Raw genomic sequence first — 72,089 nt, forward strand, 5'->3', positions numbered from 1 at the left:
ACAAAATTATTTTTAAGAACATTTTTATTTCCATTATTCAAGATGTATAGCTCATATAGAAATTCTGTACTGAAGCACAAAAACTAAAAAACATGGAGCCACACACAAACACTAAGCATTTAGTACATGAGCATCCAATAAAAATACAATTCATGTAAATGCCTATCTTTGGTAGGAAATACAAGTTAAATAATCAAATAATGATATCGCATAACAGGAAGCCATACACTGTTCTAAATTCTTTTTTACAGCTTGAAATGTTTTGTTCTAAAGAGTCAGATGTGTGAACAAAAACCACAACTTTTAGGACAAATATTAGAGTTCAAAACTGATTATTAGAGTCAAAATTAAACATAAATTTCAGTCCGATAATCAATTTTTGGACTCAAAGTTGTTTCTCAAAATCCATTACATACAGGGCCTTAGCATCCTCATCTTGGGATCCATAACAAACAGGGCCTTAGAAACACTAGGGTTTGCCTCTCTCAACAAATAATCCAGAGAGGCAAACCCTAGAGCATAAGAACCTTATTTTTTAATCTAAAAAAAAAACTGATGGGAGGGAGAATCATGTGATAAGGGGCAAACTTTTGGAAAGGAGATGTTGAAGATGCCGTGACGTTGAAGTGGAAAGGAGAGGTTGAAGATCCCTGATTCTCTCGCACTCTGCGAAGAAGATGCCGTGCGATTGTCCTTCTCTTTTCTGTCAGTTTGCCGTGAGGTTGAAGATCCCTTTTCTCTCGCACTTAGGATTTATCTGAAAAACCAAATCACCTTTTCCCCCCTTGAGAACAAGCTCTGAGAAGAGAAGATAGTTTTTGCTATGCTATCGAAACCCTAAGGTCGAAGACGCTGGATGCGGTAAGTTTTGGACCCGCTTTGATCGACTAATAACATTTTTTAAACTCTACGCACCAACCTTTCATGCGCTCGACCTCACGAACCGTTTTCCATATATATATAAGGAAAATGATTGTGCGCTCGACCGCACCAAGCTTAGGTGCGGTCGAGGGCCCAAAACACATGGGTCCCACATTGTTAGGATGGTCCAAAGCATTCATTTGCATGGCCCCATCATAGATAGGGTGTGTACAAAAAATCAGCTCCATAGGATCATCCTAACCCATCCAAAAATGGAGGGCAAAATGGACAGACACCGTTTGCCACAAATCTGCCCATTTTTGCCCTCAACTTTTGGAGGGGTTAGGATGATCCAATGGAGCTGATTTTTTGTACACACCCTATATATGATGGGGCCTTGCAAATGAATGGTTTTGATCACCACAAAAAGTGTGGGACCCATGTGTTTAAGCCCTCGACCGCACCAAAGCTTAGGTGCGGTCAACCGCACACTCCTTTTCCTCTATATATATATATATATATATATATATATAAGCGAGATGGCAGAAATATCTCAAGAAATTAAAAATAATTTATCAACTCATACCCAGATGTTTTCCACCTTTAGACCAAAGCATTACAAATATCATCTAAGAAATAGAATAAAAAGTTGCCCATTTCTTAAAATTTTGTTCAGTTTTTTTCTAATCCAAGGAGAACTAGGCTGCTAATTTCAAATTTCAACCCTCCCACCTCATCAAGATAAGAGAAATAGATCTAAGAGAGCAATTAATAGCAGCTAATTGGATGAGAACCAGCATACCAACTAAACAATTATACATTGCAAAACAGGCACGAGATAATAACGGAACACCACTGTTGAATACCTTACCTCTGACAAAATTAAGACATTGACAGTGAAAACTAGTAAGATCATTCACAGTAAAAGGAAACGCATCGAGATCAATTCGTAATGAACAATCTCATGAAACGATCTTGCTTTCAAAAGCTGGGAGAAAAGAGAACAAATTAAAGAAAGGATCGGTCCATTACCATGAACAATTTCGTCAGTCATTGTTCAGATAGTTTGGGCAAGGCGCTTTCCAAGATAAGATATAACTTCCTCTGTCGGTGGAGCCATAGCCGAAACGAGGAACTCATAAACCCTAGTTTTCTAACAAACTCCATAAAAAATGAAAAGAAGATTTAAGCAGAGATTCTCCAGCTCATTACTAATACTCGCGGATGGCACGCCTCAGACGCTTTTCAGGGCACGTGAGAATAGTGGGGCCCATCAGTAGGGCGTGAACTTAGTTCAAGGACTTTTCATTTTCTTGGCAAAGATAAAATCGGCGCTTCAAACCGAGTCGACAAAAGGGCCCTAGTTATAATTGTCAGCTATGATTATACGAACCTGGTTCATTGCGAATAAGTTTATTTGTTTCAGTTTTTCACATCTTTGGTAGTATTTCTATCTTTGTTAGAAATTGAGCTTTCTAGTGTTCAGGATCACTTGGGTCACGTTCTTTAAGCATTCTAGAATTTGTTTTATTTTTGTTTGTTTGTTTTTTCACTCCATAGATTAAAAATAGAAAAAAAAAAAACTTGCATTCTTTAACCGACATCTATTCTCACTTTTTTAATTCTAAACCCAATATAATTAATTTCCTTTAAAATCTATTCAAACGTTTGTAGACAGACCGACTTTGCCCATTTGTGGATCCCGGACGGGCGGAGGGGGACGGTTCGCGGCGCGTCACTGGTGTCACCTCTCTCACTCGGGTGTGTGGTGGTGGTGCGTGCTTTTAGTGTGTTGTTCTCTCTTATTCCCTTTTTGGACAGGGGTGTGTTTATGTCTGCGTTTCCTGTGAACTTGGGATAAAGATCCAAATTTCACGGGAACAGAGAGGTTCTCAGAGTCGCCACTAGACCTGGCAAAATCGACCCGTGCCTGCAAGTCAACCCAACCCACCCGCAAATTTGCGGGTACGGGTCGACTTTTGAGTGACCCATAAAAAATGACCCGCGGGTCACCCAACCTGCTAAAAGAGGGGTTGGGTCGGGTCAACCCGCAGGTGCCCGCAAATCGTTTTTTTCCTTCTTTTTTTTTGGTTTCAACTGTTCAAGTCATCAAGTGGCTGGAATAGTGGAATTAAAATTAGAAAAGAACCAATGGTTGGGATTGGATCATTGGAAAAACCGTAAGTATATAGTATAATTATATACAGATTTAAGGGCAATAACCCCTGTTCAGTTTGTTCCGCATGTACTAAGGGCTCTAGCCCTTAATACTACTATCAACTATGTAAGGGCTCCAACCTTTTCTTTTCTTTTTCCTTAAATTTCTTCTATGCATGAATACACCCCCTATTTTTCAAAATGGACGGTGCAGCCCACACCATAGTATTATCCAAACCGTCCATTTGATGGGCCACAATGTAAATAGGTTGCGCCCAAAAAATCATTACCACGGGATGATTCTAACCCTCCGATCTAAAGAGGGACTCACATTATGGAAACTTCTATAGATCGGACGGTTGGGATCATCCTATGGAAATGATTTTTGGGGCACAACCTTTTTATGTTGTGGCTCATCAGATGGACGGTTTGGATCATCCTATGGTGTGGGTTGTACCGTCCATTTTGAAAATTAGGGTGTGAATTCATACATAGAAGGGGGTGAATTTATCACCGCCCAAAAAAGCATTGTTTGGGCGGGTAACCCGCTGGTTGACCCAACCCACTTGCATCGGGAGCGGGTCACCTAGTTGCTGACCCGTAGGAATGCGGGGCATTTTGACCCTCACCCGCGGGTAACCCGACCCAACCCACCCATTTGCCAGGTCTAGTCGCCACCTAGGTTAGGGCTTAGAACCCATCATCTACGTTTCTAGTGAATTTAGGATAAGAATCTGAATTTCACGAGAAAGGAATTGATCAAAGTTGCCATCTAGTTTGGGGCCTAAACCAATGATTAACTATGTTTTTCGGCATGGTCTCGACAAAAATCTAACTAAGGGATATAGTTACATGAGGGGAAGGTGTTAGGCACCCCTCATGCTTGGGAAACGCTATCTCTTGACTTGAATTGGTGGATGTTAGGAAAACTTTAGCAAAATTAATCTTAAACTCTTTTTCTATGATTAAGCTTATTCCTGAGTTGGATTTCAAACAGAAGGAAGGGTAAAAGTAGTAAGGAAAGTGGGTCTTTTGCTTATTATTGAATACAAATGCATAAAGCAGTAAAGAAAGCAAGTAAAACGAAAGAAAACTCTTTCGACATGGAAATTGGATTTATTTTATACAGAAAAGTAAGACGGTAATGCTCAAAAGATTGAGATTGCCCATAAATCTACTTCTTAGGCGTAAGCCCTTTTGAACAAGTCAAATGAGCACCTAGAAGCGGAGGCAATCTCAAGCTAGTCGATTACCGAAGGTGAAGAGTGAAAATTAAAGAAAGGTCTTTACAAGGGAGGCAAAGAGTTTTTTATTAAAAAGGGTAAGGAACCCCTTTGTTAACAAATAAAGGAATCTCTTTAATCTAGTATGTTTGTAGACAACAATACTGAAAATACTGGGGGCACCTCGATGCATGGTCAATCTCTAATCAGATTGATTGTCGAATACAAATAACCGGAATTATAAAGGAATCTCTTTAATCTAACATGTTTGTAGACAACAACACTAAAATGATTGAGATAGACGTCACTGTGGATTTCAGACATCAGGGAGTTATAGGCCCATGCTTCCCCTTATCACTGTCAAATACCGAGAAGAACAGTCTATCATTAATCTGATTGTTTGTTGCGTACAAATAACCGGATTTAAGGAATTAGCCTTCATTTGAGACTTTATAGACAGTAAATCTAGTATGTTTATACTTTATAGACAACAACACTGAAAAGATTGAGAGGGACCATGCAACGCTTCGCTCAAACCACTGTTAGGCACCTAGATGCATGGTCAATCTCTAATCAAATAGATTGTTGAAGACAAATAACAGCAATTAAGGAAATAGCCTTTGTTTAGACTTTATATGTAGTAAAGAAACTTCTTTAATCTAATATGTTTATAGACAACAATACTGAAAAGATTGAGAGGGATCATGCAACGCTTCGCTCAAACCACTGTTAAGCACCTAAATGCATGGTCAATCTCTAGTCAGATTGATTATTGAATACAAATAACATGAATTAAAGAGATAGCCTTTGTTTAGAAAGGGGGAGAAGGAGGGGATTTATGCTAAGGGTTTGCGACCAGATGATCCCCAAACCCTATCGCAACCCACAACCTTTTTCGTGAAAGAAAGTGCAAAAAGTTATAAAAGTACCTAGTTTAGGGTTGGTGTTGCTCTAAATCCTCAGAAAATTGGCAGAACTCTGACGTCCGCTGGTATATTAGAGGGAATTTCAGCAGAATTCTGATACCCAATGGTACAGCAGAAGAGATTTTAGCAGAAACTGGTTTTGGAAATCTCTCCAAGCTTCTCTCTCACTCTCACTCTCTCTCTCTCTCTCTCTCTCTCTCTCTCTCTCTCTCTCTCTCTCTCTCTCTCTCGGGTTTTCTAAAACTAAAGGGGAAAGAGGGTGAATACCAAAGAGGGAGGGCTGCTAAAACTAAAAGGGTGTAATTAACCAAAAGGGGGGGTGTACTGACCAAAAGGAGGGTATACAAACCAGAGCAAAAGCAAGACGGGGAAGAGAGGGAGGAGAATGAGAGAGAGAGGGGTCCCCTTTCATAGATTTTCCTGGGAGGGAGGCTCCAAAATCGCAGGGGCCTCCCCAAAATCGCAGGGGGGGTCCCACCTTCCGATTTCTAGGTTTTCAGGCCGTGGTCAACGTTTCGGGGCACCGAGAATGGATTTCAGGATTCCGGGAGCGGTTTGCTAGTTGTAGGGATGCTTTTCGGTTCTGAAACAGTTGCTTCGGTATCCCAAACTGATCTCCAATTGCCGAAAAATGTCCCGAGCAATGAAAAAGTAACTTTTGGTAGTTACTTTATGGTTTTTTGTAGTAACAAAACGATCAATTGCTCTGGTTTGCGGGTGAATGGTTTCTGGTTCCCAATGAAATAACTTAGGTAGCCAAATGTGATCTTTGGTTCCTATGGAGTATTTCTTGGTAACCAAGAGTGATTTTCGATTCCCAGAAAGTGGTTTCTCGGTCCTTGGAAGTTGGTACAGGGTTCCCGGTTTTCTGTTTTGATTTGTTGGTTGCTTGACAAGTGATCTTTCGCTTTAGGAAGGTTGTTTCAGGTAGCCAAAGTGGTTTTTGGTTCCCAAAAACTAGTTTCTGGTGACCGAAATGTGGTTTCGGTTCCCAAAAATGGCTTCCAGTTGAGCTTTGTTGAGTTTTGGTGTTTGGATCTTCAGGATGTTGTGTTTGATGTAAAAAATGGGTGCCGAGCTATTGGGCCTTATCCTTTGGACCTTTGTTTGACCAATTCAGGGCTCTGTTAGAAGGTTTTGGTGAACTCGGATGGTTCTGGATGCAAGCTTGGTTGCATGTGGTCTTGGGTATTGGGTGTCTTGGTTGTTTGGGTGGTTTGGGTAACTTTGTGTCGTGGAAAAAACCGAGAGAAAATACTAAAAGAGATATCGAGAGTAAGACCAGAGAAGCTTCAGGACACATCATAGGATCCGCCATTGTAGCAACCTATCATTAGTTTGGTTTTGATAAAATGGGGTGTCTACACCATTTTATCTGCAAAAGCGAGAAAATATACAAGCACAAATACTTTTAGTGGCACTTGGACATATGCTTTGATTAAGATAAGAAAATATATAGAATCCAAAAAAGAGACCTTGGCAATATTCAATAAATGATCTGACAGACTTAGGGCATGTTTGGCAACCATGAATAAAAATGAATGGAATCCACGTTTCGTGGGAGATGAGGAGAGAAGATTGGTGAGAGTGAGATTTGAGAGGGAGATGAGTGAGGATATTATGAGATGGGGTTGGAAAATAGAGAAAAAATTCTCTATTTAGTATAGATTTTCCTTTTTTTTTTCAAGGATGATTTTATTAATGAACAGCCCAATGACAGAGGTGACCAAAAGGCGAAATACAAACCAAATTAAGTGAACCAGAATACAATACTAAATTATACATCTCAGACTCCCCGCCAAAACACTCCCCTTGAAGGCCAGTAAAGGTGGAAGAAAGTTAAACATATGGAGTCTCTCTCTGTTGACCATCCCCATGCTAGCGAATCTGTCTCGAAGTTTGACGAACACCACACGTGTCTAATTTCTGCATTCGTAGATTCCAGCTTGTCTCTATTCTCCTCAATGGCATCTAAAAATTCCCAAGGGTATGGAGCCTCCTCCCTCACCACCTGACCAAGTCGAAGGACTCTCCCTCTATGATCAGATGTTGCAACTTGCAACTACTCCCTCGAGGCAGCTTGAATTCCGATTAGGAGTGCCCACACTTCGACCTCAATGGCTTCTTTCTCGACCAATGGACCGGAGAAGGCCCAAATCACCTCGCATTCCGCATTTCTAAGCAAGCCACCAACACCAAACCTAGGTTACCCAGGCTTGATCAATCAAATTTCAGCTTTAGTCACTCATGAGGGGAGTGTGTCCACCTAGGTCGAGGGCCCTCCATATGGATTCCGCTTGTCCTGATTACCTCTCAGGCCCAATGGAAAGATGCCACTGAAATGCCGCTAAATAGGGGGAGTGTGTCCACCTAGGTCGAGGGCCCTCCATATGGATTCCGCTTGTCCTGATTACCTCTCAGGCCCAATGGAAAGATGCCACTGAAATGCCGCTAAATAGGGGGAGGACGGATGCCCACTGGATCACAATCGCAAAGATTTGTATATGAACTCCATGCACTCCTTTGGATTTGCATTTGAGCACTCGTATTTCTCTCCCTCCAGATGAGCCAAAGAGTGGCTGCTAAGAAGAGGAATCACGGCGTCCTACTTCTAGGATACCAGTGAGCAAAATTCCATGACTCAATGAGATCTGCAATGCTCTCAAGGAAAACCCAGTACACCGAAGAGATTGAATATGGACTATAGCTAGCAGGAAAATTGGCAATGGATAAGGTTGATTGGAAGACTCAGCATCGGAAATGCAAAGGCGCAATGGTTAACTATGAGCTTATGTCTCTTACGAAGGTGGTCGACTATGAGAATTCTATTTAGACAAGCTAACCAACAAAAGGCATTAACTCTCAAAGGTGCTTTGATTTTCCAGACATCTCTAGCATGAGATGACACATGGCTGCCAATCAACTGCTCATAGAAGGATTTGATGGAAAACTTTCCCAGCATTGTCCAGATCCAGACTCTCTCAATGGTGCTTTGATTATTCAGACAACTCTAACAGAAGATGACACACTGCATCCAACCAACTGCTTATGAAATAGTTTTTTTCTCTTTTTCCCCAATTTCCAACACCTTCTCATGCTCATCAGCTCATGTTCTCATATTCATTGGGAAGGGAATGATCTTAATTATAAGTTGGCAATTTTGGGGGTAACTCCGTGAAATGGATCTTCAACTAACTTGATAACCATCCGTGGATAACTTGACGCAGACACTCTGACTGTGATGCAACAACTTACAGCAAATTGTCACCATTCTAAAGACCATTTCCAGAAGAGGAAGCAAGCCATATTAGCCATCACACAATGAAGAAGGATAGGCAATCTAAAGTAAGAATTTTTCCTTAGAGACTCGTTGCCAACAATCATGGACTCAAAAAAAGATGCAAAGATATTCTTGTCTCTTGAATCAAAGGCAGGGATCCAATGAAAATAATTGATGTGGAAATGAATGCATCTAACCGTGTATGCTGGCAAGAGATAAATAATAAGATTTAAGAAGATAATCCCAATACCTAAGCTAGCCTACCTGCTTAATCTTCCCCAATCAATCCAAATCAAATATTGGAAAATAGATCTTATTCTACCCAATCAAACCCTAGATACCTACTTTCCTAATCACTCTAGCAATCTAACAACCTAATTTACCACCAAGACAGTCCGATGATGAGATCTCAACCCAATCCAACGGTGAGATCTCGTGTGTTCTAACAAGAAGTGAGACCAAAAGTTTTGGTGTGACTGTGTCATTGCAAATATAATCTAACAAATGGCATTCAAACCTACTCATCTTATCTTCTGTTTCTTCTATTCCAACGATAATTAGTGTCCTGATTTCAACCCTTTTCTTTATAAAAATAGAAGCAACATACCGAAAAAACAATTATACAATTGAAAAACAGGCAAGAGATAATAACGGATCCAGTATCTAATCCCTTACCTAGTTTTTTTTTTTTTTTTCATTTTTTTTTAAAGAATGTAAAGCATGAAATTAAATCCCTTACCTAGTTACTGTAGGATACTTTGAAGGGTTAGGATCTTTACCTCTGAGAAAATCAAGACATTGAAAGTAAAACTAGTAAGATCATTCACAATATAAGGAAATGTATCGAGCTCAGCTCGTATTAAACAATATCATCGAGAGATCATGCTTTCAAAAGCTGAGAAAAAAGAGATAATAAAAAATTAAAGAACAGATCGGTCAAAAACAAATTACCCTGAGCAATTTCTCCAGAGTGCTTGATCAGAATAGTTTGGGCAAGTTGCTTTCCAGGATCAGATATAACTTCCTCCGAGGATGAGGCCATGGCCGAAATGAGGAAATCAGAAACCCTAGTTTTCTATCGCCAGGAAAATGTTAGGGTTTGGTGGAGTACGAAAACGAAAAGCAGAGGCGTGATACTCCCGCCCATAACTGACACACAAGTGAGAATAATGGGGCCCACGTTTAAAGGTTTGGATACATGGATAGATTCCCGTTTATAATAAACTAGTAAAAAACCCGTGCGATGGGCCAACAAAGAACAGTACGGACCACGTCATAGGTTGATCCAAACCGTCCATGTGATAGAACACAACATAAATAGGTTGTGCCCCAAAAATCATTTCCATAGGCTGATCCTAGCCCTCCAATCTATAGATGTTTCCATAATTCCTCTTATCTTAAATCGGATGGTTAAGATCACCCTATAGTTTTTTAATTAAAAAACCATAAAGGAGGGGGGTAAGATCGAAATTATACGGCTTTAATGGGTGCCTTTGTTAAAAGCATAAAGGAGGGGGGGTAGGATTGAAATTATATGAGTTGAATGGGTGCATTTGTTCAAAAAAGTCAAGAAATGTGAGGTGTAATTCTCACGTAATTTTCAAAAAAATCGAAAAAACTCTCCTCTTTTCATCCTAGCTTATTGTATTAGATTAGATATTAGGAAAAATTACATTTACACCCCCTCAAGTTTATGACACATTCAACGCTAACCTTAACTTTCAAAACATGACAAGTACACACCCTGACGTTTCAAAATGTGACAAGTACACCCCCTCCGTCAACGGTCCGCCAGTTTAACATGACGGGAAGACTAAAACTAACCATGTTTAATATTTTGAGGACAGAAATACCTTCATTTGCAGAGGGGTTAGGGTTACGTCATTTTCCACTGCCGTCGTCGCACCTCCGGCCACCTCCGTCGTCACCACCTTCGGCCAACGCCGCCCTCCCCAGCCACTGCCGCCACATCTACCACAGACAATGAAACCCCACCCCATGGCTACATCAAACCCACATTTCAAGAAAAAAAATATTGATAAAAAAAAAACCCTAAAATATTAGGGTTTATGAGCAAATCATGATAATAGTGTGAATGAATACAAATAAAATTCATAAATCGAGGGTTTATGTTGATAAATAAACAAGGGTTTGAATCAAATCCTAATTTTCAGTTGGGGAAGATGAGGGCATTTTGGCCATTTCCACCTCCCTGTCTACTCCGTCACATTGAATAAAAACTTCATGGGGTGTACTTGTCACGTTTTGAAAGTCATGGTTAGAGTTGAATGTGTCAGAAACTAGAGGATGTGTATATGTATTTTTCTCCTAAATAATAAAAGACAAGATGGCTAGGTATAATTACTAAAAGATGGTAGTGCCAATATGATGTAGAGTGGGTCCCGGCCAAAGATTGTGGGTACTATTTTGTGTAGGGTAGCTATTTTCTTTTCATCATTTTCATATTATAGGGCATTTTGGTCACTTCATTTAGTAAGGGCAATTTAGGGTTTTAGACCTTGTGTCCATATAAACCCTCATTTTAATTTTGTAATGGGCTTTTTATGAAATGAAAAATTAAGGGTTGGGTTTTGGAAACTTAGGGTTTCTTTGCAAGAAATCCCTGTAACTTGGTTGGAATAGAAGATTTGTAGGCTGTTATTGTAGCTTTTTATCTTCTTTTCCTTATTATCCCCTTGTGAATCAAGGTTCATTGGTTTTTTTTTTTTTTTTTTTTTTTTTTTTTTGGAGTTGTTGTCTCCTCGCCAAACTCTCTCTAGGATTTCTCGGATTTCATAAAGAAGCCGTGCAATTTCTCCTTCTTGCTGTTTCATGTGATTCCTCGGTGATGGTTACTCTTCCTCATGAAGTTTTTACGTCATAGTTATTCACTATTTTCATGCCAGGTAAGTGGATCTGAACCGTTGGGTTGAATTCCTTAAATCTCAAGTAGTAAAGTTGGAGTTAAGAGTCTGTTCCTACGATTGCAAGTGGCATTGTGTGTTAAGGCCTCCGAATGTTAGCTTCAGAACTATGTTCATGTTGAAAGAATGAGGGACCAGAGAATTTTGGTTTGATATTGGAATTTTCCCTAACCAATGCTAAATGGAGATGGAGTGATATGGTTTAATTAGATGCTTGTTGTGGTGGAGAATTAGAAGCTTGCTGTTGTTTTTTTCCTCTAATTGCTATCATTGTGCTATTAATGCCTACACCAATGTTTGATTAAAAGCTTGAGTGAAGTTTAAGTTCCCTTGTTGCTGGACATATTGGTGCTACTATAGTACCTTTGGGCTTCAACCAGGGGTGATGCCAGAAATTTTGCACAAGGGGGGCAAAAATTATAGTAATTTTTTTATCTATCTTAAAATTAATATAGAAAAAATTTCTATCTGAAATTTTGCACGGGGGGCAAAAATTATAGTAAATTTTGCACAAAAAAGGGAGATAAAAATGGTAAAATTAAAATTTTAAACTTATTTTCTATCTTAGGGATAATTGGAAAGGGGGGGGCATATTTTAAAAAAAAAGGGGTAAAGATAAAAAAATATTAAAACATGAAGGTATTTTTTTTTTTCCAAAAAATTAAGGGGGGCAATTGCCCCCCTTTCCTCTCATGTGGCATCGCCCCTGGCTTCAACTATTAGTCCCTTGTACATACCCGAATGCTCCAAGCAGAGACGTGTTTGAAGGCATGTTTAGCTGATAATTTTGGCATCAACCTTACATTTGTATGAGTTACAACAGCTTATTAGTAGCCTGTCACATTGTTACGTCTTTGAATTTTGAGCTTAATTGTGTAATCTCAGCCCAAAAGTTTCCTTTCTCAAGATTAGTGACATGCTGCTTCCACTAGTTTGCTGATTGCCTCACGTTTCCTTCTCTATATTTGTTATGACTTCGCCTGCTTCCTTGTTGGGTTACTCTGAGCATAGCATCTCAATCCACCTGTGGAACACCATAGCATAGCTCCCGATCGATTTATCTACATCACAGTATCAGTAGTTTTATAATCCTTGATGTTATAATCTAAAACCTGGATTTTATAAGTTAAAAGTTGAATCTAAAATCTGGGTTTTAAATGCATAAATAAGGTGTGTTACCGTTCAATCTTGCCAAATATAGGTTTTAGCTTGTAAAATCCAGTATTTTACAATACTGGATTATAAAATCCATAGATTTGTAGGGCGTGAAGTTGGTTGAAGGATTTACATTTTCCTTCAAAACGAGTCGATAAAAGGACCTTATTTATCGGGGAAGTGATATATTCACACCCTTTTCTTCGCTTGCCAGCGGCGGGGCACGAGTCTTTTACACTACAAGGGGACGCCCGGGGAAGAAAAGGAGATGAATATATCATTTCCTTACATTGGCAGCTTTAATTATATGAAGCTGGTTCACTAGGAGTTGGCTTATTTCTTCCAGTTTTGCAGAGTCTTCGGTTGTATTTCTTTCTTAGGCGGTGTTCTTTAGAAAGAAAAAAAATTGCGTTTTAGAAGTAATTTTTTTGTTTTCTTCACTCCGTAGATTAAAAAGATGAAAAAGTAAAAGCCTTCACTCTGTAGCTCAGCATTAGATTTATTTTAATTCTAAACCCAAGGGAATTAATGGCCCAATCACACTGATTTCATTCGCAGAATCGATAAATTTTATGAGAACAGATACCATTAGCACTAGCTAGCTAGGGCCATCTTGAATACTTCAATTGAGATAAGAAACACATAGGCCATGGTTGGCTGCCATGGGAAAATTTTCCATGGAATTTTAGTCTATCATGAAGTGAGAGAGGGCTAGGGAAGGTGGGAGATGTTAGAATATATCAAATCTTATCATATCTGATTGTTGATTTGATTAGGTGATGGATTAAGTAAGAAGGCTAGATTAAGTAACTAGATTAGATTAGTATTATCTTCCCAAATCTTGTCATATTTCTATGTTTATCTTCTTGAGTGCTCTCCATAAACACTTGTTAGGCTTGATTGTAAGGAAACCAGGATTAATATAAAATCTCTGATTTTGTCAGGTATTAGAGATTTCTATTAATTGTAATAACTCGTGAGAGTCACAGGAGTTTTGATTGACTTTGTAGGGTAAAACTGAAGACTTGGACAAGAATACGGGACTTAGGGGAGTTCACAATGACGATGGAGAGTTTTAAAACTATAGGCAGGAGAGTGAAGAGATCATCCTAGGTGGCTGAAAATAATGAAAACAAAAACTGTACTTTGATTTGTGATTTGCTAATGACCATTGCATAAGGCATTTTGCGGACCGGTCGTTGCATGACAGAGCAGTCACGTAGGCTCAAATTTTGTCTTATTCATTTAATTTATTCGAGATGGCTTCTCTCATGGAACAGCCTGCCTGCGAAATGCCTTCTGCAATGGTCCCTAGCAAATCCTCTTTGAATAAAATTTTTCTTTTCCTGTTCTTTCATACACTTCCCATCCTCTACTCACTCATGCCATCTCAATTCTCTCCCATGCTCCTTGGCTCTCTCTGATGCAGAGCATCTCCTAAGAATTACCACATCAGCCCTAAATTGCTCATTAGTCTAGGTTTCGTAAGTCATCAGTGTTAATGGGATAGGGTAGCTTAGTCATTTTTTACCATCTTTCATTTACTTTTATGTCTTTTATCTTGATAGGCGTAGTTCATAAAGAAATTTCCTTTTGAGTGGTAAAATAGGTAGTTAATTTGTATTAGGGCTTACATATAAAGCCCTCTTTATCATTGTATTAGATGGTTTTTCAAGAAAATGAATTAGGACTTGTTATGAAAATTCTAGGATTTTGTGCAAGAGAGATTTCTCTTACTTTTATCTTGGGAAGAGAGTTTAGGGGCTGTTTTATGCAGCTCCTCCTCTCCCAAATCTCATTTCCTCCCCTGTTTGAAGCAAGGATATTCCACATTCAAAAGGATTTCTACATCCCCTTTGCTGAAACAAATAATCTCTGTTGAAGAACCACAAGATTTTGAAGGAGATTTTGCATAAAGTGTTTGTGCATGTCCTGGATGAAATTGACAAGCTACTCTCTTCTTCCCAAGAGATACTTTCTTCCACATTGCTGGCAGTAACTGGCATGCCCAGATCAAGAATTTTAGCTGGGGTTATTCCAATTTTGAGTTAGAAAACATCAAAGATAAGCCTCTGGTGTGGTGTCCTATGTTGAGAAATCCCTACAGAGAAGCAAGAATGTTTTTTTATCGGTAAGCTAGGGTTAGGCGGATCCCTACCAGCATATTAATTAAAGAAACACAATATAGTAAAAGAAACAAGACCACTCCCCAATCATTAGAACAATGTCTAACGAAGGGATAGAACAACCAAGGACATAATATCCTTATATCAAAATTCAAAACAAGTAAGAGGAGAGCATACACGTGATCTCTAGAGTCAGACCCATACTTAATTGGAATTTAAGTCCCTAATGATCCGAGAGGTCTTTCATCTTCTAGCTAAACTTTCTTGCTCTCTGGCTCTTCCTCAACTCCTGAACCTTTGGCGATTCTGTTTTTCTTTGATGGAGGAGCTTTGTTTTCTTCCGTTGGGGGTGTTCTTCTTCACCAGCTTCATGTTTCGACTCTTCCTGGGAGGAGGAGTACTATGTTTCAGTCCCAATCCTTTCAGCCTCCTTAGTGCACTCCCCTTGGTTTATACTCTGTAAGAAGCAAGAACTTCATACATAGAGAATCGGGTCTGTCTTAATTGGCGTTGATCTTATTATTTAAAATCAGTTCTATGGTTTTGAATTACATCACTCGCCATTATATGTGATTAACGGTCCTGCTGGTTTAGATTTGATTGCAATATAGTGCCAAATTTTTAGTAGATACTAACAAAAGCATTTGGATTAGAACTAGGGTGCTAGCAGTAGCTCTGAAAATGAAGCCACATGGAAGACGTTTCCTGTTTGCAAATTTGGGGGAAATCGGTTACTTCTATCTCCATACTTGAAAATATAGGAGGCTATTCTTACATTGTCAAAGTGGCCCTTCTCATTTCTGCAATGCATTTTTATTTTCCCTTGCGTTTGCACTCATGGCACTATGGATATGGAAAGTGATGAGCTATTAGAATTGCTATCTTTGACATCCTATCATATGGGAGTTAGGACTGATTTGTTCTTGTCACTGGGTAAGAGACAAATGCCACGTAATCGGATGGAACAAATGTCTTTACATGTTAAAGTATAAAAGATTAAATAACACCTTCTCCAAAAGCTCAAGTTTCTAGAGTAATTGATCGTTTGACATGGTATCAGAAGCTCCTTGATATTAGAAGTCCACATGTAATGGCAAACCCAAAAGAGGGGTCACACGTGCCTCATGTAGGCCAACCCTAAAAAGACGGGCCACAAGTGAGAAGGAGGGTTATAGACTTGTAGTAGAATGGAGTGTTAAAGTATAAAATATTAAATAACTAAATCTCTAAAAGTTTAAGCTTTGGAGTAATTGGTGGTTTGACATTACACAATTTAGAAGGAGCTACTTTTTATCAACAATAGACGACATTATTAGTGAATGGCCGTTGCATACAATGTTTTTGTCTAAAGCCATATATGTGAAAGACTATCTCATTTTCTCCTGGAGTTTATGATCTGTGTTAATTGCTAGTGTTAATTGGTCGTAATAGTAGTTTTCTGTTGATTATGTGAAAGCCTGCAATTGGAGCAAGCCTAAACATTGGAATTTAGAATGCTAGTGTCTCTTTGTGAGATGGAAACGAAGGGATGGTTATTGGTCTAATTTGGGAAATCTTTAAGTCCTTCAACCCACCTATTAAGTTGGAGTTTTGAAGATATCCATGGAGTTGTAGAACTTCCATTTGCCAAGGCTCTCACAAGACCACTCATCATCTTAATTGGACATCTAACCAGTCCCTACATTTAATCATCAATAGTTACACATTATTTTGGCTTGGCAATCAAATCAAGAGTACAATTGTCACTCTTATTTGCCCATCCCATTTGACCATCAAGTGCATGCCATATACCACCTACATCGAATGGTACCAGAGCGTCCATCCCCTCCCCACCTCTCGCCCTTTGATCTATGCCACTCTCTCACCACTGCAAAAACTAAAATTTCAGGGATTCTACAGATGGCCTAAATGTCTTATGGCGACGGATAAAATCCGTCATCAATGAGAGTATTTCTTGCACCTGACCTGATACAATGTAAAGGTAACAAATAATATGTTTGTATCAGTCTGTATTGCCGGCCCTGAAAGAATAAAAAATCTTTCAATATATAATAAAATAAAGGCAATAACCAAACCAATGGAAACATGATTAACCAAGATAAAAAAGAATCCATTGTTTATGATCAAATGAAATATCGGAATCAAAATTAAGCCCCTATTGTTTAGGCCCTCAACGTTGGAGATTGTGCTAACCGACTGCGACCCCCAAACCTATTATTGGGCTCACAATTGCATTTAAAATTGAGTCCAATAATAGGTTAATTTAGAGCTGACAATCGGTTGTCATGATATGAAACGAACAGGGCCATAGGATTTTGAGAATTGATTCATTGTCCAAAGCTGATTACTGGACTAAGACTTAAAAGGCAATTTTCGGGTCCAATAACCAATTTTGGACTCATAATTAGTTCTCAAAATCCAAAACAAACCGGGCCTAAACAAAATTTTGAGTCAAAATTAATTCTCAAAATCCCAAACAAAGATAGGTGAAGCATTTCTCAAAATGGAGACACCACCTATCGAAATTCTAGAAGTCGATCAACTCCCCAATAAAAAAAGAAGAAGATAACTCCCCCTTCATCCCATGATCTCCACATTATGTGGAGGCCAAAAGAGTAGAACAAAAAATAGAGAGAAAACAATTCATGGAAGGATTCAAACAGATAATGGTGGGTGACAAATCGTGTGGATTGCACACTCCCTCCAATATATTATTGTTCTTTATCCAAGAGACAGAGAAGAAATCCATGTAAGGATCCAAATAGATAATGGTGAGTGGCAATCGTGTGGAATGCACACTCTCACGAATATAATACTGTTATATGTCCACGCTCTCTCTCACTAACTAGTGCAAGTACATTCAGCAATCCATCATTTCAATCCACATTCACATATTAAAATGAGAAAAAGAAAGCAACCTATTTATAAAAGAGGAATGCTAAACTGAAGGGCACCCTCGATCCATTATAAAAACTTATAATGGAAAATACAAAAGTAAACAAATTATAAGGCCATGTTTGGCAACCGTGAATTTTTTTTTCTACGGTGAGAGGGCTAGGGAGGGTGGGAGACGAAGAGACTTGAGATCCTACGACTTAGAGGGTAAAAAGTGACTAAAACAAGGAGAGATAAATTGTATTTTGATTAGCATTTTTCGTTTCCTTGTTTCTTCAGCCTCTCTCACCTTCTCCTCGCTCACTCCTTCTCTAGTCTCTCCTCTTCTCACTCTCCCTACCCCACTATCACCACCTGATAAATTACTAAAATTCCAGGGAAAAAGTTTTCATGGCAGCCAAACATGACCTAAATGCATATTGGTGAAGTGGGTCCAATAGAGGCATCCTTTGATTTTGGCAAGGGGACCTTTCAGTTTAGCATTCATCTTTAAAAAAAAACAAAAATTATAAGAAGACTAATCAAAATACGTCTTCTTTACGTCTCTCATATATAGGCTCCATTATAATCATATGTAAGGGAAGTCAAAAGCAAGCAACAAAAGAAACAGAAACGTTCGTCCTTTTCTTTTTTCTTATATTATAAGCCTTCTCTTGTCTTGTTTGAGGACATACCATAGACATGAGCCTTGCAGGTATCAGTTATAACTGCCTTAAAGCATCTGCCTTCATCCCCTTGATTTTGGGTTCTCCATTTTCATCCTTTGTGATAAGTTTTCATAAAGATAATATTTTTTTATTTAACATCTCAAAATCTTATTTCCTTTTAAACCTACTAAAGGGATTGGTAAAAGCCAACTCTTATGCTCTTTCCTAACAATACTAATTCTGCCTAACTTTACCTTGTTTAAGTAATCAGATCCATTGATCCCACCAAAAGCCATTGATGCAAGGCCCTTGATACATCAAGCCTCATTTTTCGGGTTCTAGCAAGAAAAGCTGTCATCTTTTCTCTGTTTCTTGATGGGGCCAAGATCATATAAGTTACATCATGATGTTCTACAAGATCAACGGTCTCAATTTCATATACATGCCTCCATATGTCCCCTATAAGACTCAAAAAATTGCCTGCATTGCCTTTTACATTGATCCTAAAAGTGATTTCCTCCGAAGTCATTCTTATTGATAAACCTTTTGTTCAACAAAACAAGAAATTTAATTAAAACTGCGTGGGAGAATCAGATTCTACCCATTTCATCAAAGCTTGGGGGAGTCATTTCGGTTGATTCTGATTCTCCCATTTTTGCCAGTTTATTCTGCAAGAATTAGAATCGTTGTCGAACACTCCCTATTGGGCCTCTTGGGCGCCATCAAATCGGTCCTCCTTTGCAAATACGATAGATATAAGATTATTAGAATCATTATTTGACTATTATTTGCAAATGTGATGCGACCATACATACATGCAGTTAAAATTATATAAATGTAAATAATTTATACTGGTATCATTCCAAAGAGGCCTGCCCATTTCCCCAAACTGTCTCAATCAACGGGGCACCTATTGAATGGACCATAATCTAAATTAAATACTCTTTGAATGAGCCGGACTATTTAATTAAACTTGATGAGATTTCAGGAATTTTTTTTTTTTTTGTGCATGGTTGCCAAACATGTTAAATTAATCTTATTGCAAATGAGACATTAAGGCGACTCTGAAAGACATTAACTAGGATAGATATCAGAATATTATAATAATTTTTTGCATATTAATTATGTAAAAATAAGAAAAATGCATATAATAAAACTATAGCAAAATTATATGGTGCGTGTAATAGGGATACGACATAGGTGCCACCCTTGATATTTGATCCAATGACGGCCTCTTAAAAAGTTTGGCGGTCGTTGGATCAAATATCAAGGGTGGCGCCTGATTACAATTATTTCTTAAGGTTTCCAAAGTAGCCTGCCCATAGACCAAACCATTTCAAGCAATGGGCCGGCCACTATTGAACGGTTATGATCTAAATAACTACACTGCTTGAATGATCCTGACCATTTAAAAACAATTTGTCAATGAGAAGAATAAGAACATTTGATCAGTGTGATTTTTATTTTTTTTTTGGGGGGGGGGGGGGGGGGTCGAGATCAATCGGAATATACCACTCTTAATTAGTACCAATCTATAAAGCCATAACATATAATTGATCAGGTATGAAAATAAGCGTAGAGAGCCTGTGAAGACTATTTTATTTTTGAGACCCCACAAGGGAAATGATATTTCCAGCCCTGTTTAATTCTTCTTTTCATAAAATGACTTAAATTTTCACGAGGGTCATTACAGGATATTTCACCCAGCTCATCGATTTCCTGAAGAACTGAAATCTAAGTAAGGTTGATAGGTCGTTATAGTATATTTCACCCAGCCCATCGAATACTTGGGGACCTAAGCTTGAGTAAGGCTGATATGAAAATTTTGGTCACATAAAGATTTCACTGTACAAATTTACAATGGAAAAACTTTTGTTCGTTGTAACATCGATGATGTATTTTTTTACGTAAAATAGGCGTAAAAGAAATTTACAGAGTGGAAATGAGTAATTTTAAGGGCAAAACAAAGGAAAAAGGGGGACGAATATTACTTCTAATTCAACAAACCCATATTAATAAAAAAGAAATTTTTTATCAGCACAACCCTATTTTGATATTTGCACAAACCCAGCTATATTTTCTTCTATAATTTGCTCGTGAGAGCTTTTTGTGAAATGTAATAACCATTTAACATTTCTTTAAATACTAAAAGACAAGATGGGTTAGCAAAATTATCAAAAGATGGCGGTGCTGCTATCATTTTCCTAAAAAAATTTGTAAGAAACTGAAAAGAGTTGTAATTTATAAGTTATAACAACATGGATCCTCCATGAACACTTTTCTCAATCTAAAACTCCCAAAACAAACTAGCAATGGAAAAAGACATTAAAATAAGTATCCACAGTAGAAAGGATATCTATATAGGCCATTTTCCTTTTCTGAGTGCCCATCACCATCCATTCCACAGTAGAAAGCAGAAACACACACCATATATGTCTCCCTCAGGGCGTGTGTCTTCCCCACTCCTCCCTCTCCACCCCTAAGCTTAAACCACACCCCCTCATTTTAATCCACACACCCCTTCTCCTCTTCCCTCATGGCACTCGTTAATGAAACAAAGCTAACAATCCGCGATGAAAGAGAGACAAACAAAGAAACAACAACAAAGGAAGAAATAGACTATTCTGGAAGGGCTCAATGGCTCCGAGCTGCAGTTCTTGGAGCCAACGATGGCTTAGTCTCGACGGCTTCGCTTATTATGGGAGTGGGAGCTGTTAAAGAGGACATGAAACCGATGATCCTAGCCGGCTTCGCCGGCTTAGTAGCTGGAGCTTGTAGTATGGCTATAGGAGAATTTGTATCAGTATATTCTCAACTTGATATAGAGGTGGCCCAGATGAAGAGAATGAAAGAGAGTGGAGAGAGTGAAGAAGAAGAAGGGGACACGGCTCAGCTTCCCAATCCAGTACAAGCCGCTGCGGCTTCGGCTTTGGCTTTTGCAGTAGGTGCAATGGTGCCACTTTTGGCCTCGGCTTTTATAAGGAGCCATTTGGTAAGGCTTGGGATGATTTGTGTGGCTGTGACTTTGGCTTTGTTAATTTTTGGTGGGGTTGGGGCTAAGCTTGGGAAGGCCCCATTAGTGAGGTCTTGTGTTAGGGTTTTGGTTGGAGGATGGTTAGCTATGCTTGTAACGTTTGGGTTGATGAAGTTGATTGGGTCTCATGGGCTGTAGGTATCAAAAAGGAGGGTGGTTGTGTGTTTTTTATTTATCTTTTTTTCTTACTCCTCTTTTAGTGGTTTTTCATGTTTTTGTTTTGTATTTGGCAGATTTGAACTGTTTGTTCATATCTTGCTTCAGAGGCCAGGTGGATAGCCCTCCTCTTGTATTCTGCCTTCATTATATAAATTATAAAATGTTGAGGTCCGCCCCGGGGTCGCATTCTTTTCCGGGTTAAAAAAAAAACTGTTTGTTCATGTCTTGTAGAGTTAGAATGGAAATGGTAATGGCTGTGGAAGCTTTGGGTTGTTGCAAGGTTGACTACTCATTCCTTAACAGCCTGTCATCCTTAGCATATACTTCATAAAATGCTGAATCTCTACCTCCATTTGATAGCCTTTTTCTTAAAAATGCTAAAAGGAGTAGAGATATGATGCTGAGAAAGGAGGGTGAAATATCATCAGGATTTCTTCCTCTTTTCATATCGGAAGAAGCCGATGCTAAATCTATTTGATTGCCACCTAAATAATGTTTCCCAAAAAAAAAATTAAAATAACTTTACGGATCGATGATTTGCGAGTGTGGCTCTTTGGTTTAAAGTCATGGGTATGCTCCCCAGCGACACGAGTTCGAATCTCCCCTAGTAAACCCAATGTGTGTGGTTTATGTTAAGTGTCGAAAACGAGAAAAGCGCATACCTCGATTCATTGTAGTGGAAGATCGAGTCATTAGATTTTGGAGTTGTCGAATCGCAAACATGTTGAAAGTGAAGTGCCGTCCAATATTGATCCACTCCCTATTCAACCGTGAGTCCGATGGTGCTCTCTTTCTAATCTCCAAATTCCAGAGATAGTTCGTTTTAGAACCATTGCCAGGGAGTGAGATCTCATGGCTTTTATAGGCTTCCCTAAAATCCAATACCTAGGGTTAGGCCTCCCTGGTCAATTCCCAATTTGTGAGGGGCAAATTGGTTATCCCATTACCAGTACATAATTACCAATATAACCATCATCAATCGGTAATTACAACAAATTAAGCCAAAGTGTGCACACCCTCAAATAGTTTCCCAATCAATTACATCTATTAAACCCCTACTTTGAATCGAGTCTAAACATGGGATTTTTTTCCGTTTTTCCAATTCCTCCGTTTATTTCCGAATTTCCTCAATTCAAAGTCTTCCTAGACTTGGTCAGCCAAATTGTAAATCGTTTTTTGTAAATTCCCTCGACATAATTATTTGAGAAAATAAATATTCAATTATACACATTATTTTGCAAAATTACATTGCTGATTTTTCTTCAAAAAATATTCCGATAAAAATTTCAATTTAGCCCAATCGACCGTCAAGTACAATCAGGGTAATTATATTCAATTATCGTGTATCTGTTGAGGACTCTAAACACACTCAAATTGAATATAATTAAATATAATTTAATCGGGAATTCCACAGCTAATTCCTCAACTTCGATCGGCACATTGCAATGAGTCACAGCATAGGCATTCGTCACTCTGTCCCGTGTAGTGCCCTATGTCCCATACCAAATAGTTCACCACAACGACTTCTCTAGTTAAGTGTGCTGCGTACACACTATCGTAATACAGTGCACATAATTCGAACGTATTCCAGAAAAATGTACATTAGCCCAAGTCCTTCGAATTACTTTCCGATCCCTCGCACATGTGTATATTTCCACATGCTGTGTGAGTACTTTCCAGTGTGAGACACACCAACACACGATCCACGTGTTTCCTCAAACACATAGGGCCACCACTTTTTAGGAGCCGATCCCTTCAGACAGACCCTAGTGGAAACATTCCAAGTACCACGTTCAGGCTTAATTCCATCGGCAAGTCCCATGATCCTATCACCACTGCCCGATGTATTCCGTGGTCATGTCCCGGCATCAATTTGGTCAATACACAATCCTGACACCCCACTTACCGTGGAAATATAGGTTCAAACCGGCTAAAGGGATTTTATAAGATTCCATCAATCACATGATGTACATTAGAGTACAAGGGGAGGAAATTAGATTATTGGCAATAAAATGGTCTTGTAAGGCCACACAAAATGCCATAAATCCTAACATTTTAAGGGTGATTGCGTGCATCCATATAGATTAATTCCGCCCTAAAATGGGGTGGGGATACCCTATGCCATAAAAAAACTAAAATAATTTCATTTCCTATTTTTTTCATAGATGTTTCCTTGTAATTTTTTACGAATTAAATTTGGAAAGTTGCTTAATTAATCATCAATCAAGTTCATTTTTCGAAGGAAAAACTACTACAAGTCTACAACCCCCCTAGATCTAAACGTAAATGCAAGAATCCCATCAAATTTTCTTATGGGAAATGATATCAGCACAAACATATTTTGATATTTCCACAAACCATCTTGTCTTTTAGTATTTAAAGAGTGGTCAAAAGGTTATTACATTTCTCGAAAAGCTCTCAGGAGCCAATTAAAGAAGAAAAGGCAGTTGGGTTTGTGCAAATATCAAAATATGATTGTGCTGATAACATTTCCCTTAATTACCAATAGTAGAGTTTTGAGCCTTTAATAGCTTTAAATTTTTTGTTTACCCATTTTACCCTTCAATATAATGTTGAAATTCCTAAAATCTCTCTCTCTCTCTCTCTCTCTCTCTCTCTCTCTCTCTCTCTCTCTCTCTCTCTCTCTCTCAAATGAGATTTTACATGGTGTAAGCCCGTATGGTCCATTATTTTTCAAAATGCATTTGGCGGGTCACACCTTAGGATGATCCAAACCGTCCATGTGATGGGCTACAACGTAAATAGATCTTTCCCCCCAAATCATTTCCATAGGATAATCCTCCCTCTTCAATCTATAAAAACTGCATATTATGGAAATCTTTATAGATTGGAGGGTTGGAATCATCTTATGAATTTTTTTTGGGAAACAACCTATTTACGTTGTCGCCCATCACATGGACGGTTTGGGTCATCATATTGTGTGGCCTTTACAGTACTTTTTAGAAAATAATGGATTATATGGGCTTACACCGTACCATTTAGAATCTCATTTGAGAGAGAGAAATGTTGCCTTTATTTGAGAGAGAGAGAGAGAGAGATATTATTGGTAATTAAAAAAGTTTGTGGGGGATTATTGTAGATAAGCTTTTACATAGAGGGTTTCAGAGAGAGAGAGAGAGAGAGAGAGAGAGAGAGAGAGATTATTGGTAATTAAAAAAGTTTGTGGGGGATTCTTGTAGATAAGCTTTTACATAGAGGGTTTCTAGTAGTTTTCCTTTTTCAAATTATTGATGGCAAAGGATTGTTTTACAGGAAAAAAGATACAAATACCACTCCACAACGTTTCAAAAACAATTTTATACTTTTAGGTTTCTCCGAGACAAAGAGTTAGGTGATTTTTTTTGTGCACACATGACACGTTCTCATTGTTGGTTTCTCCGATTGGTCTTACTCTCGGTTACCATATCATTTTTAATACCATTTTATTAAGGGAGATGATTTCAGCACAAACATATTTTGATACATGCGGTCACCTTACTTGTCTTTTAAGTGTTTAAAGAGCTGTAAAAAGATTATTGCGATTCCCAAAAAGCACTTATTGGCCAATTAAATACTAAACAACAAGCAAGGCCAACGAGCGCATTTATCAAAACATAGTTGTGTGGAAATCATTTCTCCTTATTTATCTTTTACTTTCCTCATACCGATCGGCACACCAATGATTATTTAGAGAGAGAGAGGATTGGTTTCACACCACCTGTGATGTGGTGGCAAGAACCCATTTGTTCAGTCTCTTGTGGGGTTGTAAAACCTGTTTCCCTAGCATTAGTCAAAAGTATTGACAGTTGTAGGATTCGGAGGTGATCGAGTGATGATTTCGTCTGTTGGGTGTCCTTGTATTTAGAGGCTCTAGGGACCTGTAATGTCCCACTCCTCAAGGACAGATCGAGGGGCGACCCTTGGACTTTTGCCGATGAGTTTGCTTCCCTAGAAAAAGGAAGGGGTTTGGAAAGGGGCTCAAAAATCCGATTTTAGGCTTTTGCCGATACGTTTGCGTAGTTAGAAAAGGGAAAGGGTTTGGAAATGACCTCATGAATCCGATTTTAGGAAGCCATTTTTTTTCCTTGGGGGGGGGGGGGGGGGGGGGGAGGAGGAGGCGTGGTGGTGGGGGTTATGAAACGTTAATCTGCTAACGTCCGTCGCAGATTTTGACTTCATTCACGTGGTGGCTGCTCTCACATGCAAAAGAACATCCGTGAAATGCGTTTTGCGATGGACGCTAGCAAATGCCCTTTTGATATTTCATAATGGTGCTGGCCCTTTCATCTATGCCACTCCTAGCTTGCCTTACACATGATATTTTGCTATGTTGGGGCCCACTAATTTTACACTTCCAGTTTTGATGGGTGGGGCCTACCATGTTATGGTCCACGAATGCTAGTCACTCATAAATCTTATGACTTGTGAGAACTTCAAAACTAATTTGGAAGACATTGTAGTGCAGATTGAACCATTATATCATATCTTTAGTTATAATTTATTAAGAAAAATAAGTACATTATATTAATAATATATATGCTTTAGATGGAGAAATTCTTCAAACATCTTCGTAAATATGCTCCCCATTGACATGAGTTCGAATCCCCCCGGGCTTACCCAATGCGCTTGGTTTATGGGTGATTGCGCACATCCATATGGAATAGACCCGACCTAAAAATTGGGGTGGGGATAGCCAGGGTTTAAAATTTCGGTTTCGTACCGGTTTCGGACCTTGGAATTTCGGTCGAAATCTTGTACAAAAAAAAACAATACTTTATTCATTATTAAATTTCGGTGAAATATTAAATTAATATTAAAAAAACAGATTTTTTGTGTCAAATTTCGGAAAAACCAAAATTTCTGCCAAAATTCTGAAATTTCGGCCGAAACAAATGACCATTTCTGTTTTGTGTGGTTTCGGTGTCGGTCTCCACCGAAATCCGATTTCAGTCGAAATTTAAAACCATGGGGATAACCTATGTTATAAAAAAATGTTCTATAAGCATACAAATAAATATAAATAATTTTTAAATTGAAAGCGATGTAAAGTGAAATGTGTGATTTTAATTTTTTTTATTGTGTAATAATTTATTGAGTACAGTATAACAACTATTTTCTCCTCCCAAAGAACAAATCCTTGGCTCCGTCCCCACCAGTACTCATTGTTTTTTTTTTTTTCTTTTTTTGGCTCGGTAAATTGGGGTTAGGCAGACCCCGACCAGAATAAATTAACCAGTACTCATTGTTTGCACATTGTGGGTGCGATTTCCTAGTTAACTGTGCCTCAAAGGTTCAACCACTACCTGCAACCATCTTGTCAATGGAATTCTTTGTTTTGTGAGAATTCCGTATCCTGTCCTTTCAAAAGCTGCACATGTATCCTCCAAGCAGTACTTTCTTGGATCGTTTGACCTTCAGGTGGCTTGACATGGCCCCACAATATTTCTAATCGTTGCCAAATTTCCCTCCAACAAAAGGTACCAACCATTAGAATGAGGAGGATATAGGAAAGGAATGGGATTCAAACTTATCCCAAATCATCAATGGGGTGGAACATCCTCTAATAAACTTGTGTGGAAAGCCACGCATAGGTGCCTTCTCTATGACCTCGGCCCATCATATTCAACTTAACTCAAACACAATTGAATCAGCACCCTCTACCTACGTCAATATTCCATTGGAAGCAGTTACGGAAGCTACTTAATCAACCAAAGATACACGCTTTTCTCTAGCATAAATTTCTAACAAACCATTCATCCCAAGCTTCTCACAACAAAGGGTAGCCAATTTCAGGAATAGCTAAATATTTCTATCCTCTTGGAGGTATAGAAACCCTTTGATATGGTATTATCAGGATTGGATACCCAACTAGGAAATTTTTTACTTGTAAAAACAAAAACAAAAAAGCCCTAGGATATGCTACCCTGCTTCTATAGTATATACTACCCTTTGGAGTTGCTCCCAATATGAAGTTATGAGCATAGGATAGAAACCATCCAATGATAAAATAAACATGGGACTGCTATCCCCAATGATAAAGGACCCACTGGAAGACAGAACGCAAGTTGAGGGAAATAATATTTGGGGAATGATATTCAACCCCCCCCCCCCCCCCCCCCCCCCTCTTTCTGATAGATAAAATCCCCCCCTTTAACCGTTAAGTTTTATAGGCAAAGAAAAACATTAAAGGGGTGAATTTATCCTCAAGCAGTGAACCATTCTCACAGAAACCGTTAAAGGGGGGGATTTGATCCGTTTAGGAGGGGGGGGATATCATTTCCCTAATATTTTCACCCCTTTTAGCCAAATTTCCACCTTGTCATTGTCTCAATTTTACTATGGTCCTAAATGGCGTGCTTAGGATGTTTGGCAACCATGAAATTGTTTCTCTTGAATATTTTTTCCTTGGAAACTGATTCTTCCAAGGTTATTTCACCGAGATTATTTCATCTGAAATACTTTTTACGCCATCATCAAATATTGGAAAATAAACAAATTTTTTTTTTTCCATTTACTGCTTATAGTTTTATTTTCATATGTTTTGGCTTTAGGGTTTGGGACTCCCTTTTCCTCCATCTAGGGTTTCTTATTTGGTTGGATAGACCGTGTACTTTGGTGCATCCTGTTGTATATGAAGAGGACACTTGGGTGCCATTTGTACAGAAAACATTGTACATATAACTACATATACACACATCAAGGAGCCAAAGATCTAAATTCTGGCTAGCTACATCTTTTGATGGTCCAATGACTGAGATCCAGCTTGCTTCCTAATTCTTTTTTTTTGCCTAAAAAATGCATCACCAAACCTGGGAAAATTAGTTTTCAATGAAAAATAATTTCAGGAAAGAATCCTTATGGTTGACAAACATGACCTTAATTAATTATTATTTACAAGGCTACTGTAGAAGCCCATATACTAAGATAGATCAGGACCTATTATAATTAGAGGAATGCTAAACTAAAGGGCCTATTGACTTTGGCGACGTGTAGCCAATGGGGGCACCCTTTCAGCTTATTTTTGCAAGGGTGCCCCTGAGTATAGTATTCCTCAATTAATTAACTATTATTTACAAATATTTCTATATGAATATAAAATTACATTAGAACCTGTCCTAAATTTATACTTCAATAGAAAATCACCTGTCCAGACCTGCCGATCGAATAAGTTAATAAGCTAGCCTGATAAGTTAATAATTAACCTGTTTATATTAATACCGGTCTCACTCGTACTTACGGTATTGACTTGGACATGTTCTATTTTATATGATAATAATTTCTAGGGATACCCCGATGGGCAGTATGATTAGTGCATCCGCCCATTGATCTTACACTGGCCCAACCATTGGCCCACCCATTTAATGGACGATGATCTAAAGAATCACGCTGTTTTAATGATCTGAACCATTTAAATGAACGACATCGATCAGAAGCATAGGAACATTTGATCTGTGCGACTTCATGTCGGTCGAAATCAATGACCATAAAACACTAAGGCCTAGTTCGTTTAAGATTATGAATACTGATTGTGAATGCCAAACCGATTATTGTACTCAAAATTACGTTTAAATCTGAATCCAATAATCAGTTTGGCACTCACAATCGGTTGTCATAATCTTAAACAAACAGGGCCTAATTTGAAGGTAGAATCATATTATACCGTCAGGCGTTGGAATCAGCATCCTATTCTGATTCTGATGTTTGATTCAAAAAAATGAACAGAATCAAGGAAGAGGATATGACACCGGGTAGACTTAAAGGGGGCAAAATGTCAGAATCCTATTCTCATGTAAACATATCGATGGTGGCACTACAATGTTTTGATAATTGCGCTAACTCACCTTGTCTTTTATGGTTTAAACATCTGCCAAAGGTTATTATTGTTCCCAAAAAAACTCTTAAGGGCCAATTAAGAAAAGAAAAGACAAGGTGAGTTTGTGCAATTATTAAAACAGGGTAGAGTGCCAATATCAGGAGCCAATTTTAGTTGTAATTTTTTCATTATGTTTACATGAGAATCAAAATAGAATGTTGATTCCGATTCTTGATTCCAGTGATCCAAAACGCAGCCTTTGGTTCCTGTGTGAAAACCACATGGTATAGTTGCTCAAGTGTGAACGAAAGTGGAGAGAGCATCTGAAGACAAAGGGCAAATGGCATTTTCACCGCTATTTTATTTGTCTTTTCTTTAACATGAAAAAGGGATGAACATGCAAATCATCAACGTAAAAAAGGGTGGAAACGCTGGCAAAGGGGGTGGAAATATCACTTCCCATTCCAGAAATGCTTTGTTAAGAAGTTGAAACGAGCTTATAATAACACTAGTATTCCGGGCCCACATGAGTATAAAAGGGTGGGCCCCACCCCATCAAACAAGAGGTGTAAATTGATGTTCCCACCCTGATGCATATGTTTGCGTACAGATGATGGGCCCCACCCATGAATAACATTTGGAGGTAAAATGGTGGACCCCAACCTATGCATGATGGGTTTGGCTAGAGATGGTGGGCTCCTCCCATCATAAACAAAGGTGTAACTTCGCAGGCCCCACCCCGTAAAAAACATGACGTGTAAAATGGTGGCCCCCACCCTACGCATGGGATTAGGTAGATATGGGTCCACTACATGAAAACATGAGGTGTATACATTTACACCCCATTAAGTTTCTTCTCGAGCCGAAACAAACTTGGAGAGGAAAAAGAAATTTAGGAATGCTAAACTCAGGGTATGAAAGTGGGCCCAATTGGATCCACGTCACCATAGTGCATATATAATAGGTAAAAGTCAAAGGATGTTAAATGCACTATTATGAGGTTCATCTAACTACCTAAGGGGGGATTCCCATACATCCCGTTTTTGCAAGGGCGCCCATGAGTTTAGCATTTTATAGTATAAATACTTTTATATTCCTTTCCTCGGTGCACGTCACCATACATTCTACAGTACAAACTCACAGTATAAATACATGCCCTAGGGCGTGTGTCTTCCACACTCCTCCCTCTCCACCTCCTCTTCACTTTTCCACGCTTTCAACACACCCCCTCCTTTTAATCCTTCCACCCCCTTCTTTTATTCCCTCATGGCAGTTGTTCCCGATACAAAGCTCCCTATAGGAGATGAGGAAAACCCACAAATCTCCAAAATAGAAGAATTTGACTACTCGGGCCGTGCCCAATGGCTCCGAGCCGCGGTTCTCGGAGCAACCGACGGCTTAGTCTCGACGGCTTCCCTAATGATGGGAGTCGGAGCCGTAAAAACCGACGTGAAATCGATGATCCTAGCCGGCATAGCCGGCTTAGTAGCCGGAGCTTGTAGCATGGCTATAGGTGAGTTTGTGTCTGTATATTCTCAATATGATATAGAGGTGGCTCAGATGAAAAGAAAGAAAGAGAGTGGAGAGAGTGAAGAAGAGGGAGAGAGGGCTAAGCTTCCGAGCCCGGTCCGGGCGGCTTTGGCTTCGGCTGTGGCTTTCGCGGTTGGAGCCATGGTGCCACTTTTGGCTGCGGCTTTTATAAGGAATCATACAGTGAGGTTAGGGATTATTTGTGTGGCTGTGACTTTGGCTTTGTTGGTTTTTGGTGGGGTCGGGGCTAAGCTTGGGAAGGCCCCTTTGGTTAGGTCTTGTGTTAGGATTTTGGTTGGTGGATGGTTTGCTATGCTTGTAACATTTGGGTTGATGAAGTTGCTTGGGTCCCGTGGGGTGTAAGTATCAAAAAGAGGGGTAGCTTTGTGTTTTTCTTCTTGTTGTTCTTCTTTGTATTTTTCTTGTTTTTGTTGTGCTTTTAGTAGATCTAAGTGAAGGAAGTATATGTTTGTGGAGTGAGGTTGTTGTGTAGGGGAGAGAGGAAGGAGTGTTTGTTTGTAGTTCATGTCTTCTTACTTTAGAATGGAAAAATGGTGATATTTGTATAAGATCTATGGTTGTTACGTGAACTTCTATCTATTTTGCTTGGGGAAATGCTATTTCCACCCGCTTTTTTTCTTTTCTTTGTCTTCCACTCTTCCTCGATCGAGAAAGACAAAGGGAGAGCGTGGAAATATTGTTATTATTCTATTTTTTTCCTCAGAAAGGTAGGAATATCATTATTATTCTTCTCTTTTCATAATGGAAAAGAAAATGCTAAAGTGATCTGCGAGAGGTCAGAATCTTGGGTTATTTGTATATGTTGTGGGCTGCTAATCTTGTGGGTTTTAGAATATGTGAGATCTCACCGTTTGATCAGTGGTCAGAATCTTGGGTCTATTGTGTATGTTGTGGGCTCTTAATCTTGTGGGTGTTGGAATATGTGAGATCTCACTCTTTGATTGGGTTGAGATCTCACCATTAGATCATCTTGGTGGTAGATCAGGCAAGTTGATCATCTCACTTTTTCTAAGAGTCGCCTCTGCCATCAGATTATATGAGCCATGATGCACTATGGATGTTCTACAGTTTCAGAAGAAACAGGAGGCCTCTTTGGATACCACTAAAAATTATTTGCATATAATCTTATATGCATAAACTCCTTGTTTGTATATAAACTTAGTGGCTAATGTTGGCACTACAATGTTCTTATAATTGCACCAACTCATCTTGTCCTTTGTAATTTAAACAGCTGTCACCAAAGGTTCAGGTCCCAAAAATTTATCAGAAGACAATTAAATATGAAAAGACATGTTGAATTTGTGCATTTATTAAAGAGGAAATTGTTTTTGAGCTCGAGCTCAGATAATCTTATATGTCCATTTCCCCCTCCACTATTGGATGGGTTAGGATTAGGGGTGCAAGTTTGGCCCTGTCAGCTCTGACCCGCCCTGAGCCCGAACAAGGTCAGGGGTGGATTTTCCAACCCTGAGGGCAGGTCAGGGTTCATTTTTTTATCCCCTGGCTCAGGTCGGGTCGGGTTCTGGGTTAATGCCTCGGGTACCCTAATCCGGCCCGACCCTAAGTTTTCTATTATAGAATTGAACCATCTGTGCATTTTTCTTTTGCTAATGCTTTCTATTATCTTGGATTGATGTTTCTTTAGATTATTATTATTAATTGTCTCTGTTGCCCGTCATGTTGTTGAATTCATATTGTCTTATTTTATTCCCTTTCTCTGTTTATTGATAATTTTGTTCTATATGATAAGTGGTTGCTTTATTTTTGGCACTCTTAACAGGTATTTGCACTAGGGTCAATTAGGGCCGGCCCTGCCTAGTCAAGGCCAATCAGGGCGGGCCAGCACTGAGCCCTGTAGGGCGGGCAATGTGTTGAGGTTTTTCGGCGCTGACTCAGGGTCAGGGCCGAGATAATGGGATCCAGGGTTGGGCTTGCAGCCCTAATCCTATGGACCTAATTTTTGGTACAAACCAAATCCATGTAAGGGTCTTTCAAATGAATGCTTTGGATCACCCCAAAAAATGTGGGCCCACATGAGTTTTTGATGCTCGAGCTCAGATAGGTTATTTGAGCTCGAGCTCGGAAACACGTTACTCTTTATTAAATCATTGTAGTGCAAATATCATTAGCAATAAACTTACATGCAAGGGATTTGCTAGCGACCATCGCATGCTAATAAACTTACATGCAAGGGATTTGCTAGCGACTATCGCATAAGGCATTTCACATATGGGCTGTTGCATGCGAGAGCAGCCGCACCGGCTCACTTTTCAGTAGATTTTGTCTTCATTCATGATACGGCTGCTCTCACATGCAACAGCCCATCAGCGAAATGCCTTCTGCGAAGAACGCTAGCAAATTCCTACATGAAAATAATCATTATAAGTAGCTTTATGATAAATTATGTGATAAGTGGGCGTATAAACACGTACTCATCATCCCATCCTAGATATTTGATCCAACATCTGCTTACTTATTGAGGAGCTGCTGTTGGATCCAATATCAAGGGTGGTACTTCTATCGTACCACCATGTGTTAATATATAAGCCCATTCATCATATAATTTCTCGTAGCCTTATATCTCTCTTCTTAGTTATTAATTATGAGTTTTTATGTGGTGTAAGCCCATATTGTCCAGTATTTCTTAAAAAGTAACGGCTTACACCACTGGATGATCCGAACCGTCCATTTGATGGACCACAACATAAATAGGTTGTGCCCAAAAAATCCTATCCATAGGATGATACCAAGCCTCCGATCTGTAGAGGTTTCCATAATATGAAGTTCTTCTATAGATCGGAGTGATAAGATCATCCAATGGAAATGGTTTTTTGTGCACAACATATTTATGTTGTGGCCAAAATGGACGGTTTGGGTCATCCTATGGTATAAGCCGTGCATTACATTTTGAAAAATACCGGACTGTATGGTCTTGCACGATATAAAATCTCATTAATTATATGCATAAACTCTTATTTGTATATGGGGCTTGCTAGCAAGACCAGAATCCATTTTGTAGGAAAACACTTCTAAAACGGGATTTCATTCCGAAAATAAAAACAACAGTGAAAATGACACCGATGATTTAGTCTTTTTCACAATGTTTTTGACATTGTAAAACACTTCTAAGACTTATTCCCACGCTGGAAATACAGAAGTGGTGAAAATGACCGATCGATTAAGCCATTCCCCAACCACCCCCTGTGGGATCAACGTTTTAAATTTCAGTTTTGGAGGTAATTTCGGTCCTATCCGAAACCGAAATTTTAGTCTCGGTAACGGGCGCTCGAAATGTTGTTTTTTGGGCCGAAATTTCAGCTGAAATTCTATAAAGGAATAAAAAATTAATATTTTATCTTAAATTTCGTCGAAATTTCCTAAATTCCAACCGAAATTTGGTACGTTTTGGGAATTTCGGTTTTGGAACGTTTCGGATTCGGTGTTGACCGAAATCAGAAATTTCGGTCCGAAATTTAAAACCATGGTGGGGAGACGTGCTCTCTTTCAACTCCAGTTGGAGAAGACTTGGGATTCTAGCTCTCTTCTTCATTCAGGATATAGTGTTGTTTTACAAAATATAATCTCATCTTGCCAACAGGCCTCTATTTGCAAATTAGGGCTTACCTTGGTTGCATCCAACGAGGCCCTTCGTCTTTAATTTATTGTGTTTCCAAGAAAGAAATGTAATTGAATATAAATAAGAGTTGACAAAGCCGATGGGGATAGCAAGTTAGGGTTTATTTTGTCTTTGGATAAGGCACGGTATCCTTTTGTTCACATTGAGAAGAGAATGAGTATATCCTTTGTTCACATTAATTAAGAAGAGCCCCAAAGGTACGCATACTATACAAGAAATGCAAGCATGTGTAGGCAGTGTTCCCAGAGTCTCAGTTGAAAGGTGTAAGTCACCAACTCCACCCGATTCTTAAGAACTAATCTCTACTAGGACTTCCATATTTTCTTATTGATATTTCCGCGGAAGTTTCTTGTCTTTTATTTAAAAGGCTGTAAAATTGCTCTTACAGTTCCCAAAAAGCGCTGGCAAGCCAATTAAAAAGGAAAAGGCAAGCCTGGACCGCGGAAATATCAAAACATGACAGTGCTTGTAAAAGTATAAAAATAAATAACGCCTTTCTCTAACAGCTTAAGCTTTTGGAGAAGTTGGTAAGTTAACATGGTATCAGAGCCAAAGGTCTCGAGTTCAAACCTTTGGCTATGGTGCTGATATCATTTCCCTTCTTATATTTATATGCTACCATTGACTATGAATATCTAAAATTATAATATTTAGGCCAGTGATAAATGAAACCCCATGTTTCTTAAATTGACCCCTTTTAACCTAAAACCTTAGGGTGTGTGAATAAAGTTTTCATCTGGTGTTTAAGTGTACAACTCACACGCCCTAATGTTTTCCGTTAAAAGGGATCGAATTAAGATAAATGGGGGTCGATTTATCACTCCCCAATATTTAATTTGAAACATGTATAGAATTTGATGGATTTCATCAAAAAAAAAACATAGAGGGAAAGCGCTAACATCTCTATTCTCATCATCTCCCTGGTGACTCCAACTGGAGTAGAAATTATTCTATCAGATAAATTTATGTCATTTCTAACAATTTTTTGCCCCCACCTGATTCAGTAGGGTTAAAGCACAACATTCCCCTGAAGAGTGTTTGGATGTAGAATTATTAAGCTAATTTAAGCCTAATAATTAAGCTAATTTCCAAGGTTTTTTAGATTTAACCCAGAAATCTCATTTTGAGGGTTTTCTCTAAAAACTGACAGCTTGTATTTTCACACCCTTCTGTTTGTATTTTCAAGCTGTCGAAACATCATCACCCGAAGTTTTAATCTATTAAATAATTTCTCAAAATCAAGTGAAAAGAAAGCAAGAAAAATAACCTTTCATGTTTATTTTTTCACTTCACGCTTTTTATCTCAATTGGTAAATTTTTCTATCGGTGGGCAAAAGATGAAAACCATGAAATTATTAGGGAACGCTTGTTATGATCCCAGCTATATTGAACCAGTAGGTGCAATTAGCTACAATGTTGGATGGGGCTTCTAAAGGACTGCAGACTACTAGAGGGGATAATCATCTCTATTTTGTAATGGTCCTAACAAAGTGACATTAAGATGTTAGGAAAACATGAAATAATTTTCCTGAACTTTTTTCCTTGGAAAATCAATGAATGGAAGTGGTTGGGATCAATGGCGTTGCAGTGTTTTTTCCCCTAACCTGTGCATTGTCAGGCCCACTAGGTAGATACTTACAGATCCTCATTTTCTATGTCATAAGTTTTAGTTTATTGTCCTAACCCATCCATTGTTAGGCCCACTAGGAAGATACTTGCAGATTCTTGTTTTCCATTACATAAGTTTTAGACTTTTGCCCTAACATATCCATTGTTAGGCCCACTAGGTAGATACTTATAGATTCTCATTTTCTATGACATAAGTTTTAGCAACATGGCGCTGTTGTATTTCTTCTGTATCTCCTTGGGCGTGTTTCGCTACATTGTAATTCTTTTCCTGAAGGAAAAACCTTGAAAATCAAATTTCATCAATGCTTGTTAACATATTTTATGTATTTTATTTTTCAAGTATAAATTTTAGTCAAAGAGTCTTGTTAAGGTAAATACTGAAAGGAGCATATGAAATAGAACTCTATCCATGAGGGGAACAAGATAAAAAAAAAAAAATTGATCATATTTCTCAAGACTGTTCAGCTATTCAGATGTTATAGGTAGGGGTGCAACTCGGGTCGGGTTGGGTTGAGGCCAACCCTAACCCAACCCAAGATAGCATTTCCTCAACCCTAACCCGACCCAACCCGAGCCTCGGGTTGAGGAATGTCAACCCTAACCCAACCCGCCTCCAAATCGAGTTGGGTTGGGTTCGGGTTGAGTCGGGTTGGGTTTGGGTTCATCTAGGGCCAAATAGAAAAATACAAGGAAAAAAAAACATAACCCTAAGAAAATCATGAAAAAAAATAGAGGGAGGTCGGGTTCGGATAGGGTCGGGTTGCCGAAAATAAATCGGGTTGGGTTTTCCCAACCCTAACCCAACCCAACCCAATAAAATGCCAACCCAACCTGAGCCAAAATCAGGTTGAACCCGTTGGGTTCGGGTTGCACCCCTAGTTATAGGCAAGCCAATCTGAGGAATTGTGCACTTCTTGGATCTCAATTTGCAGTCCAAATAGATGTTTCAACCACGATGCAAGCAAAATATTGTTAAGAGTTTCCAAGCAGATTACAGGAATGTAAAAGAACTTCAAATAGAATTAGCAATAAGATCAGAACCTCATGTCTTAGCTGCACAATGCAGCCAAAAAGCAACCTTTAGATTTCTATAATACAAGTAACAAAAAACCATGATAGACAAAGAACTTTACATAAGCACTAGCAAATCGAACAGCCCCGTAATGAGTTCTTCACACGCACGCATATGAGTATGTTCACAGATATGCATATATACCTTAAGGATTCAAGGGATATTAGACATACATCAAACTGTATATGAAGAGGAGACTTAGGTGCCATCAGTATAGAAAGTACTGTACATATATGTACACGAAGGAAGCGAACCCCATAGACAGCCTAAATCTTTTGATGGTCCAATGACTGAGATCCAGCTTGATTAAGTAGCAAGTCTTTAATTTCTCTGTAACGCCTTAGCTCTTCAAATGCGGTATTCGCAGTGGTCCTAGACATGAGAAGAGATGGAGACATGAGCCCTAAATCTGAGGCAGTGTTCTGTAGCTGCCCAGCCCCAGGGTCTAAGTTATTGTCAGTTTGAATGGTGGAGGCATGTGGAAACTTTGTCGAGTTGGAGCAATCTTGGCGGAGTGGTGGGGCGGTCTTCAGAATGTGAACGAGGGCACCCACGGCAGCATCTTGGGAATTTCTGACTGGGAAGAGAAGTCCAGGTTCTAGAGCCTCGCTCACATGTTCTTTTCCATCAAAAGATTCGGCCCTGTAAGCATAAAAAATGTGTCCGGATGTTGAAAATTGCTCAAGATCAAGCACTCTCAAAACCAAAATGTGTTGCTCACATGCATGGCCCCCATGTGCATGCATTTGATAGAGTTTAAATGATTTTTGCATAATAAATCAGGTCCTGATTGGACTCTGAAATTACGGCATCAGTTGGCAAGAGGTAATTAGATAACCCTCACCTATCAAGTTTTTTGAAAAATGCATCCAAAAAGAATCTCCATTTTCTGAACACTCTAAGGTATAATGGGTAGTTTTCTTGCAAATGAACCAAAAGGCACCCCTTGTTGAGCTGTTCTGTTTATGGGCCTAATGCCCACAGGGGCAAATGGCATCCCAAGAACCGAAAGGGTGGCGGATTTATACGTTCTCAGCTTTACAAATCAGATCCAGATTGGAACCTGAAATTTGGGTATCTGTCAACGAGACATCAGCTAGATGGTCCTCCTGTGCATTGAATTTTGTAAATAATGCCACCCAGAAGAGTCTCCCTTATCTGAACACCTGGTGGTAATTGGATGCAGGGGAGAATTTTCACTGGAATTTTTTCTTAGAAAATCTTTTTGGGGGAAACTTTTATTTCACTGTTTGGTTGCTTTTCTCAAAAAAAATAAAATAGTGAATCTTTATTAAGCATGTGTGGCATATGTGCATGTGATCCAGACCTATCATTTGTAAGCGCACCCATCATGGATGGGCCAAGGCCCAGAAATGACATTGACAAGGTGATGCAGATAGTAGGCCAAATAAGTGGCATATTTGCCCATTAGTTTTAATTTACATGTTTTTAGTTTTCACTGTTATTTAGTTTCTAGAATTTTATTTTGCATGTTATTTTTTAGATTTAGGAGTTTTATTTACTTCCGATGGAATTTTATTCCAGTTGCCTATAAATAGGCCTCATGTATTAGAGATTTTAAGTTTTGGATGATTAATTGAATTGAGAGCTTCCCCCAAGATCTCTTCTTGTTCCTCCTTCCACTTTTTCTCTCCTTTTCTTCTCCTAATATTCTTCTATTCTTCTCTTTTTCTCCCCTTTCTTCTATTTCTCTTCCCTGTCCTACATCAAATTTGGTATCAAAGCTAAAGATCCAAGTCAGACGCTAATTGATCCATGCATAAGTCACACTTGAAATTTTTTTTTCTCCCAGCCACAACCCACGAAGCAGTTCTCTTTTTTTCCCTCGGCCAAACCCTAAAACCTGAAACCCTTTCTTGATTGTTTGCCCTTCATCCCTTACCCCAAATCAGTTCCATAACCAAACCCTAGAAAACCCAAAATCACAGTGTGTCTTAGGGAGGAATTAATCTTTGGAAACCATATTCTTAAAAAAAAAAAGAAAAAAAGAAAGAAACACCCAACATCCATTGCACAAGGCTTAGTCCCAGTTCTTTTTTCAACACTACAACTTCATCAGTTCACTTTTACCCTCGTCATGTGGCTACAAACCACGGTATCGGGGGTTCGAATCCCTCCTCGCCCAACCTCGTCCCAAAAGGGAAAGACCTTTCCTTTACTTATGGGGGTAGGAAAATCATGATAGGGATAGCAGACCCAAAGCTATGGAACTTGGGTGGTCGTAGAGCGGGATTGACAGAAATGAAACTTCGGGCATCGTCGCTGTCATCTTCACCATCAGCTCTCTCAGAACCACCATGACTGCTACGCTGCCCTTTCTATTATGATTGCAGACGAGCATACCCTCATCTCCGTCTCCGCGCACAGCCGCCGACCCTTCCCGCTGCAAGCTGCTCCATAGGCTCTCTTTCCACTTTCGTGGGGGTTTAAAAAACTCACGAGTTTCCATTTTGTGTGTTTCCTTTGAAAGCACGTTTTCGTGTTGGGTGTGGGTTATTCAAATAGAGAAAGGATAGTGGAAGGAGACTTTTTCTTTTCCTATTTTGACATAATCTGAAAGTAGCAAGGTACCCCTTTTTTCAAGCAGGGGAGAATGATACATAGAGTAAGCCAATAAGTGGCATATTTGCCCCTTAGGATTTATTTCCATGTTATTTAGTTTCTAGGATTCTTATTTACATATTATTTAGTTTCTAGGATTTTATTTTCCATGTTATTTAGATTTAGCGCTTGTATTTACTTTCCATGGAATTTTATTCCATTTGCCTATAAATAGGCCTCATGTATTAGAGATTTTAAGTTTTGGATGATTAATTGAATTGAGAGCTTCTCCCCGAGATTTCTTCTTCTTCCTCCTTCCCCTCTTTCTCGTCTATTTTTGCTCTCCTCTTCTCCCCCTATTCTTCTTCTATTCTTCTCTCTCTTTTCTTCTTCTCTTTTTCTCCTCTTTCTTCTATTTCTCTTCCATGTCCTACATCACAAGGTAATCATAACAGCCAATTAGAGGATCTTTATGCATTGAATGTGGACCATGGGTCAACTTCAGGCTCCTATCGTGATGGAACTCACCAGATAAACAGTTAGATGATGTACATCCAATATGGGAGCAAAAATAAACTAAAGAAAACTCAGATATTGAACCCAAGTCTAGACAAAGAAATGGTCCCAGAGTTTAATAGGTTTTAAAAAAAAATAGAACCATAAAACTAAACTGATTGGGTGGTACTAAGGTCATCTAGTGGATTTTGATGGAATAGGAACAGAACATAAAAGAATAACAAATGCCAAGACCACATGAAAGGAAAACATGGAGATTTAACACAGATAAAACCTTGGTGCCAAACTGACCGTGGGGTTTTAAATCAGAACTCCCCTCTAGATAAATCTAAAAACTTCTCCAATTGAATTAAATAACCCAACTTAAACAAAAGACTTCCTAATCATTAAAAAAAAAGACTTCGTACATAGCCCAAGTGGTACGACCACTTATTGCAAGGAACAAGTCTGACAAGACTGTTTGATTGCAGTCAAACAAGTAATAGACTTGTCTTGACCCAAAACACATGCCCTCTACCTACACACTTCCTTGCCTCACAATCAAGTGGCCCGTTAACAAATGCTTGAATACTATTGCCTGAGCCGCCTACTCTCATTCTTGATCCCCCCCTCATTTCTCCCCAATAAGAAAAACTCGACCCTGATGATTGAAGGATCAGATCAGTCCTAATGATGGTCTTGGGCACACTGAATAGGCCCCATAGGTAGCATCTTCCGATTAAATCTTGGTAGGTTGGGGAAGCAATAGTGAAGAATAGATAAGGAGTTCAGTCCTCCAGATAACTGCCTTCAACGCCATGGCCCCGACACAGACTGTGGAACACGCTTGATTTGACGGGTATGCTTTGAGCATTCCATACCCATCTCCACCATAGTTGAAATACACCTTCCAAATACGATTGATTGTTGATTAAAATGTAGAGATATTGTACACCTCTTCGTACTCTGTGTTCCCAACATTATCATGGGCTATCCAGTTCAACCCGACCTTCACGTACTCAACTTCTATTCCTCCACCATGGTGAATCATGTCTTTCCACGGATATCCTCAATGTCTTTTGCAAATGTGTTAACAGCTGTCCTCTCCAAGATGGCTCCATCCCTTCAATGCATCCTTTTTCTTCTACCTTTGCCAAGAGTAGGCTGCGGGTGTCCGTCACCATAATGAACAGGTATGGCCAGATAGGGTCACCTTGCCTTAGACCCCCCCTAGTACGTTCAGAAAAACCCTGTCGGAGTTCCATTTAAGAGAATTGAAAAAGAAGCTAATGATTGAGTAATGATAGATAATGGTAGAAAGGTGATAGAAAGGAGTGAGAGATAGTAAAGCTTTCTGTTTATTTGCTCTGACTGCCAACTGTCAAGACCGACTTGAATTGCTGTCACCTGATTGGCTAGAAATCCCACATTTTCTTTTAGCCTCCTGAGCCGGCCAATCAGCTCCTCGAGAGAGACGATGTCTTCACTAGGAAAAAGGCCATTTTCTAAAGCTTCTAAGTATTCAGGAGGAGGTTAGATGACTATCAGAGACGTCTTTAGAACTCGCCGGATCATTCCCCCGGGAAGCTCTCAATCGACAGATTTTCTCAGTGTCTGTGGTACAAACCTTGAGCGGCTTTTAGACCCTTACTTGTCTTGCTTGGATGGAGGCTACTCTACGCTAGAAGTTTTTGAATCCCTCGGGATTTTTAACCTCTGTTGCAGAAGATTTCTTTTTTCTCTTGGGCAAGGAGATGTGGCAGAAAGCCTCTTTGGTCCCATTGGCCCCCACCGCGTTCGCATGCTGGCTCTCTGAGGAGTTTGGAAGATTGGGACACATGGGGGAGAAGGTTGGAATTTGGAGCTAGGAGAGCTCCAGGTCATAGAGCAGTGGAATCAAATCAAAGACCATTATCGAATGAAAGTGATTGGATGTGCTGAAAATGTAATTACAGAAATTTTGGCTCTCGCACCTTGTGCAGGAAGTACTCGTAATCTCGACACAGAGAGAATTCTAATTTAGTGTGGAGACCTAAAAAGATACAAGTTGCAACGTGTGCTGACGATCGATGTTTGGATATACCAAACTCTGTAGTGGACGATTTGAAGAAAAACCTAAAGAGTTGTCTTATTGGAACCTTAAAATCTGGTTCTTGGCTTTTAGAAGATGTTTGGCCTTTGGCTAAACACTTATGGGGCCTGCCAGAGATGGAAAAGCCCTTTGCCATTAGTACCGTGAATATTTTATTCCGATTCGATTCCGAATTTCAGGCCACCTCTATCCTTCGTCGAGGAGGTGACGCTTTTGGGGGATATCTTTCTTCTCTCCAGCCCTGGTTCCCTGCTTACAATACGGGTGCTAGAACAATTCAATTGAGGTTCTATGTATTCCACTTCATGCCTGGTCTGCTACTACGGTGGAGATTTTGGGATCACATCTGGGTCAATTTCTAGAAACCCAGCTTTTTAGGAATCATTCGCACTGTTTGGCTTTTGCTTCTACCTTGGTTATATTCCCTTCGTGGAAATCTATCCCTCAGTCCATTAACTTAAGGGTAGATTCTAACATTTATTCGGTGGGAGTTAAGGTGGTATATGAGGACAGTATGAATTATCTGGCGTTGTCGGTGGTGGGAGAGGCCAGTAGTAAAGACAATTTGCCTCTTTTTGAGGAATCTGTTCAGAATCCTGCTGATATAGGCTCACCGGCGGCAAATCCTCTATCGAAAAAGGTGGCAGAGGCTACCGGATGTGGATTGGAGCCGGTGGTGGTCCCCAATTCAAATTTTGAATTCTCTACCTACCCACCTTTCCCCTCTGTGGTCGCTCCTGTCTCGTCAGAAAGTAGGGAGGATAGGGTTCGGGGTCCTACGAGTCTGCCATCTGTAAAGAAATCAGTTTTGGTACACCCTCTTGGCACTAAAAGGAAGGTGGGTAGAAAAGAGGCTATCGATACTTTTGGCATACAGTTGGCAAAGGATTTAAAGGTCTTAAAATTAAAAAATAGGTTTCTTTTGGATGGGAAAAGTGATGATGTGAAAAGCACACACTCGGGTAAAGGTAAAACTAAAAAAGGCCTTGGGAAGGATATTCGCCTCTTGGCGACACATGGAGGATTATCAGTACTCAATAGAAAAATTAAATGTCTGTATAGAAGTAAGGAAATCAGAAAGAAGAAATGTGGATTCGATAGTCAACACCATCTTCGAACCTTTCAAGCTTCGCCTGCTCTAAGTATCCCCAGCAGTGACCATCTTAAAGATACAAGCAAAGTAACCTTTGGGGTAACTTCCTTGGTAAATGAAGATTTAGAACTTCTAAGAGATCTTATTAAATATAACGAGAAGTTGGAAATGAAGGAATCGCCTACACCGGCTGAGATTCTGATTTCCCCCCTTAAGAAACAATGGAGGAAAGAAACTGTAGCAGGTGCTCGAAACTCGGGGCTGTCTACCTCTCAGACCACTCTGAATATTGACGAGGAGCTTCACACCCCCCTCCGTAATCTGCCTATTTTAACAAGATCCTAGAAAAGGAGAGGCAAACTAGAAGGCGCCTGTGGGAGGTGGAAAAGCAATCGGCGATCTCATGTTTGGAAAATAGGCGTAACTCTCTTGGTTCGGGCAAGGATGGGGAGCGAGGCTTCCCAGCAATGGAAGACACTCAGCGAATACAGCAGCTAAATGATGGCAGTAATTAGGTTAAGGGTAAGGATATTTTGTTATCGCAAGTTTCTGATGGACCTGATCACCTAGAGTTGGAAGACTTTAACAATTTCTTAGCGATGGGAGATGTCCTGGGGATTTCTTATCAAGAGGATTTAGACAAGACCAGAGAATTATATCTTGGATTGCAATCCAGGGTTGCAGAGGATAAAGCAGATAGAGAAAAGGCGGATGAAAATAGAACCTAAAATTGTGAAGCGTTAGAGGAAATTTTGAGATGGTGTTACGATCTGATGCCCTATGTAGCCTGCATTGTCGCATAGAATTCCCAAGTTTGGCTAAACTGTAAGTTGTGGATCTATCTACTTGAGCTCTTAGGAAACGTATTTAATCATGAAAATTATGTCTGATATAAGCATTAGAGATGAGTTGGAAGGGGTGGGACACATAAATCTGGGTATTTAGTTTGGGGGTGGAGCGTATGATGTCGGTACCAGGTTTACAGGTTCGGAGAAAGAAAGATAGCTGTAAGGAATGTGATGCATGGGCTAAATTGGGTGATATGGAATCCTAAACCCTATGCGTATCAACAGCAGTTCTAGTCTCCCCATAGTTTGAGAGACCATGGTCTTTCGCTAGTCGAGGCTCTTCAGGCAAGGAGACCGTCATATTGTTGTTCTTGAGTAGATTATGATGAGGGACTAGAGCGATGAGTTAAAGCCATTATAGAATCAGGGATAGTTCCAGAATCATATGTAGTACTTGAGGGATGGAATGCTTGATTCATGTTTTCTCCATTTTATACTGGTTCTGGGTATGCCCAGCCCAGTACAAACTGATATTTTGTATCGCAGGATGGGACTACTGGTCCCAAATGCTTTGTGGATATTAATTAAAACTCGTCATCTTTCAGAAAAAAAAGAAGAAGCTAATGATGCATTCTTTAATCCATCCCCGACATCAGACTTCAAAACCTATCCTACTCTAGATGTAGTACAAAAACTTTCAATCAACATGATCATAAGCTTTCTCCACGTTTTTCACACAATCCCCTCTTTTCCTTCTCTTTTATTTGAATCAAGCACCACATTTGCTACAAGGATGCCATCCAGGATCTGTCTGCCTTCTACAAAAGTTCCTTGAAATTTGGATATAATTTTTCCCAATACCACCTTCACACTTCTTGCCAATATTTTAGCGAGGATCTTGTATGTGCTATGGACCAAACTTATGGGTTTGAAGTCCTTCAATTCAATGGCTTTCTACTTTGGAATTATAGTAGTGAAGGAAGTGTTGATCCCTTTCCTCGGTCTTCCTCTTCGGTGGAACTCCTCCAAGGAGGCCATTACACACTTTCTTATGCAACTCATAGTATCTTTGACGAATGCCCAATGTTATGAAAATCGGATTTGAATCGTAAATCGTAATAGGGGTCAAATCGCATCGGATCAAAAATCGTAAGATTCATTCAGAAGTATATATATATATATATATATATATATATATATATATATATATATATATATATATATATACATATATATATATAGGGAAATGATATTTGCGCCAAGGTGTTTCGATAAACAAGCGCTCCACTTGTTTGTCGTGTGGTATTTAAAGGGGTTTCAGAGGATATTACAGTTCTCAAAAAGCTCTTTAAACCCTTTAAATACTACATGACAAATAAGTGGAGCGCATGTCTATTGAAATACTTGGCGCATATATCATTCCCTATATATATATATATATATATATATATATATATATATATGGGAAAAGTGAGCGTACTCGGTCGAGTAGATAAGCTTATCTACTCGGTCGGCTAAAAACAGTGGGGGCCCACATTTTTTGGGTGATCCAAAACATTCATTTGAAAGGTCATTACATAGATAGGGTGTCCACAAAAAATTAGCCCCATAAGATCATCCTAACCCATCCAACTGTGGAGGGGAAAATGGGCAGATTTGTGGACAAACTGTGTCTGTCCATTTTCCCCCATTTTCCCTCCACATTTGGATGGGTTAGGATGATCCTATGGATCTGATTTTTTGTGGACACCCTATGTAGGTAAGGGCCTTTCAAATGAATGGTTTGGATCACCCAAAAAATGTGGGCCCCCTCTGTTTTTAGTTCGACCGAGTAGATAAGCTTATCTACTCGACCGAGTACGGTCACTTTTCCGATATATATATATATATATATATATATATATATATATATATATATATATATATATATATATATATATATATATAGAGAGAGAGAGAGAGAGAGAGAGAGTGAGTAGAGTTGCTGCACTCGAGCGCAACTTTTAGCTGTGCTCAAGCACAGAAACAGGGGTGGGCCACATTTTTGGTGGGATCCAAACAATTCATTTGATGGGCCCTTTCATGGGTAGGGTGTTCACCAAAAATCAGCTCCATTGGATCACCTTAGGGTGTCCATTTGTGGGGCCAAAATGGACAGATTTGGGGACATATTGTATCTGTCCATTTTTGGCCCCACAAATGGACACCCATCGGTGATCCAATGGAGCTGATTTATGGTAGGGCCCCCATCCATGATGGGGCTGTCCAAATGAATGGTTAGGATCACCCCCCCTCCCCCCCCCAATGGCCCCACCCCCCTGTTTCTGTGCTCGAGCGCAGCTAAGCCTAGCTGCGCTCGAGTGCGGCAACCCTTTTCTCATCTATATATATATATATATATATATATATATATATATATATATATATAGAGAGAGAGAGAGAGAGAGAGAGAATAAAAAATAAAAAATAGCCAATTATTCATTTTTCATCCAAATTCATTAATTCAAATAGAAACTACCAAGATTAGTCATTCAATATCGTAATATGATTTGTATGCTAATGCTAACAAACTTGACCAAACAAATCATCTACTTTTCATCCAAACCCATGCATATTGGATAATAATCTTAAAAATAAAAAAAAGTAAATCGTAAATCGTAAGATTATTATAATGGGTATGGCACCTTATTCTTTATCATACTCGCTATTGCGAGCTTCACTTCCTCCTCTGGGAATTCCCCCTCTATCCATTCCATATGATTCCGATCTAGGCTCTTGAATGATATTCTGCTTAGCTTCGATCTCCAGTCAAATTCGGATTTGTACAACTTTGAGAAATACCAAATGGTTGGATTTTGGATGCCGGCCTTGTCTCAATTAGCGCTTCACCATCCTTTAAGCAGTTGATGGAGTTAATGCTTCTTCTTGCACTTGTTATTCTATGGAAAAATTTGGTGTTTTTATCCCCTTCCTTTAGCCAAGGGGCATCCAAAATAAGGGTTCATCTTTTTGAGCTTCAGTTAATCCTCCCATAGAGACCCCACTGCCTCATGAGGACGTCCGATCCTTGCTCTGATACCAAACTAATGGCAAACCAATATGTGAAGGAAAGCAAACTTGGGAAACTCAGATTGAAACCTAGGGTGAATCTGGTTGTGCACTCTAGCCTAGGCAAAGAACTAACCTAGAGTTTAACAAGTTTTAAAAGAAGCAATAAAACTCCACTGACCGGTTGTACTAAGGTCACCTAGAGGACTTGGATGGAATAGGAACAGATCTAACATAGAAGAATCGGCACTTTAAGGACTGCATGAAAGGAAAACATGGAGGTTTAACTCAAAAATAGAAACCATGGTGTCCAAAACCAATAGTGGGATTTTTCTAACAAAGATGGAAACTAGGACTTCAAAGAAAACTGATCGTTGGTTTGGAAGAAATTTTTAAGACTCTTATATGACTAATAAAATTAAAAATTGAGAACAAAAGATCTAAAGGTAAAGCTAATAAGCTATAGAACAAAAGCCATTCAAAAAAAGCTATAGAAAAAAGGAAGAAAGAACTAGATGATCTAGAACAAAGATAAACGAGAACTAAGTAGAAATAATAAATATAAATACCTAAGATAAACTAGGAGAAATATGATAGCATCACCCTAACACGGCCTAAGGCATCACCAAAAGGGAACCCTGGGCATCACACCGGTTGCATGTCTGAAGATTGTTGAACTAACCTTCCAAATGTTTCTTGATGCAAGGGAACCTTCCAATTCATATCCAGATCTAAGTTTCAATAATGAGTAACTCCAGCCTCCAGGCATACATGAGTTTATCTAGTGCAATATATGCTAAAGGTATCTTCTTAATCTAACCAAATATAATTTGACAACTAAAATTCTCAATTCTTGGGAAGTGGGGGTGACTTTCATACTATATAAAATCCAACATTATATACGTAGAATTGTTTGGAAGAAAGTCATGGCATAGCATTAAGGCAACTAAAATTTTATTTCAATTCATGTGTCAAAAATTTCTGAGCAAAGGAGCTCCTTACTTCTGTGTACCATAAAGTGCATGCTTTTATCTTCTAAACAAACAATTTCTCTAGTTGAAATTTGAACTAGTAAACCTCTAAATAATTCAAGACTAAGTTTTTGGTTCATATTTTGTTCTATTTCTTAATTCCAGTCGTTCTAAACACTACCATCAGTTTTCCAGATGGATTCGATTCACTACGCTCTCATCGGAGAGTCCATATATTTTATCAACCCCAAGCAAATGTGATATTGTCATACTGATAATATTATCCAATGCCCTCAAAATCAAGAACAACATGCAACTTGGAGACAATCTTTCCAAAAAAACTCAAAATAAAGAATCACGCAAATAATAGTAGTTATTTTTGTGTAATTAAAAATGAATTGCTGCTGGGATCTCAGTGAATTCAAGATTGATTTATATCTCCAAATACAAATATAATAACAAGAATCCTTAAAATCAAGAAGTAATGGGTAACCAATGATTTTCCTGAATAACTAAAATACACAGTTGGGATCTGTATGGACCAAAACTGGTATGTGTAACTCTTGATTATAATGATGCACAACCTACTTCAATTCTTGAAAAAAATTATGTGAAGATTAAAACATTGAATAAAATATCCTAGTCACTAACCTTTGCGTCGATGCCATTCAAAAAAAGAAAAAATCTTTGCGTCGATAAAAAAACCACATGCTGAGATTTGTTATAAAAAATCAGTCCTAGGTTAATTACAACCGTAGGTTAGTCCTAGGTTGATTACAACCATAGTTAGTCCTTTAATATCCTGTAGAGATCTAGTACATATCTTTATGAGTAGAAGCTCCTTCCTCCAAAACCCTACAAAAAAAAAAGGAAAGCTGCAAAGCCAAGAGAAAACTCCCAACTGTTTCTTATTATTCACGACAAAAGTTCCTCCCTAAACTGGGTTGACATTCCTATTTATTTTTATATCCCCTCTCAATGACGGCTGTTTTGTAATAATCCCAAAGAAAATAAAAGATTTTAACCCCCCCTAAAACTTACAACTTCTACTCCCCTAAAACAAGTGGGCCCCATCCTTTCTAAAACAAGCCATTAAAAGCAAGTGGGCCCCATCCTAACAACTTCACTAAAAGAAAATTAGAAGACAATGGGCCCTATCACTTAAGACTTAATTAACACATAAAAGAAGTGGGTCCTATCCTACTACTCAACTTTAAAAAACCCAAAATAAGACACTATGGAAATAACAAGTAAGCCCCAGTTCCAAGAGAAGTTGCACTCCCCTTCCAACCTACGTGTGTTCATTCTTTGCAATTGCATCAGTCATCCCCTCTTGAAAAAGAACCCGTCCTCAAGTTCTTGTTTTCATGTGGGAGAGAGATATGTTTGATGTTAAAGAAGTCGTTAACACGCAAATCTGGAGGCAGCTTTTCTTTATACCTTTCTCCATTCTCAAGCTTATGCCTAGAAAGGCATATGATGTTCTTTCCCTAGTCGGCACTTGAATCATCTTTAGATGGAATTAATGTGAACTTCACATATTCCATATGAAATGTGTAGAGATTCTTCATGTCATCCTGCATAGCTTCAACAACTTGTGTTTTAACCTGAGCCTCAAACACTGTCTCAGTTTTATGGATGTGCAAGGTATTGTGAATAGATGGCTTCAGCCCACTCAAATATCTCGCAATAAGCTGCTCTGGAGTATACCCCAATTGATTCCTCACTAATATTTTATAGAACTCCATGTATTGAGCCACGGTCTTTGATTACTAGGTGAGCTTATGGATCTGCTCATACAATGTTTGTTTGCACTTAAATTGCAAATAATCCCTCTCCCATCAACATTTTCATTTCTTCCCAGGTGGCAACTACTAGTAGGAACAACTGAGCTCTCTGTATCTTGACAGATTGCCACCAAGACGATGCTTAGCCTCTGAGTCTCAAAGCTACCAGGGATACCGTTTTATGCATAGGACCTCCACTCTTCTATTGTCATCACCAAATTCAAGTACTCATTGTCTTCAAACCCACCTCTGCTAATCTCTACTTGTTCCGACACATTCGGAGTTTGTTGAAATTCTTGGTTACGCATGAATTGAGCAAAACAGCCCCAAACTGTGTGAATTGCTCCATGGTCTCCTTCATCTCCATATCATGTTTTTCTCCAAGTCGCAAAATCAATTCTTCCTGCCGTTAGTTCAACTCCCCTTGTTCCCGAATATATTCATAGCTCTGATACCACTTGAAGTTTATAATACTATCCAAAGCCCTCAAAATCAAGAACCAATATGCAACTTGGAGATAATTTTTCCAAAAAAAAAAGAAGAAAACCCTCAAAAACAAGAATCAAATAGCAATTGTATTTTGTAAAAGAATTTAACCCCACTAAAGCTTACGACTTCTATTCCCCTAAAAGTTGTGACTTCTTTCCTTTCTAAAACTTGCAACCAAAAGAAAGTAGACCCCTTCATAATAACTTAACTTCACTTTAAGAAAATTAGAAGACAGTGGGCACTATCACTTAACTAACATAACCTATAAATAGCTGAAATAAAATAAGTGGGCCCTATCACTTAACAACTTAAAATAAAACCTCAAATAACACCCCTATGGAAATAACAAGTGGGCCCCAATTTCGTGGGAAGCTGAAATCCCTCTCATCCATTATGTGTTCATCATTTGCACTGCACCAAAACATTTTCTTCCTATATCGTGAAATATTACATTGCTGAAAATGTACCATTCTTTGATCAGAAGCATGTTCACTTCTTATTCATGACCTCATCATATTAACCCCACAAGTTCTCTATTTCAAGTTTTAATTGGTTATTATACCTTCTACACCTAGTCATATTTGAAAGCATACTCTATTAGAATTTTAGGTTCTTGGGATCATCCTTTTATTTTTACTTTGAATGACTGCAAAAACTTTTTTACTTTGAATGATTACAAAAACTGTGTTAAGAAGCAATGAAATACAAATACCCGTTGTTGGCCAAGATGATCAATAGCAAGAGCAAAAGAAAAGCAAAAGATAGAGGAGCAAGGCTTCAAAGGATGCCTCAAAAGGGGAAAAATCTCTAACACAAAGTCCTATTAACTCCATTACAGGCGAGATCACCGGCCTCTAATTTAGCCAAATAGAGGGCATGCTGGAACAAGATATGATGTCCCCTATTGCATTCTAAAACTTCTTCGACGGCATCCACAAAAGGAAAAGGAGGCATGACTAAATCCATCGGATAACATTGGGTGAATTACCCTCCACAATTGCCATCTATGTAAAAGATGAAGTAAGGAGCTTCACACCACACCTCATAGCCAACACATCGGCTCCCAAAGAATCCATTACAACCCTTAGACCTGAGAATGCAAATCTGACACTATGATCCCTTATCATCGCACCAAATCATGCAGGAGGAGGAAACCCAATGGTTGAACAACAAAGTTCAGTTTTAAATGACCCAGAGACAGATGAGTCCGCCTTGGCGTCAAAGGATCATGAGCAAGGTAGCTTTGGCAATAGAACTCCCATGCTCCAAACTAGAAATGCCTTGAAAAACATTGGAATTAATGATCCATTAATCACAATGCTGAATACCAAACTTCCAAAGCTGATGTGGATTTCATTCTTCCAATGAAAACTCTTCGATAGAATTCCTTGAACAAAATCTACAACAGAACAACAAGACATGAATGATGAAGTGTCTTTACACCTAATCGGCTAAAGGAAGAAAAGCCAATACTCAATCAATTCACTGATTGTCCTTGGCATGACCCAAGTAACCCCAAACAACTGCAGCACAAGGCTCCATAGCTCAATCGCAACCTGATAATGAATTAGAAGATTATGAACATTCCTTGCAGTCTATTGTGCAGATATCTTGTATTCTAGCATTATACAGGAACCCTTCTATTTTGTATCTGACCAACCCCGAGTTTTAGTGCTTGTTTCTTGACGTTTTGCTGCTCATCGTGTGCGATCCCAGTTGAGAAGGTATTTCTAGGTTTTCTACGCAGCCAAACAGCACAAAGAACACCTATGAAAGATAAATCAATTAGGATTAATAAGGTGATTAACTGTGAGAATCTTTTCAAGGAATGTTGTAGTAAAAAGCCAACATGTGAGGGGGCCTAAAAAACCTATATCGGAGCTGATGGAGCCCAATGTTCATTTCTACCAGCAAGATGACAATAGAACAACTTCACCGAAAAGATGTCCAAGGGACACCACTTCCAAATTCTCCAATCTCTACCCTTTTGCTTAAGTATAGACTCCAATTTACCAATGAGGTCCATCATCATGCTCATTTTCCACTCAAAGAACAATTCCTCCTGAGATGTATCGTCCAAGATAATCTATTGTAGACTCTAACATACAAGTCAGACACCCATAATCCTTGATCAATGAAAACCCGGTAAAAATCAGGAAAGGAATCCGTAAGGGGAGATCATCCGACCAAGAGTTAATCCAGAACTTTACCCAATCATTGATTCCAACCCTATAGGGGAAGAAAACATAAGGCTAAGAACCCCTCAAGGAGAAGCAAATAAAAAATCTCTAGGGAACCCCTTGCTAGCCTATCGGCATCACTATTAGCCGATCTTCTTACACGGTGACAGGAGATGGAGGAACCTGCTGCTCAATCCATGATCTCGTCAATCCAATGTGTAAACCGCCAAGGGTGGGAAAGGCTTCCCGTTAACCATCTGATGACATTTAGGGAATCGCCTTACACTATCACTTGATCCAGAATGCTCGACTCAATAAATCTGATACCTTGAAGAACTGCCCTTATCACCGCTTTGTTGGAATCTGCTATCCCAATAGGACCTAAGAAAGCCCATTTCGTGGCACCACTCTCATATCTTAGAAGGCCACCTACACCGGCCGGCCCAAGTTTCCCCAAGCTTGAACCATCAAAGCTTAGCTTTAGAGAACCTTGAGGAGGGTCCCAACTTTGAAACCTATGCTCTCTTTGCTCTCCCACTGCAAAAACTTCCTAACCATGCAAAGTTAATAGGCAGAAACAAACCTGAAGCTGGGAAGGGCCCTCACCCAGGAAATGGTTAAAGAAATGACCTTTGTGAAGATGAATTGAGGACTTTAACCAATTCCCAAAAGACCCGAGCATTTCTCTCTTTCCACGTAACCCAGAACCCAGATGTGGTTCCATATTTCTCATTGAAATAGGGGATTTTATGGGGGACTTTTATCCAATCCCAGATAAATTTTTATATTCCTCACTGAAATGCCAACACCGCTTGCCAAGGACAATCATATTTGTTGTCTTAGCCTTCTAATACCCATGCCCCCTCCTTTTCATGCTCACAGCCACCTCCAAATCAACAAGATGGTATTTTCAACAGTCCTTAGAATCATTCCACAAGAAATTCTTTTGGGGTCTTTCTAAGCCATTATCTACACCCACTGGGCATTTGAACTGTGAAAAGTAGATCGGCGTGTCAGCGAGAATTGCCTTGATGAAGGTGATTGGATCGGAGACCAAATGTCTTGCCAAATGTTGTTGAGACCACCTTGATCAAATGATCCCAGGCCCTTGATCCATCAAGCATTGTTTATGGATTCACCAAGAAAAGCTAAATCATTGATATTTGTAGTCCTTTATCCTAAGCATGGGATTCTCGTTCAGAATGGGACCAAAACCATATACATATGCATGTGTGTGTGTGTGTTTGTGTGTGTGTATTATACATGTGTCGGCATGTCAACAAGAACTGCCTTGATGAAGGTGATTCAATTGGAGACCAGATGTCTTGCCCAAGGAAGTAGGATTCTTCCCTGGGAGCCTTCGATTCCCGCTTTGATTCCTGTTTCGATTCCCGCTTTCGATTCCCGCTCTGGCAACCTTGAGTAGGATTCTTCCCTGGGAGCCTTCGATTCCCGCTTTCGATTCCCGCTCTGGCAACCTTGGTCTTGCCAAATGTTTTTTAGAGCACCTTGATCAGATGATACTAGGCCCTTAATCCATCAAGCCTTGTTTATGGTTTCGCCAAGAAAAGCTAAATCATTGATATTTGTAGTCCCTTATCTTACGCATGAGATTCTCGTTCGGAATGGGACCAAAACCATATACACGTGGGAGCAGTTCTGTAATGATCATCAAATCCATCCACTTCTCATAATATTAATCTTTTCTTCATGCAGTATTTATGAAAGTGGGTTAAGAATTCAAGTCAGAAGCAATGGGGTCTAATGGACTATTTTGGCCTTTTATTCCTTCTAATAAGACTGTATGTCTGCTCCAAGTTACTAAAGAACATCAATTACTGGCTAATTAAACTTTCTTCCAGATTGCCTGCTTTCAGCGAGTTAAGGAACAATGTGTCCTTAAGTATGCTTAACAGAAGCATTAAACATTAGCTCTAGTACCAGAGAACTACTGCGAGCAGTGTTTCCTCGAAGAAACTAGTCAATAATCCCATTCCCATGAAAAGTGACCGTCAAACTTCCTTTACATAGCTTCAGATCTAGTTTGATCGAAAATGAAAACTTATTGAGCCAACTGTAGGACTAGTGACAACTCCATTTCGGCAGAACCAACTAGCAACTTCCATCAAAGTAATAAGCAACTGTTGCTTCCAAACATGGTCTTGCAAGCTAGCAATTGTTGAGATAAGTCAGTGTTTGGTTGCACAAACGCTATCCATTGGAATTTCAAATGCTGACAGCTGCCAATTCCTCGTTTGGTTGCAAATATTGCATTGAAATTCCAGGAGACTCCTCAACAAGTTTCAGACATAATTATTGCTTTTTTGCACATATGGCACCCATGTGGCACTCATGTCCCCCTTCTCAAATTCAAACCAAATTCTACCAAAAAAGGTAGAATTTCGTAGAAGAATAGTGGAAAAGGTGCTCTCTCTCTCTCTCTCTCTCTCTCTCTCTCTCTCTCTCTCTCTCTCTCTCTATATATATATATATATATATATATATATATATATATATATATATATAAAGCAGACGTAATGACACCCCTGCTTTTTCCACTACTCTCCGACAGAACTGCCGCAACCAAACACTACTTACCACTATTCCAATATTCTTCGAGTGGTAATTCTAGACAAATCAAATGCTTGTCTCCTCTCTTTTGACTTCTTTTTCCACTACTCTCCAAGCTACCCCACGCAACCAAACATAGCATGAAGTTTGAAGGAAAGTTGGACAACGTACTCAGCCTATCCTATAAATTTCTCTAAGTGCCAGCTACTTGACCTACTCAGCCTATTCCGTAAATTTCTCTAAGCACCAGCTGCTTGACCTACTCAGCCTATTCTATAAATTTCTCAACGCGCCAGCTGCTTGACCTACTCAGCCTATTCTATAAATTTTTCTAAGCTCAAAATTAGATATAACATTGTGTCTCAGCTGGTTAGCCCAAAAATTTCTCTAAGCGCCAGCTGCTTGACCTACTCAGCCTATTCTATAAATTTTTCTAAGCTCAAAATCAGGTATAACGTTGTGTCTCAGCTGCTTAGCCCCTTGCTTATGCTCAAGTGTAGATCATCAACAATATTGTCACTTTCACATCACACAAACATTTAAAAGTGAAAATAATTTTGGGTTTGTGAGGCCTCTTTTGTGTTCCATAATTGCGAGGATACTCCATTTGCAACAAATATTTACAGATTTAAGCTATGATTTAGCCGACACTTTGAATCCATTGCCGACACAAGTGTCCGACACGACACGCGTGTCGACACTCCTTTGGACACGTTTAAATGTACTGCTAGGAGTGATAGAGACTTAAGAGTTAATGTGGGCGTGTGGACAGGTTTTTGTACCATGACAAGTGTGACATTCTATTTTATTATTGAATATTGTATTTACCTCTTTTATTATTAACTCTTGTTTTAGCTCTTGTTTAACTAATATGTGTTGTTATATCCCCTCCCCTAAACCTAAAACCCTAAACAAACTCTTATTCCAATACTATATTCATTGTAGCACATTGGTCTCCCTTTCTCGTTGTATATTGGAGACGGAAGAGAACTAGATTAAATTAATGTATGCATTGTTATTTGATTATCACATGTTTGTATTGTAGTTGATTAATTCAAGAATTTATTAGTTTATGAAATGAATACCATATTTATATTGGTACAAATTATGTTAGTAATCAATAATTTTATGTGTATGAACGTGTCACGATTTCTAGATTTGTAGACATTGTCATGTCAGACAACTCATATCTGTGTCGAAACTCGACACACGAATCCGTATCTACAAATCATGATTATATATACTCTCCATGTTAGCCGTGTCCTAGTTTCTAAATTTTGGGGGTTTGCCGTGTTCGACACTCCGTGTCAGTGTCAACATGCGACACTCGTGTCCGTGTCCACAAATCATAGGATTTAAGCTGAACAATAATAACTTACAGGTGGCATAAAAAACAATATAATGAATGAAAAAACTCCACCAGAAATTTAAAAGAAATGTTGATGCCTTTACCTGGGAAAAAATCATGCGATACTGGTTTCAACGAACCATGTCAACCTTTCAAAAATACAAATATTCCATATGCAAGCTAGAACTTTGTCCCCTATAACAAATGATTGAGAATAGTACTGAGGATTTATGCATTCAGAAAATCCAGATATTCTATATGCTGACTAGAAGTTTATCCTCTATATTATAAGGTACAGGGTGGCAGGGGTAGAGATATGAGGCATGACGAGCACAGTCAAGATCAAGCATGGGTTCAAATAACTCAAATTGTCAGGTATAGGGACATGACTAGGCATGCTACGAACAACATGGATAAAGTACCCATAAATCACAGCTTAAGCCTAGGGACTTGTATGCTTCTAAATTTAAGAAGAATAACTACTGCCATACATATTTATGAGTATCAAGTGAACAGGGCAAGATACGAAAAGAAAAAGGGCATTCATTAATGAACGTTCCGACACCATACCTGTTACGCGGATCTGTTATATCATCATCATCCACAGCAAATGGACAGACAAATTCAGAATCATCAAACTCATCCTGGAAAGACAACCGACTGGAACTCCTAGAAAATGAGATTCGTGGCGAACTGCTGGATGATATCTTCACTCCGGACAAATTCCCAACTTCGTCTTTCCGAAAAGGGAGTTCCTATAGTAGACAAACATATACACGTCAGTATCAGTTGATACACTAATTGTGCAGAAGTACAGCAAGTGTAGTGTCATGAATGCACACCTTTTGAGATTTTATGCCAGTTTGAAACTCTCCTGATCTTAATGGATCTTGTCTTGTCTGATATTTACTACCAGGTGGAGAGCTCTGATATACAGCGCCAAGGGAAATTTGTGCTCTGATATTGTCGGAGTGAGAAGAACACCCGGGTCTCATTCCTCTTCGAGAAGAAGATGGCGGCAGGGCATTGCTGAGCAATCCCGGACTTCTCCCAAGCCTGGCAAAAGGTATGCTGACAGGAGCACTTTCAGTGCGCTTAAGAGCCTTCGACAAATGACTGTTGGGCAAATAGGTCGGCGGAGAAGGGGAAGGAGATGGTGAAAAAGGAGGTGATGACCAACACTCGTCAAAACTCATATTATTTTTGTGAGCTAAAGATACATTACTTGAGCATGGTGTATCAGGTGGATGATGTGGTGAGTTAAGGGATGGCGAAACATTCATATTTACATGACCTCGAGGTGGGAGGCAATGGGGATTCGGATTAGAAGAAGGAAAAGCACGAGAATCCAAGTATGTTGGTGAAGGTGAGGGAGATAATGAAGGTGAAGCTCTGTGAAGGTCATTACTCCAGCTATGTCGTCTTGCAAATGGCACAGATGACAATGTCCCAGGTGACCGTGACATTAATCCTACCAGTGGAATAGAAGGCAACCTCTTAAGACGATCAGTAGTCGGACTCCCAACGTAATCCGTTATAAACTGTGGGGACAATGGTGTTGAAGGTTCAGAATTCACATCCGAAATTGTCGGAAGGTATGTCACAGACAGGCAAAGCCTACCATTATATGTATCCACGGGCACAAAACCAAATTGTTGCATCTCTGATTCCTCTCTACGCGTGAAAGGCTCGACAAAGGAAGCCACCTTATAAGCAAGGCTAAACGGGTGGAGTTGGCCCGACGAATTGAGGTCCCGAAAGAGTTTATACGCCGGTAAGAGCCTAACCATCACATACAAAGACCGCAACAGTATTATCGACTTCTTATAGGTCTTTCTATATACAGAAGGAGCGTCAGATAAGTGAGAACTAGTACCACCAGTTTTCTTGCTACCAATACTCAAATCCCTCATGCTACTCTTCCTACTCTCATACTGTAAAACCCATCTCTCGATAACCTTTTCGCTTCGCAATTCAAACTCTTCCTGCCCAGAATTCGAACTATTCAAAAACTGATCATTCGATGAGAGATTCCTCGAAAGACCCCCTTTCAACATTGGACCAATCAAATTCAAATCCGAATTAGCTGGCCTTCGAACGAGAATCACGTCGACTACCAAAGGTTCGAGATTGCTCTGATGCCAGAGATCCAAGTTCTCCAAAGAGGCCGGGCACTCTCTTAGGGCTAAATTGAACCATTTATCCCTCGGCCTGACACTCGACGATGAAGACGAAGAAGATGGAGATGATGCAGTCTGCTCTCCGCTGTAATTCCGTGAAGAGACATACGGAGACCTAGACTCGAGTATAATGTGAAGACTCTTCGCAAAGAATTCGGTAATTATCTGCTCAATTTTTGCAGGTTCTGAGTGGGAATTACTTGGTGAACGCTTCATAATTCTCTTGTGAAAACCACAACTTCTTGATAAGTAAACGACCTCGAATACCAAAATTCAACTATGAATCCCTATCAAAACCCTAGATTTGTATCTACTAAATGATCATGAATTCCAAAATTCGACTGTCAATTCCTAAGAAAACCCTAGAATTGTATCTGAAGACCAATCAGTGCCATGAGAGAAGGGGGGAAATATACTTGCAGAGAATTCGAAAGCGCCTTTTGCCGAAACCCTAGAAAAGATTTTTTTTTTTTTTTTTTTTTTTTTTAAAGGCAACAGAGATTACGAACTAAGCAGCTGATTTCAACGGTGTAGAAGATTCAAAAGAACTAAAATCAACGAATTACAGCTAATGATATGAGCAATTTTAGAGGAAAACGCAAAGATAAAAAATTAAAAAAAAAAATGGGGAAAGACGATTAGATAAACCTACCCAAAATATGACTGGATTTTGACTTCAAAAGCGCGTTTAATTTTCGAAGATCCTTTTTTTTCCTTTTCTGTTGAAATTTATGAAACCCTAGTTATAGGAGTTTATGTGCAGAGGATGTAGAGGAGGAGAAAGAGAAAGATGCAGTGAATAAAAATATATTTACGGAGATAACCCGACTTTTCTACAAATTCCGGATGAGTCCTGGGAAGTTTCCACAAGACGACAGGATAGAAGAAGAGGAAGCAGGGAGACTGGGTCACTGGAGAAAGAAGTATCCTTTTGGGAAACCGGTAGGATAATTTGGACGATGATCTTTTCGCCCCCTCCGTAGGATAATGCGCCCCACTTGTTAACGTGACTTTACGTCAAAACTCGTTAAAGTCTGCCCACAATTCAGGTTAAACGAGGGGCGCGTTATCGTATGGTGGAGCGAAAAAATTATCTCCCAATTAAATTACCTACACGTGCACAAGTTTATATCGTACGGTGGATCATCAGGATCCGATCTGAACACTAATTTTAATTCGATGGATCCATATATTCGGAATTTGATAAGGGCCCCACAAAAAAAATATAATGGATCCAAATTCAAGATCGGGAGATATATCTGGATCCGATTTAGGGTCCAACGGGCTTCTAAAATGTACTCACTATGTTGAGTATATATTATAAGGATATCCTAGTAATTTTATTTATAACATGTGTTGGTATAAATTATAGAGAAATTATACCGGCCCAAAAAAACAGTGGGGCCCATATATTTTTTTTTAGGTGATCCAAGCCCTTCATTTGTTGGGCCCTGATGTATTGTGGAGTTTTGAAGTGGATGGAACAGTATAAAAACCTCCATGGATTGGAGGGTTTGGGTCATCCTATGGAGAAAATTTTCTAAGCAAACCCTATGATGCAGTGTCAACATAGCAGCCATGTCATGCCTAGGTGGTTTTAGTGGAGTTCCAATGTGCATACCCATAAAAATGTTGTTGGCCCGTTTTGAACCTGATTTTTGGGTTATGTTATGTTAGTCCCTAAGTTAGCTACTGGAAGAGCTTGAACGAATTTTCTCTTGTTGTCTTTTACTTAAATAGATAGAAATCAGTTGTAGAAGGGGATTTTAGATGTTGATAAACTTATGTAATTGATGGAATACAATTGGGTCTTCAATTTTCTTCTTCTTCTCTTGGATGTGTTCTTGTGTTCTTATTTCCAACAAATGGATGGTTTGATATGGTTTGGATCGGCCAAACAATGTGGGCTCTGTTGTAATTTTTTTTGCTGCACTTGCACTGCAGTCCACCATATAAACCCTCTAAATTATAAGGGAAGTTTTGTGCCTTATAATGCGATTTGCTAGGAATTTCGTGGAAAGCCATGTCATGGTTGACTTTTGCAGGACGGAACAGATCAGATGAATTAAATGAGCAAGGCAAAAACTGCTAAAAAGTGAGCCTGTGTGATAGTTCTCCCATGCAAAAGGAGTCGCAAAATAGCTTTTCGTGAAATTGCCTTAGCAAAACCCCTCATAATAAATATAAATATGTAAAACCTGTTGGATTCACTCACTGAGAGTAATATACGGGGAATTCTCCCGTAAAGATCCAATCCGATTACGATCCGCGTGGATTGTCACTTGGGTAGGACTGGATTCGATCCAAATCCTGCAACTGAAAGCTTAGAATTTAAGTGTAGTTGGAATAGATGTTTAATTCTAATCCAATTAGTCATTTGGTGTAGCACTTCAATATCCATTTGGTATTTGATCTAGGCAAAACATGAATTTCTCATATCTCAAAACTCACATCAATCAAACTATAATAGCCGTTCATCTGTTACCTTGAAAATGGATGATTAAGAAAAAGTTAAGCACAAAAACTAGAGTTGCATTCTTTAATCCTTGCCAGCAGCGCTTTAAATGGAGAATGGTGTTTGACAAATCCAACATTTTCCATAGGTTTCTCTAATTTTCGACTCTCAAGCTGCGTTTTGCAGTGTTTTGGATGAATTTTTGAAGCGAAGTGAGTCACTCCAAGCAATTCCCCAGTTTGATGTGTATATCAAGTGTCAACGGGCCACTACTGGTAAACCCAGTTTAATTTACCATGCCCCACCCACATAGGCCCAATAACATTCGTACTCACCTATGGGCTATAAGGTTAGGCCCATTGGGCCTTTCTTGTTACCATTTTTATTTGATAAACGTAATCTAATGGGAAAATGATATTAGCATTCCCTTATTTAATAACACCCTTATCTCTTTGTCTACACGTTTATAATTAGTTGTTGAAAGGTTGCTACAATTCTCGGTAAATAATTAAGAGTTAATCAAAAAAGTGTTTAGTAAAGTGAGGCGTGCCATTACTCAAACAAGGAGTGCCAATAACATTTCCCAATCTGATAAGTTCGCAAACATAAGTTACTTTTAGATTCCATCGGTTGAAAAACATATCTTATGGAAATAGTCTTGGCCCATGCTAAACGAATAGCCCATCCATCAGATTAAGGCTTACAAAACTCAATGCTTTTAGGTTCTTGATGCAGTTGAAAAACTCTTAAGTTCCTTGTTGCGTAGCAGCAGAAGCAAAATGGATAGAAAAAAAATAAGAAAATGGGCTCTACGATCACTGTACTCAAAAGTTCTCATAGTACTCAAAAGCTTAAAGGCTAGTTTTCATTCAACCATTTCCAAGAAGTCCCTTGCAATGTCTAGATAACATCTATTTATGAGAAAAAGTAATCATAAAGCTAACTTAAGACCCAATCAATTAATCTTAGTCATTCATCAAAAGTACCCTAAATATAGTTCAAATCTTTGACAAAAATAACCCTAAAATAGGAATTTTGTAATGCACATGTCTCACATTTGTAAATCGCTCGTAACTTCCTCAAATCACGTCCAAATTATGCGATATTGAGCTCGTTAGATAGGTAATAGAATTTTTTTTCTAATGATACCAAATCAAACCAAATGAACAAGATTTGATGCCTAAAAAGTTGACAACAAATGAGATGAATCTTCAATCTTGAAGGGGGATAGACTTGAGAATGACGTGAATGGACTGAGCATGAGAAATTCATAAAAGTCCTATTTTTTCAGGGCTTTTGATGCATCTCTCCGATTTATTGATGTGTATAGTCCCTATTCTTGACAAGGATAGTCATAAATAGCAGTCACTTAAAAGTAGAAGGGCCTCTTTGAGAGCTACCAAAATTAGTTTTCATTTGCTAATAAGGTTATTTTTAGCTAGTCTTGCTTGCAAATGGGACATAGGTCTCTTTGGAAGACATTAATATTAAGGGAAGTGATATATTCGCCCCCCTTTTTTTTTATTTGGGACAGCCACCTCTAGTTTTGTATATGACTTATCTTTAACATTGGAGCGAATAAAGCATTTCCCTAATATTAATTATGTCATTTCTACGACCATTATTAACCCTTTTTCAAATAATTAATCATATGCGACTTCAAAAAGATTTGCATATCAGATTATATGTAAATAATTATTAGAGTTATCCATAGAAAACTTTATTAGAGTGCGTTTGAGTGTAGGCCGAATTTCCGTAAACTCTATTGGCCTAAATCTTATTAAAACTTCATCCTAAAAAGGACCAAGTTGCGCCCAATCTTGCTTGGGTGTACATCAAATGATATCCACCCTCCTTTGTTTTCAACAAAGAAATCCTCACTTTGTTAAACACTTTCTTATTAGATTTTGATAGCTTTTTGCGAATAGTAACTTCTTTTAACTCCTAGTTAAGTAGTCAAGAAGTCAGTCTTGAAACAAAGGATGCCTTTTCACAACTAACAAGCCAAAAGCCCTGGGACTTATGGATTGTGTTAGGCTAGAGCCTTAAACCACTTAGGATCTCATAAACCACTTAGGATCTCATAACATTCCACTACGCTCTGCAAAACGCCCCTGACAACCCACTAGCTCTTTTCACAGGTTGCCCTTCCATTAGCAGCCTACTATGTGTCGGCTTTTACTATAGTTGCTCTATGTAGTCTTTCTCGCAAGTCGTCCATTCCGTGACTCGAACACAAGACATAGTGACTAATCTTAAATCATTACAATTAACTGGCCCTAAATAGTGCTCATATAGACCCTATTTGGATTGCAAGAAAATATTTTTGATGAAAAGATTTTTCTTGGGAAATTTTTTCTTTCCACGATTAATTTAGAGGAAAATGTTATGATTATATTTAATTTAGAGGGATATTATCATAAATTGAAGGTCCTAAACAAAAATTGAATAGGGTTGGCTTAGGTTATCTTTTTTTTTCGTGCACAAATTAAAAATGTAGGAACTTCAGAAATATTTTCATTTATAAACTTTTTTGAGAAAATTCCTGCAATCCAAGCAAGGCCCAAGGAGATAAGGTTGGAGAGATAATGATAGAAGGAGATCATCATAATCTAATTAAACTATCTAATCTAACCTAACTACTCAATTCACTATACAAACAATAATCCAATGGTCAGATCTTACAAGAACTGATATATTCTAACTCACATAACTTCAGGAATTAGTCGAGCCACAAGACTCGACTCAGTCACATATGTCTATTTATATGCATGTGTTTGTGCATATTTCTATCTAGAGATCAACTACCATGTCAATTTTGCCTTGATAAATAAAAACAACTATGACCAATGCACACTTAGCATATGTGCTTGGTGATCAGGAATTCAGGATCGTTGATCTTATGAGCAATCATAGTGCTACAGAGTGGGTGTAGGTCCACAATATTCATGAGCCTGATCATCACCATGCTGTAGGATGATTCCTATCCTAAACAAAAACACCAATCGTTAAAAAAGTTTTTTCCATCCTCTATTTATAATTCTATATACATATATGCTTGATTTTGCCGCTTTTAGTGCTATTATCGATGCTCATTGAACGGTAATATGACACTACTAGTGAAGCACCGACTCTCTCTTTTTTTTCCACTAGTAAAATATGCACTTGCTACTAAGGTATTTTACAATTTGTTTATTTCAATATTTATTAATGAATTAGTATAACTTTTTAAAAATATTGTTCAAATATTGTTCAATATTACTACGTAATTATTGTTAATTTCAGAAGAAATTTTATATTAGAATAATAAAAGAAATGGCAATATGATCAATTAGTAGAAGAAACTGGGAAAAATTTCTTTGAAAGAACAAATAAACTTCTCTGATTTATTGGAGGAAGAAATAAATGTTGTGGGGTGGCATGGATCGAATGTTTGCCTGAAACTGAGTTTTTCCAGAGGCTCCCTTCAATTCAGCATTCTTCTTGAAAGAAAGGGGATATTTTTTTGCAAGGAGGAGAGAGTGTTTGAGAGGCAGAGAGATAAGACTGTAAACGTATCATATACATATCACAAACCTAAGCAAATCTGCATCAAGTTTCGAATCTATAAAAAATCAAACCATAATGATAGTTCCAGCAGAACCTAATTCTATCATTTCAGTAACCTATCAACATGCAATTCTCCAATTGCTAGCTTCCACCACCGAACAAGATCTCGCTATCTAGCGGTTTCTAAGAACCAAAGAACAAAAAGCATGATAAAAATCTCCAAACCCTATTTCAAAACATCAGCAGAACACGCACAACTCTTCCCAAAGCTTTTGATCCATCGGAGAGACTGGGCTCTTAGTAACAATTTTACCTACTAAGATTGATAAAAATAAAATGTAAATCAAGTTAGAATAGATATTATACAGTCTATACGGATTTTCTTTTGAAAACCATAGGCACCTGATCAGGATTTCCGACTGAGAAATAAAAAAATATACAGAAACAAGAATTCCCACAAATAACATGGCAAATGACAGGGATATTGCAGCAGTGAAATGGAGAAAGTACCCTAGACAAATCCGACTAAGTGAAATGGCAGGGACATTGCAGCATTGAAGGCAAGGGCCCCGTACAATGCACGGGCCGACAAAGAATTGTACATACCACATCATAGGTTGATCCAAACCATCCATGTGATGGAACAGAACATAAATAGGTTGTGCCCGTCAAATCATTTCATAGGCTGATCCTAACCCTCCAATCTATAGAGGTTTCCATAATTTTTGTTCCTCTTAAGATGCCTGGAATTCGTCAATATTTTTACAAGTGTCCTACATTCGTAATATCAAACTTTCCGTAATTTGACCCTCACATAGTGAATAAGGAAAAGTAGTTTTTTCGTCATAGTTAGGGGTGTAACTTGGGTCGGGTTGAGGCCAACTCGAGGAACCCATTTTTCCAACCCAACCCGATGTCCAACCCGGCTGTGTTCAACCCGACCCAACCCGATTTGCAATTTCCTCAACCCGACCCAACCCGATTTTCAATTCGGGCTGGGTTGGGTCGGGTTGACCCAATTTGATATGGTACCAATTGTTGACTACCTCAACTCAAGCCGGGTTGTTTTGGATTTTGGGAACCAATAGTGAGTCACCAATAATCAGTTTTTAACTCACAATCGGTTCTCAAAATCCAAAACAAACAAGGACTAAAAATTAACAAAGGGAAATGTTATCCGCAGTACTATATTTTGATGATCACAGTCCTCACTTGATTAAAGTACGGTATAGCCCGCACCATAGGATTATCCAAACCGTCCATTGTGGACTATGGAGACTATTTCAATGTTGAAAAAGAAAAACACATATACAGAACTTCTTCAGATGGAACCCAAATTCGGGTTTCGGGTCAAGTCGGGTTACCCGACAACCCAACCCGACCCGACCCGATTTCCAATTCGGGTTGATTTTTCCCAACCCAACCCAACCCGATTTGCGAAAAATCTTAACCCGACCCAACCCAAATTCGGGTTGAACCCGACCCTCGTGGGAATATCCAAGAACATCGATGGTTTCAAATTATATATAGTGCTAATGTCCTCACTGCCATATTTTATAATGGCACTACTCACGTATTTTGATGATCACACTCCTCACTTTGTTAAAATGTACGGTATGGCCCGTACCATAGGATGATCCAAACCGTCCATTAGATGGGCCACTGCCTAAATAGGTTGTGCCCTAAAAATAATTTTCATAGGTTGATCCTAACCCTCTATACCCTCCGATCTATAGAGGGTTATAGGTTGATCCAATCGTCCATGTGATGGAACACAACATCAATCGGTTATGCCCATAAAATCATTTCCATAGGTTGATCGTAGCCCTCCAATCGATAGAGGTTTCCATAATTGTTGTTCCTCTTCAGGTGCTCGTCATCCGTCAATATTTTGTAACTTGTCCTGAATGCGTCATATAACGTAGTTTTTTTGTCATTGTCATATGTCTATACCTCTTTTTGGTAGTTTTTTTTCGTAATTGTCATAGACAGGTACCATATGTCGGTACTTTTCGTATGCAATTGACGATTGTACCCTCAAATCATTTCTCATTCTGAGAAACTTCTAGCATCAAAATGACTTAAATGCCCCAAGCTAATAGGATACAGTAGGAAGTTTTTCTAAAAGAAGGGCATGGAATTATCATATGAAATTATTTTTTGGGAACAATCAATTTATATTGTGACCCATTAAATGGACGGTTTGGATCATCCTATGATACAAGGCGTACGATTCTTTTGAAAAATACTTGATTGTCCGAACTTACACCATAGGTTGTATGCCAAAAATCATTTCCATAAGATGATCCCAACACAGTTGCGGGGTTTCCAAATTATGTCATTTGTCTATAGATTGTAGGGATGCGATCATCATTTCAGAATGATCAAATGGACGGCTTGGATCATCCTATGGTGTAGGCGGTAAAAGATTCACTCAAATTTTTGATAGGTAAGTTGGGGTTTTGTGGGGACACCTACCGGCTTATTAAAAAATAGTTCACTACATGGGCTTACACCATATATATTGTAACAAGAATTTTGTGACAAAGCTTGCAAACCAAAAACATATTTCTTACATTCCCTATTAAAAAAAAAGTATTGTGTAACTTACACCATAGGATGATCCAAACCGTCCAATTGATGGGCCACATCATAAATAGGATGTTCCCAAAAAACACATTTCCATGTGATGATCCTAGCCATGCAGTCTATAGAAGAACGTCATATTTAGGAAACATTTATTGATTGGAGGGTTGTAATTATTTTATGGAAATGAATTTTGGCACACAACCTACTTACATTGTGGCCCATCAAATGAACGGTTTGGATCATCCTAAGATGTAAGCCATACAATGCTTTTTGAAAACCAATACTCACTGTAAGGACTTACACTATATATAAAAACTCTCATAATCGCATCATTTCCCTCTAAATCATGGGAAAATGGGTCAAACTGGCCGGGTCAAAGTGACGCGAGAAATTTTTCGGGTCAACCGGTTTTTTGCCGTATGTTTTTAAGATTTTTTTTATAGGGATTTGCTAGCCACCTTCGCCAAGTGTACTTTTCTGCTTGTTCGCACATCCTTTGCTACGAAGTACGGTTTGTGCAAAGGTGGCTAGCAATACATAATAGCAATAAATAATAATCAAGATTTATTTTTATAGGGATTTGCTAGCCACCTTCGCCGAGCGTACTTTTCTGCTTGTTCGCCCATCATTTGCTGCGAAGTACAGTTTGTGCAAAGGTGGTTAGCAATACATAATAGCAACAAATAATAATCATGAGCAGCTACTAAGTTTTAAATGAAAAATTACGGGAAAATGGAAGCAAAGCAGAAAAATTACGAAAAAAATACCGAACGGGGTACTAGAATATGACAATTACGGTCAAAACTACAAATAAAATTGAAATTTTTTGACAATTAGGGGAAAAAAAGGCAAAAAAGGAGACAGCTGGCGTCTTTTTTTAACTCTTGTGGAAAGGCATATGAGAAGCGGAAATGATGAAAAAGAAGTAGTGAAAAGGGACATACTTGGGAGTTTTATGGAAATTAAGGCGGGACGCATAAGGAAATAGCAGGAAAGAAGCAGACGATTTTTCAGGGATTTTCCCTTTTAGTAGTAAAGGATTTCTTTTCAGCCTTTCTCACTCTCTCCTGACTCACGTGCTTCATAGCCTCTTCCTCTCATGCCCTCCCTCATGATGATACTAGTTGTCCTATATGTTGCATTTATACTTTGAAAATTTGAATATCAATTGTTACATACACCTCCACTCTCACTGTAAAATGCATGTGGAGAAGTGATTTTACAAGAGTCCGTGTGAAGTCCAGCATTTTTCAAAAAATATATATAGTGAGCCCACTTCATAGGATGATCCAAACCGTTCATTTGTTGGGCACAAATGTACCCCGTAAATCATCTCCATAAGATGTGCAGTCCCTCCACAGATAAGCGGATTAGGATCATCTTATGGAGATGATTTACGGGGTACAACCATGGTTTGAAATTTCCGTTTCGGCATAAATTTCAGAACTAGCCGAAATCCCGAAATTTTGGCCGAAATTCGATAAAGTCACACGAAATGTCTGTTATTTGGGCCGAAATTTCAGTAATTTTGGTTGAAATTTGGTAAAGGAATAAAAAATTAATATATTTTTTGAAATTTGGTCAAAATTGACGAAATTCCTGAAATTTCGACCAAAATTTGGCACATTTCGGCAATTTCAGATTCGGCCGTTTCGATTTCGATGTTGACCATGGTTTTAAATTTCGACCGAAACCGAAACGTACCGAAACCGAAATTCGCGAACTTTACCAAATTTTGTTCGAAATTTAGTAAATTTCTGGAATTTTGTCGAAATTTATAATAAAATATTAATTTTTTATTCCGTCAAAGAATTTCGATCGAAATTTAGTCCAAAAAAACTAGGGTTTCACGCGTTAATACCAAATTTCGCTCGAAACTTCGGTTCGGATAGGTCCGAAATTTTAGTCGAAACCGAAATTTAAAACCGTGGTGTTGACCGAAATCCAAAATTCATTTAAAACCATGGGTACAACCTATTTAGGTTGTGGCACACAACAAATGAACTATTTAGACCATCATATAAAGAGGGCCCAAAGTACATTTTGAAGAAGGAAAATGATAAATTAGCCCCTTTTTCTTGCTTGGGACAGCCCCTCTAGTGTATTTAAGGGGCTGTCCCGAGTAAAAAAGGGATGAATATATCACTTCCCATAGAAAAATCTAATCGTGCGCATAGCAAATAAGAGAACTTATATGGTGCCCGATCGTGAAGTCCAATATCTGTGGTATGACAAAAGTACTGTCATTGCTGCTGTTGTATCAGATATCAAGGGCGGGAAGTCCTACACTGGACTTGGACACCATATAAAATCTCACATGGAGAACGTTCATGATTTAGTAGAGAAATTATATGGTGTCCGAGTGGACATGCTCGTGTTCATGGTACAATGGAAGTACCACCCTTGATATTTTGATCCGGTGGTACTTCCATTGTAACATGTGGGCATGTCCGACCACTCATCATATAAAATCTTGATTTTCTATGATCTTTCACCACGGAATGCTGTAACAGAGAGGAAGTGTGCAGTGTCGGCCTATATTTTTCTAGTGATTGTTTTCGTGATCATAACCGTTCATCTACGAGATTCTACAAAAAATCAATGCGTGCTTACAATTTGAGCAGCAGGATAAAATCTACAAAGATCGCCCAAATATTTCACGCATGCAACATATCTATAAAGCTTGATTTTCTCGTACAAAATATATTCTAGTGAATTTTCATGCACAAATGTCCCACTAATGTTACGATGCGCATTATAATACTAAGGGATTTGGTAGGGACCATTGTATAAGATAAGAAGATTTGGTAGGGACCATCGTATAAGATAAGAGGATATCTCTCCATAATTTTTTATTAGAGACCGAGAGTACCACAGAGCAAGGGACCTGCAATGAGAATATGCCATGTGTGCAAAAAACAAATCTGTTTTTGTTGATTTTCCTAAATCTAAGGCAGGCACAGACTTGTGATATTGTGGCGAGAACCCATTTGTCCGGTTCCCTTTTCTGTGGTACTCTCGGTTTCCCTGGCATTACTCTTTTTTTTTATGGCATAGGTATCCCCACCCAATATTTTATTTAGAGATTTGCTAGGCAATTTCATTGAAAGCCATTTGCCGCTGATTTTGCAAGCAAGAACAGCCACCTCGGATGATTGTTTGAAATAAGACAATATCTTCTAAAAAAGTGAGCTCAGGTGTTGTCCTCTCATGCAAGTCATCGTAAAAGGCTTTTCGCGGCTGGTCTGTCGCACTTCAGACCAGCTTTTGTCTCCATTCACGAGGTGGCTGGTCTGAAATGCAACAGACCAGCTGCGAAAAGCCTTTTGCTACGGACACTAGCAATTCCCTTATTACTATGTATATTATACAACTGAGAGAGAGACAGAAGATATCTTCATGGCTCATATGAGCGAGAGAGAGAGAGAGAGAATCCCTTCACCTTCATAGGAGCCCATATCATTTTCCATTTCTAATGATTAAAACGTGATAAATGTGTATCATAACAGTGGCTGTTATCAAGTACAGACAATTGGGAGAAGGGTACTGATATTCCCACTGCCATGTTTTGATAACAGGACTAACTCACCTTGTCCGATCTTTTCTAACAGACTGCTAAGAGATTATTGGGAATTATAAAAGACAAGGTGAGCTAGTCTACTTAATTATCAAAACATCGTAGTCCGAATATCAATAGCCTCAGGAGAACATGTGGCTTATAGCAGGCCAAGGAGCCCGAATGCAACTACCACAAGAATTCGTGTCTTCCAGGCTCTGGAAATCCCTGATTGGGGCTTCCTCCTATCCTCAACTTGGTGAGGATTCATTATGCTCGGAGAATGATCCAAACCGTTTAGATCAATGGATCTCATAATGAAAGGTTTGGATAAATCAAAGCTGGGACCCAGTATGCCGTACAACACTCTAATGTGATCTCACCGTACTTAGTCAAACCTTTAACAAATAAGAAAATTTAGGGAAATGATATATTTGCCTCTTTTCCTTCCTTGGGCCACCCACTAGCAGTGTAAAAGGGTAGTCACAAATACACTGGAGTGGGCTGGCCCAGGGAAAAAAAGGGGGCAAATAATAGCACTTCTCTATAATTATGTGGCTTACACGTAGACATATTATGTATTCTACTGAGTGGAGAGAGATCCCTTGTATTTATTACATAGATTTTTTGGAGGCAAGAGAATCGGTTGTGGTGGAGAACGTCATGGCTTAGCACGGCTCAAATCAAATGAAGGGTGACTCGACGTGGGGTGTTGGGGTTGGTGACTCGTGCCTGAGTGGGCTGACTCGGTAGAAACTTCCTCAGTAAGGGCCTTCTTTGGATACCAACAAAGTTGACGTAGAAAGCCTCCCTTTACGATAAATTATAGAAGGCTCTTACACTCGCATTGGGTGAAGTTTAGGCCATATTTGGTAACCATGAAAAATTATTCCATGGAATAATCGTGGGCCCAAGTGCGTGAGTGGAGCACAGTAGTAGGAGGAGGGAGAAGAGTACTTGAGGTGAGGTGGTAGGAGTACGTGGAGAGAGCATCAGTAATCCTTGAAAAAAGTGACAAAAAGTAAAAACAATTGGTATTTTGTTTTCCTTATTTTTAGGAGTTTTTTCATTCTCCCCTCTCAAGCTTTGGGGACAAAAAAAATACTTCGTTTAAAACTTTTTACAACGAAAATGCATCTGTTTTTTAACGTGTGATTTGCTAGGGTCCATGGCAAAAGGCATTTTGCTGCTGGTTTGTCGTATGTCAAACCAACCACGTTGTTAATTGAGGTGGCTGGTCTAACATG

At 38.9% G+C, this 72,089-nt stretch overlaps 1 protein-coding gene, 1 long non-coding RNA gene and 2 pseudogenes across 2 annotated transcripts in view; 2 read left to right on the forward strand and 2 right to left on the reverse strand.

Annotated features, from left to right (window-relative positions):
* The window catches only part of LOC143888185 (uncharacterized), an 18,621-nt gene extending 8,999 nt beyond the window's left edge, over nt 1–9,622 (reverse strand). Inside the window, exons 1-2 of the long non-coding RNA XR_013254500.1 lie at nt 9,399–9,622; nt 9,187–9,228 (exon numbers count right to left, since the gene is read on the reverse strand). This is a non-coding gene — a long non-coding RNA (uncharacterized LOC143888185). The remainder of the gene's footprint in view (nt 1–9,186; nt 9,229–9,398) is intronic.
* Nucleotides 9,623–20,502: 10,880 nt separating this feature from the next.
* Nucleotides 20,503–21,558, forward strand: LOC143887330 (vacuolar iron transporter homolog 4 pseudogene; annotated as a pseudogene).
* Nucleotides 21,559–30,391: 8,833 nt separating this feature from the next.
* LOC143887333 (vacuolar iron transporter homolog 4 pseudogene) lies at nt 30,392–31,299 on the forward strand (annotated as a pseudogene).
* A 5,720-nt stretch (nt 31,300–37,019) lies between these two features.
* Nucleotides 37,020–59,511, reverse strand: LOC143888186 (Autophagy-related protein 13). The gene is made up of 4 exons (XM_077392529.1): nt 59,346–59,511; nt 57,356–59,144; nt 57,084–57,268; nt 37,020–37,731 (listed from the first exon to the last, which is right to left on the reverse strand). The coding sequence occupies exons 2-4, from the start codon at nt 58,907–58,909 to the stop codon at nt 37,356–37,358; spliced, it is 2,115 nt and encodes a 704-aa protein (XP_077248644.1). The 5' UTR covers nt 58,910–59,144; nt 59,346–59,511; the 3' UTR covers nt 37,020–37,355.
* Between the last annotated feature and the right edge of the window lie 12,578 nt (nt 59,512–72,089).

This window comes from Tasmannia lanceolata, unplaced genomic scaffold (genome assembly GCF_043159265.1).
Source record: "Tasmannia lanceolata isolate RefF3 unplaced genomic scaffold, GAP_Taslan_0.1 ptg000012l, whole genome shotgun sequence".
Lineage (NCBI taxonomy): Eukaryota > Viridiplantae > Streptophyta > Magnoliopsida > Canellales > Winteraceae > Tasmannia > Tasmannia lanceolata.

What these genes read in the sequence shown, in the direction of transcription:
- LOC143888186 (XM_077392529.1), bottom strand. Translation starts at nt 58,909, where the DNA reads ATGAAGCGTTCACCAAGTAATTCCCACTCAGAACCTGCAAAAATTGAG. An exon ending in CTGGCATAAAATCTCAAAAG is followed by an intron (nt 57,269 to 57,355) that starts GTGTGCATTCAT and finishes TGTCTACTATAG; the next exon opens with GAACTCCCTTTTCGGAAAGA. An exon ending in ATAACAGATCCGCGTAACAG is followed by an intron (nt 37,732 to 57,083) that starts GTATGGTGTCGG and finishes TTATGCTTACAG; the next exon opens with GGCCGAATCTTTTGATGGAA.